General features: G+C 40.8%; 1 pseudogene; it reads right to left on the bottom strand.

Annotated features, from left to right (window-relative positions):
* Positions 1-12,740: 12,740 nt before the first annotated feature.
* LOC139764802 (phosphoglycerate kinase-like) lies at positions 12,741-68,137 on the bottom strand (annotated as a pseudogene).
* Between the last annotated feature and the right edge of the window lie 3,952 nt (positions 68,138-72,089).

Genomic DNA, 72,089 nt, shown 5'->3' with positions numbered 1-72,089 from the left:
AATTTCATGTGTGGCGGATGTTGGGTTTTTTGGGGGGGGGGGCAATGGAATGAATAAAGGCCAAGACAGTATGAATTATGTACATGTGTATATATGTATATGTCTGTGTGTGTATATATATATGTATACATTGAAATGTATAGGTATGTATATTTGGTGTGTGAACGTGTATGTATATACATGTGTATGTGGGTGGGTTGGGCCATTCTTTCGTCTGTTTCCTTGCGCTACCTCGCTAACGCGGGAGACAGCGACAAAGCAAAATAATAAAATAAATATATATATATATATATATAATATATATATATATTATATATATATATATATTTATATTATATATATATATATTTATATTATATATATATATTTTTTTTTTTTTTTTTTTTTTTTTTATACTTTGTTGCTGTCTCCCGCGTTTGCGAGGTAGCGCAAGGAAACAGACAAAAGAAATGGCCCAACCCCCCCCATACACATGTATATACATACGCCCACACACGCAAATATACATACCTACACAGCTTTCCATGGTTTACCCCAGATGCTTCACATGCCCTGATTCAATCCACTGACAGCACGTCAACCCCGGTATACCACATCGATCCAATTCACTCTATTCCTTGCCCTCCTTTCACCCTCCTGCATGTTCAGGCCCCGATCACACAAAATCTTTGTCACTCCATCTTCCACCTCCAATTTGGTCTCCCTCTTCTCCTTGCTCCCTCCACCTCCGATACATATATCCTCTTGGTCAATCTTTCCTCACTCATCCTCTCCATGTGCCCAAACCACTTCAAAACACCCTCTTCTGCTCTCTCAACCACGCTCTTTTTATTTCCACACATCTCTCTTACCCTTTCATTACTTATTCGATCAACCACCTCACACCACACATTGTCCTCAAACATCTCATTTCCAGCACATCCATCCTCCTGCGCACAACTCTATCCATAGCCCACGCCTCGCAACCATACAACATTGTTGGAACCACTATTCCTTCAAACATACCCATTTTTGCTTTCCGAGATAATGTTCTCGACTTCCACACATTCTTCAAGGCCCCTAGAATTTTCGCCCCCTCCCCCACCCTATGATCCACTTCCGCTTCCATGGTTCCATCGCTGCCAGATCCACTCCCAGATATCTAAAACACTTCACTTCCTCCAGTTTTTCTCCATTCAAACTCACCTCCCAATTGACTTGACCCTCAACCCTACTGTACCTAATAACCTTGCTCTTATTCACATTTACTCTTAACTTTCTTCTTCCACACACTTTACCAAACTCAGTCACCAGCTTCTGCAGTTTCTCACATGAATCAGCCACCAGCGCTGTATCATCAGCGAACAACAACTGACTCACTTCCCAAGCTCTCTCATCCCCAACAGACTTCATACTTGCCCCTCTTTCCAAAACTCTTGCATTTACCTCCCTAACAACCCCATCCATAAACAATTAAACAACCATGGAGACATCACACACCCTTGCCGCAAACTGACATTCACTGGGAACTAATCACTTTCGTCTCTTCCTATTTGTACTTATGCCTTACATCCTTGATAAAAACTTTTCACTGCTTCTAACAACTTGCCTCCCACACCATATATTCTTAATACCTTCCACAGAACATCTCTATCAGAGATATATATATATATATATAATATAATATATATATATATTATATATATTTTTTTTTTTTGCTTTGTCGCTGTCTCCCGCGTTTGCGAGGTAGCGCAAGGAAACAGACAAAAGAAATGGCCCAACCCCCCCCATACACATGTATATACATACGTCCACACACGCAATATACATACCTACACAGCTTTCCATGGTTTACCCCAGATGCTTCACATGCCCTGATTCAATCCACTGACAGCACGTCAACCCCGGTATACCACATCGATCCAATTCACTCTATTCCTTGCCCTCCTTTCACCCTCCTGCATGTTCAGGCCCCGATCACACAAAATCTTTTTCACTCCATCTTTCCACCTCCAATTTGGTCTCCCTCTTCTCCTCGTTCCCTCCACCTCCGACACATATATCCTCTTGGTCAATCTTTCCTCACTCATTCTCTCCATGTGCCCAAACCATTTCAAAACACCCTCTTCTGCTCTCTCAACCACGCTCTTTTTATTTCCACACATCTCTCTTACCCTTTCATTACTTATTCGATCAAACCACCTCACACCACACATTGTCCTCAAACATCTCATTTCCAGCACATCCATCCTCCTGCGCCCAACTCTATCCATAGCCCACGCCTCGCAACCATACAACATTGTTGGAACCACTATTCCTTCAAACATACCCATTTTTGCTTTCCGAGATAATGTTCTCGACTTCCACACATTCTTCAAGGCTCCAGGATTTTCGCCCCTTCCCCCAACCTATGATTCACTTCCACTTCCATGGTTCCATCCACTGATAAATCCACTCCTAGATATCTAAAACAATTCACTTCCTCCAGTTTTTCTCCTTTCAAACTTACCTGCCATTTAACTTGTCCCTCAACCCTACTGAACCTAATAATCTTGCTCTTATTCACATTTATTCTCAGCTTTCTTCTTTCACACACTTTACCAAACTTAGTCACCAACTAATGCAGTTTCTCACCCGAATCAGCCACCAGCATTGTATCATCAGTGAACAACAACTGACTCACTTCCCAAGCCCTCTCATCCACAACAGAGTGCAGACTTACCCCTCTCTCCAAAACTCTTGCATTCACTTCCCTAACAACCCCCGCCATAAGAAATTAAACAACCATGGAGACATCACACACCCTTGCCGCAAACTGACATTCACTGGGAACTAATCACTTTTGTCTCTTCCTATTTGTACTTATGCCTTACATCCTTGATAAAAACTTTTCACTGCTTTTAGCAACTTACCTCCCACACCATACACTCTTAATACCTTTAACAAAGCATCTCTATTAACTCAATCATATGCCTTCTCCAGATCCATGAATGCTCAATACAGATCCTCCTGTTTTTCCAAGTCTTTCTCACATACATTCTTTAAAGCAAACACCTGATCCACAAATCTTGTACCACTTCCTAAACCACACTGCTCTTCCACAATCTGATGCTCTGTACATGCCTTTACCCTCTCACTCAATACCCTCCATATAATTTCCCAGGAATACTCAATAAACTTATACCTCTGTAATATGAGCACTCAACTTTATCCCCTTTGCCTTTGTACAATGGCACTATGCATGCATTCCGCCAATGCTTAGGCACTTCACCATGAACCATACATACTTTTAATATCCTTACCAACCAGGCAAGAACACAATCACCCCCTTTTCTTAATAAATCCCACTGCAATACCATCCAAGCCTGCCTACCTTGCTGGCTTTCATCTTCAGCAAAGCTTTCACTATCTCTTCTCTGTTTACCATATCATTCTCCCTGACCCTCTCTCACTTTGCACACCACCCCGACTAAAACACCCTATATCTGCCACTCTATCATCAAACACATTCAACAAACCTTCAAAATAGTCACTCCACCTCCTTCTCACTTCAACACCACGATGTTCCCATTTGTTCTCTTGTCTTATGCAATTTATTTACCTCCTTCCAAAACATCATTTTATTATCCATAAAATTTAATGATACTCTCTTACCCCAACTCATTTGCCCTCTTTTTCACCTCTTGCACCTTTCTCTTGACTTCTGCCTCTTTCTTTTATACATCTCCCAGTCATTTGCACTACTTCTTGGCAAAAATCATGGAAACACCTTTCTATTCTCCTTCACTAACAATCTTGCATCTTCATCCCATCACTCATTACCCTTTCTAATCTACCCACCTCCCACCTTTCTTGTGCCACAGAAATCTTTTGCGCAAGCCATCACTGCTTCCCTCTCCATGTGACCAGACCATTTCAATACACCCTCTTCTGGTTTCTCAACCACACTCTTTTTATTACCACACATCTCTCTTACTGTGGCTTCGGTTCATTACACATGACAGCTAGAGACTAAGTGTGAATGTGGCCTTTGTTATCTTTTCCTAGCGCTGCTTCGCATGCACGCGGGGGGAGGGGGTGCCATTTCATGTGTGGCGTGGTGGTGGTGGGAGTGGATGAAGGTAGCATGTATGAATATGTACAGGTGTATTATGTATATGTCTTGTGTATGTATATGTTGAAATGTATAGGTATGTATATGTGCGTTTGTGGGCATTTATGTTTCTACATGTGTATGTGGGTGGTTTGGGACATTCTTTCATCTGTTTCCTGGTGCTACCTCGCTAATGTGGGAGACATTGACAAAGTATGATAAAAAGAAAAATATATCTCTCTTACCCTTTCATTACTTATTCGATCAAACCACCTCACACCACATATTGTCCTCAAACATCTTATTTCCAACACATCCACCTTCCTCTGCACAACCCTATCTATAGCCCATGCCTCACAACCATATAACATTGTTGGAACCACTGTTCCTTTAAACATACCCATTTTTGCTCTCCGAGACAACGTTCTCACTTTCCACACATTCTTCATCGCTCCCAGAACCTTTGCCCCCTCCCCCACCCTCTGATTTACCTCTGCTTCTATGGTTCCATCCGCTGCCAAATCCACTCCCAGATATCTAAAACAATTCATTTCCTCCAGTTTTTCTCCATTCAAACTTACCTCCCAGTTTACTTGTCCCTTAATCCTACTGAACCTAATAACCTTGCTTTTATTCACATTTACTCTCAGCTTTCTTCTTTCACACACTACCAAACTCAGTCACCAACTTCTACAGTTTCTCACCCGAATAAGCCGCCAGCGCAGTATCATCAGCGAACAAAAACTGACTCACTTCCCAAGCCCTCTCATCCACAACAGACTGCATACTTGCCCCTCTCTCTAAAACTCTTGCATTCACCCCCCTAACAACCCCATCTATAAACAAATCAAACAACCATGGAGACATCACACACCTTTGTCACAAACCAACATTCACTAGGAAGCAATCAATTTCCCCTCTTCCTATGTATATGTTGAAATGTATAGGTATGTATATGTGTGTATGTGGTTGTGTATGTATATACACGTGTATGTGGTTGGGTTGGGCATTCTTTTGTCTGTTTCCTTGTACTACCTTACTAACACAGGAGACAGCGATAAAGTACAATAATAAAAATAATATGTTGTGGATGAAGTGAGTCAGTAGTTGTTTGCTGATGATACAGCACTGATGGCTTATTCATGTGAGAAACTGCAGACTGAGTTTGGTAAAGTGTGTGAAAGAAGAAAGCTGAGAGTAAATGTGAATAAGAGCAAGGTTATTAGGTACAGTAGGGTTGAGGGAGAAGTCAATTGGGAGGTAAGTCTGAATGGAGAAAAACTGGAGGAAGTGAAGTGTTTTAGATATTTGGGAGTGGATTTGGCAGTGGATGGAACCATGGAAGCAGAAGTGAATCATAGGGTGGGGGAGGGGGCGAAAGTTCTGGGAGCGTTGAAGAATGTGTGGAAGTCGAGAACATTATCTCGGAAAGCAAAAATGGGTATTTTTGAAGGAATAGTGATCCCCAACAGTGTTATATGGTTGTGAGGCATGGGCTGTGGATAGAGTTGTGCAGAGGAGGGTGGATGTGCTGGAAATGAGGTGTTTGAGGACAATGTGTGGTGTGAGGTGATTTGATCGAGTAAGTAACGTAAGGGTAAGAGAGATGTGTGGAAATAAAAAGAGCGTGGTTGAGAGAGCAGAAGAGGGTGTTTTGAAATGGTTTGGGCACATGGAGAGAATGAGTGAGGAAAGATTGACCAAGAGGATATATGTGTCGGAGGTGGAGGGAACGAGGAGAAGAGGGAGACCAAATTGGAGGTGGAAAGATGGAGTGAAAAGGATTTTGTGTGATCGGGGCCTGAACATGCAGGAGGGTGAAAGGAGGGCAAGGAATAGAGTGAATTGGAGCGATGTGGTATACAGGGGTTGACGTGCTGTCAGTGGATTGAATCAAGGCATGTGAAGCGTCCGGGGTAAACCATGGAAAGCTGTGTAGGTATGTATATTTGCGTGTGTGGACGTGTGTATGTACATGTGTATGGGGGGGGTTGGGCCATTTCTTTCGTCTGTTTCCTTGCGCTACCTCGCAAACGCGGGAGACAGCGACAAAGTATAAAAAAAAAAAAAAAAATATAATAATGGTTTCGGTGCATTATTACATGACAGCTAGAGACTGAGTGTGAACGAATGTGGCCTTGGTTGTCTTTCCCTAGCACTACCTCGTGCACATGAGGGGGGAGGGGGTTTTAATTTCATGTGTGGCGGGGTGGCAATGGGAATGAATAAAGGCAGACAGTATGAATTATGTACATGTGTATATATGTATATGTCTGTGTGTGTATATATATATGTATACATTGAGATGTATAGGTATGTATATTTGCGTGTGTGAACGTGTATATATATATATATATATATATATATATATATATATATATATATATATATATATATATATATATATATATTTTTTTTTTTTTTTTTCTTTTTTTTTTTTTATACTTTGTCGCTGTCTCCCGCGTTTGCGAGGTAGCGCAAGGAAACAGACGAAAGAAATGGCCCAACCCCCCCCATACACATGTATATACATACGCCCACACACGCAAATATACATACCTACACAGCTTTCCATGGTTTACCCCAGACGCTTCACATGCCTTGATTCAATCCACTGACAGCACGTCAACCCCGGTATACCACATCGCTCCAATTCACTCTATTCCTTGCCCTCCTTTCACCCTCCTGCAAGTTCAGGCCCCGATCACACAAAATCTTTTTCACTCCATCTTTCCACCTCCAATTTGGTCTCCCTCTTCTCCTTGCTCCCTCCACCTCCGATACATATATCCTCTTGGTCAATCTTTCCTCACTCATCCTCTCCATGTGCCCAAACCACTTCAAAACACCCTCTTCTGCTCTCTCAACCACGCTCTTTTTATTTCCACACATCTCTCTTACCCTTACGTTACTCACTCGATCAAACCACCTCACACCACACATTGTCCTCAAACATCTCATTTCCAGCACATCCATCCTCCTGCGCACAACTCTATCCATAGCCCACGCCTTGCAACCATACAACATTGTTGGAACCACTATTCCTTCAAACATACCCATTTTTGCTTTCCGAGATAATGTTCTTGACTTCTACACATTCTTCAAGGCCCCTAGAATTTTCGCCCCCTCCCCCACCCTATGATCCACTTCCGCTTCCATGGTTCCATCCGCTGCCAGATCCACTCCCAGATATCTAAAACACTTCACTTCCTCCAGTTTTTCTCCATTCAAACTCACCTCCCAATTGACTTGACCCTCAACCCTACTGTACCTAATAACCTTGCTCTTATTCACATTTACTCTTAACTTTCTTCTTCCACACACTTTACCAAACTCAGTCACCAGCTTCTGCAGTTTCTCACATGAATCAGCCACCAGCGCTGTATCATCAGCGAACAACAACTGACTCACTTCCCAAGCTCTCTCATCCCCAACAGACTTCATACTTGCCCCTCTTTCCAAAACTCTTGCATTTACCTCCCTAACAACCCCATCCATAAACAAATTAAACAACCATGGAGACATCACACACCCCTGCCGCAAACCTACATTCACTGAGAACCAATCACTTTCCTCTCTTCCTACACGTACACATGCCTTACATCCTCGATAAAAACTTTTCACTGCTTCTAACAACTTGCCTCCCACACCATATATTCTTAATACCTTCCACAGAACATCTCTATCAGAGATATATATATATATATATATATATATATATATATATATATATATATATATATATATTTTTTTTTTTTGCTTTGTCGCTGTCTCCCGCGTTTGCGAGGTAGCGCAAGGAAACAGACAAAAGAAATGGCCCAACCCACCCCCATACACATGTATATACATACGTCCACACACGCAAATATACATACCTACACAGCTTTCCATGGTTTACCCCAGATGCTTCACATGCCCTGATTCAATCCACTGACAGCACGTCAACCCCGGTATACCACATCGATCCAATTCACTCTATTCCTTGCCCTCCTTTCACCCTCCTGCATGTTCAGGCCCCGATCACACAAAATCTTTTTCACTCCATCTTTCCACCTCCAATTTGGTCTCCCACTTCTCCTCGTTCCCTCCACCTCCGACACATATATCCTCTTGGTCAATCTTTCCTCACTCATTCTCTCCATGTGCCCAAACCATTTCAAAACACCCTCTTCTGCTCTCTCAACCACGCTTTTTTTATTTCCACACATCTCTCTTACCCTTACGTTACTTACTCGATCAAACCACCTCACACCACACATTGTCCTCAAACATCTCATTTCCAGCACATCCATCCTCCTGCGCCCAACTCTATCCATAGCCCACGCCTCGCAACCATACAACATTGTTGGAACCACTATTCCTTCAAACATACCCATTTTTGCTTTCCGAGATAATGTTCTCGACTTCCACACATTCTTCAAGGCTCCCAGGATTTTCGCCCCTTCCCCCAACCTATGATCCACTTCCGCTTCCATGGTTCCATCCGCTGCCAGATCCACTCCCAGATATCTAAAACACTTTACTTCCTCCAGTTTTTCTCCATTCAAACTTACCTCCCAATTTACTTGACCCTCAACCCTACTGTACCTAATACCCTTGCTCTTATTCACATTTACTCTTAACTTTCTTCTTTCACACACTTTACTAAACTCAGTCACCAGCTTCTGCAGTTTCTCACATGAATCAGCCACCAGCGCTGTATCATCAGCGAACAACAACTGACTCACTTCCCAAGCTCTCTCATCCCCAACAGACTTCATACTTGCCCCTCTTTCCAAAACTCTTGCATTTACCTCCCTAACAACCCCATCCATAAACAAATTAAACAACCATGGAGACATCACACACCCCTTCCGCAAGCCTACATTCACTGAGAACCAATCACTTTCCTCCCTTCCTACACGTACACATGCCTTACATCCTCGATAAAAACTTTTCACTGCTTCTAACAACTTGCCTCCCACACCATATATTCTTAATACCTTCCACAGAGCATCTCTATCAACTCTATCATATACCTTCTCCAGATCCACAAATGCTACATACAAATCCATTTGCTTTTCTAAGTATTTCTCACATACATTCTTCAAAGCAAACACCTGATCCACACATCCTTTACCACTTCTGAAACCACACTGCTCTTCCCCAATCTGATGCTCTGTACATGCCTTCACCCTCTCAATCAATACCCTCCCATATAATTTAACAGGAATACTCTGTAATTTGAGCACTCACTCTTATCCCCTTTGCCTTTGTACAGTGGCACTATGCACGCATTCCGCCAATCCTCAGGCACCTCACCATGAGTCATACATACATTAAATAACCTTACCAACCAGTCAATAATACAGTCACCCCCTTTTTTAATAAATTCCACTGCAATACCATCAACCCTGCTGCCTTGCCAGCTTTCATCTTCCGCAAAGCTTTTACTACCTCATCTCTGTTTACCAAATCATTTTCCCTAACCCTCTCACTTTGCACACCACCTCGACCAAAACAACCTATATCTGCCACTCTTATCATCAAACACATTCAACAAACCTTCAAAATACTCACTCCATCTCCTTCTCACATCACCACTACTTGTTATCACCTCCCCATTTGCGCCCTTCACTGAAGTTCCCATTTGCTCCCTTGTCTTATGCACTTTATTTACCTCCTTCCAGAACATCTTTTTATTCTCCCTAAAATTTAATGATACTCTCTCTCACCCCAACTCTCATTTGCCCTCTTTTTCACCTCTTGCACCTTTCTCTTGACCTCCTGTCTCTTTCTTTTATACATCTCCCACTCAATTGCATTTTTTCCCTGCAAAAATCGTCCAAATGCCTCTCTCTTCTCTTTCACTAATAATCTTACTTCTTCATCCCACCACTCACTGCCCTTTCTAATCAACCCACCTCCCACTCTTCTCATGCCACAAGCATCTTTTGCGCAATCCATCACTGATTCCCTAAATACATCCCATTCCTCCCCCACTCCCCTTACTTCCATTGTTCTCACCTTTTTCCATTCTGTACTCAGTCTCTCCTGGTACTTCCTCACACAAGTCTCCTTCCCAAGCTCACTTACTCTCACCACCCTCTTCACCCCAACATTCACTCTTCTTTTCTGAAAACCCATACAAATCTTCACCTTAGCCTCTACAAGATAATGATCAGACATCCCTCCAGTTGCACCTCTCAGCACATTAACATCCAAAAGTCTCTCTTTCGCGCGCCTGTCAATTATATATATATATATGACATGTTAACTAAGGACCAAGATATCCTGAAATGTTCCTAAAATTGATAAGTCAAGTCATCTGATAAGGCATTTGACTAAAGCAAGATTTGCCCCTGCAGTATCTAGATGTGGGTACTTTAGTTGCCATTCTAGTTGCAGAAGGTATCAAAATGTGTGGCATCAAATGTTTGTCAACAGTGAGGAGCTGTTAGTCTTGATTTGACGGTCAAAATACTGGGTATGACCCCGCCCATGTGTAGGATAAGGCCAACCACGTTAGTTTAACCCAGACCTTGCAGGAGGTGGGACACACTTAACTGTTATGTAAGAAATTACCTTTAAACGAAATGGCGAACTGAGGCATAAGTGCATTAGAAGGCAATGTGTTTAATTATGTGTAGGCATTGATCTGGACTTCAGTGAAGTGTGAAAGCTGACTTTTCAGCTTTTACTTTACACAATGAACATGTTAGTGTGTTTAACACAGAAAAGGCGTTGTATAAGTGATCTTTCTTTCTTTCAAACTATTCGCTATTTCCCGCGTTAGCGAGGTAGCGTTGAGAACAGAGGGCTGGGCCTTTGAAGGAATATCCTCACCTGGCCCCCTTCTCTGTTCCTTCTTTTGGGGGAAAAAAAAAAAAAAAAAAAAAACGAGAGGAGAGGATTTCCAGCCACCCGCTTCCTTCCCTTTTAGTCGCCTTCTACGACACGCAGGGAATACTTAAAGATACAACATATAAAAACAGAGAGCATCAAGACATCACCATATCAAACACTAAACATTTGACAGGTTTTCTCATAAGGACCTCACCATAATGTATAAATACATACATTTAAAACTACCAAAAGCATGAATATATATTCACTTTCCCTTTCACACTTGATCACTGCTGTTTGCATCAGCAAGGTAGCGCCAGAAACAGACGAAGAAAGGCCACATTCTCTCACATCCATTCTCAAGCTGTCATGTGTAAAAGTGATATGTTATGAAAAAGAAAAATACATCGAGTCAAATGCAGTGAATAGTTTGTTTGTACACTCCTTGACCAGATTGGTAAGAGGTAAGCACTGAACTATAACCAAATTTTTATTATTCTAACTTCATAAAGGAATCTGAATGATTGATTTTTTTCATAAAGATTGAGGGATTACGGGAAGCCGTGTAGTACGATTGGTTTAATGGAGTTATGATGCTTCTCTATGATTTGCTTGAAGGTCTTATGTTCTGGAGGCCAATGAAGTTGTTGAGATAAAATAATATTTGGTCAGAGCGCTTTTCCGAGCCTAAAAAAAATCAACAATGGTCCAAACCTGTGGTGTGTCCCAGGGGTTGAACAAAGTTGTTGAGATGAAATCCCGGAGTCAGTCGAAAGAGACCCTGGTGTGGAGTGGCCATACCCAAGATGACCTTGGGGAGCCTGGTGCATAATTATCCCTGGGGGCCGCTGAGGAGGAGGAGGCCCTGGTACATGACTGGGCCTGCTTAGACAGGGTCCATGTTGGTGGAGGAGGCCCAATGCATGACACTGGGCAGCCACACTCTAGTCAACTTTTGGGAATGCTGAGGCAAAAGCCATCAGGGGGGGATGTCCTGTGCATAATGCGGGGTGGGCACACCCCATCCAAATTTAGGAATTCTTTTTCTTGCTGTTGCCAGAAAATTTTATTCATCTTAGGCAAGGGCCACCAGGGAGGAAGCCCGGTGCATTATGTAGGGCAGCCGTTCCCCGGCTGACTTCAGGGATGGATGCTTAGGCAAGGGAGCCTGCTGCATGACACAGGGCAGACGTACCCAAGCTGACTTTAGCGGTGTTTATGCAAGGGCCACCTTAGAGGAAGCCCGGTGCATGAGTATTTCTAATCTCTTCCTATATCGCAAGGCCTTGTATTCAATTACTAATTCTACAACCTTTCATAGTCTCTCTTTAAACATTTTAAACAACTCAGTCACACATGACTGCATCCCTACATTCACTGCACTTCAGTTTAATTTTGATTTTCCATCACCCTTTCATTCTCCTCCCACATTTTTTCTAATTAATCTTCTCATTTGCCAACACTTTTACCTCTGCATTCTTCCTTACACCATACCTCCACTTCTTCCTGATCCTCATCCCCACAAGAACTGTGAAATGGTCAGATTATCCAGTAGGTATCAGGAACACATTTCCATTTTCCCCATACATTATTACACTTGATATGTGTGGATATGTTGTACTCACATTTTTCTAGGAAGAGATTCCCCATGTAGTAAAGGAATGGTGCTATTTCAGTTTGTGAGTAATACTATGGAATCCACTAGACTGGAAATTAAGATTCTACAAAGGTGTGCAAACTTTCTTGAACATTACCTGTTATCTCTTACAATTTCATATTCTGTAAGCAATTTCAATATTCATGCTGAAAATGAAGTTTTACATAAGTGAAGGAAACTGAAAAGTAATTTCTTTGGTCTTTATTTGTGTATTTCAAATGACGAAAATAACATTCATTCCCTTCCCTCCAAAACATGGCAAAATAACATTGACTGTCATTATTGATACTAGTCACAGTTACCAGCAATTTTATAACTTTGAGGTACTACTCAAAAAATAGTCTAGAAAATTTCACATGTGTACCTTTATCAACTGGTTTCCTACTTAAGTCTTCAAAATATATATTTGAAGGGTTAAATAAAATAAACTTCTGATTCTAAGATTAAAACATAAATGATATTTCAAGACTAGAAACAGTATACCTTATTAACATTATGGCAATTCCCTGACAAACCACATTTCAGGTGCAGTTACACTAGGTAAATGATATCTTTCTTATCAGATTTTCAATCTTGTTTTCTCTGAACATACTGATGAAACTGGTGGTTCCAAATCTTCAGGAAATAATCATTCAAGCATTTGAGAGCGCAGCGACTCCAGGAAGAGTTTTCCCTGATGATAGGAAAAGAAAATTAAACACAAATACTTCAAACACTCAAAATCTGGACTTGACCCTTTGACAGTGAAAATATAGGGTAAAATATTAGTTACTAAATGCAATAATGTTATGTTCAGTGTTTTGTAAGGATCAACAGGTCTTTCAAAGCTAAGTGCAACTGCATTATGTTCAGTCATTTTATAAAAGTCCCTAAGTTTAAAGGTTGTGTAATGCTGTGGGTTTTAATGCATTACACATGACAGAGAATGTATGTGAGCAAACGAGGCCCTTTTTTTTTTTTTGTCTATTCCTGGTGCTACCTCACTAAATAAGGAACTGGAGAACTAGTAGTAGAGTGGAAAAGATGTTTCAAGGCACTATTTAACAATAATGATGATACTAATAAGTTTATTTGGGTTAAGTACATATGTCACAATAGGTCTCGAGTTCCCCACATTTTGTGACAAGAAAAATTAAAGGCTCTCTCATCAAGATTGCATTTACATGACATATGATACAAAATTTCCTCACACAATAATCAAGAAATCAAGTTCCTCCCCCACTCCTCTTTGGGTGTCATTTGCTCTCACCTTTTGCCATTCTGCACTAAATCTCTCCTGATACTTCCTTACACAAGTCTCCTTTCCAAATTCACTTACTCTCACCACTCTCCTCCCAGCATTCTCTCTTCTTTTCTGAAAACTTCTACAAATCTTCACCTTCACCTCCACAAGATAGTGATCAGACATCCCTCCAGCTGCCCCTCTCAGCACATTAGGATCCAAAAGTCCCTCTTTCACATGCCCATCAATTAACACATAATCCAATAACATCCTCTGGCCATCTCTCCTACTCACATATATATATTTATGTATATCTCTCTTTTTAAATCAGGTATTCCCAATCACCAGTCCTTTTGCAGCACACAAATCCACAAGCTCTTCATCATTTCCATTTACAACACTGAACACCCCATGTACACCAATTATACCCTCAACTGCCAAATTTGTCACCTTTGCATTCAAATCACCCATCACTATGAATTGGTCTCGTGCCTCAAACCTGCTAACACACTCACTCAGCTGCTCCCAAAACACTTACCTCTAATGATCTTTCTTCTCATGACCAGGTACATAGGCACCAATAATCACCCATCTCTCTCCATCCATTTTCAGTTTTACCCATAACAATCTAGAGTTTACTTTCTTATACTCTTATCATATATTCCCACAACTCCTGCTTCAACAGGAGTGCGACTCCTTCCTTTGCTCTTGTCCTCTCACCAACCCCTGACTTTACTCTCAAAACATTCCCAAACCACTTCTCCCCTTTACCCTTGAGCTTTGTTTCACTCAGAGCCAGAACATCCAGGTTCCTTTCCTCAAACATACAACCTATCTCTTCTTTTTTCTTATCTTGGTTACATCCACACACATTTAGACACCCCAATCTGAACCTTTGAGGAGGATGAGCACTCCCTGTAAGACTCCTTCTTCTGGTGACTGTGTTTGGTAAAGTGTGTGAAAGAAGAAAGCTAAGAGTAAATGTGAATAAGAGCAAGGTTATTAGGTACAGTAGAGTTGTGGGACAAGTCAATTGGGAGGTAAGTTTGGAGAAAAACTGGAAGAAGTGAAGTGTTTTAGATATCTGGGAGTGGATTTGGCAGGGGATGGAACCATGGAGGCGGAAGTGAATCACAGGGTGGGGAAGGGAGCGAAAGTTCTGGGAGCGTTGAAAAATGTGTGGAAGGTGAGAACATTATCTCGGAAAGCAAAAATGGGTATGTTTGAAGGAATAGTGGTTCCAACAATGTTACATGGTTGCGAGGCATGGGCTATAGATATAGTTGTGCGTAGGAGGGTGGATGTATTGAAAATGAGATGTTTGAGGACAATATATGGTGTGAAGTGATTTGATCGAGTAAGTAATGAAAGGGTAAGAGAGATGTGTGGTAATAAAAAGAGTGTGGTTGAGAGAGCAGAAGAGGGTGTTTTGAAGTGGTTTGGTCACATGGAGAGAATGAGTGAGGAAAGATTGACAAAGAGGATATGTGTGTCAGAGGTGGAGGGAATGAGGAGAAGTGGGAGACCTAATTGGAGGTGGAAAGATGGAGTGAAAAAGATTTTGAGCAATCGGGGCCTGAACATGCAGGAGGGTGCAAGGCGTGCAAGGAATAAAGTGAGTTGGAACAATGTGGTATACCAGGGTCAACCTGCTGTCAATGGATTGAACCAGGGCATGTGAAGTGTCTTGGGGTAAACCACAGAAAGTTTTGTGGGGCCTGGATATGGAAAGGAAGCCGTGGTTTCGGAGCATTATATACGACAGCAAGAGACTGAGTGTGAACGAACGTGGCCTTTGTTGTCTTTTCCTAGCGCTACCTTGTGTGCATAGGGGGAGGGGGTTGTCATTTCATGTGTGGCGGGGTGCTGATGGGAATGAATAAAGGCAAGTATGAATTATGTACATGTGTATATATGTATATGTCTGTGTATGTACATATATGTATACATTGGAATGTATAGGTATGGAAATGTGCATGTGTGGATGGGTATGTATATACATGTGTATGTGGGTGGGTTGGGCCAATCTTTCATCTGTTTCCTTGTGCTACCTCACCAACACGGGAGACAGTGAAAAAGTATAATTATTTTAGAGAGAATAAAAAGATGTTTTGGAAGGAGGTAAATAAAGTGCATTAGACAAGGGAACAAATGGGAACATCAGTGAAGGGGGCTAATGGGGAGGTGATAACAAGTAGTGGTGATGTGAGAAGGAGATGGAGTAAGTATTTTGAAGGTTTGTTGAATGTGTTCGATGACAGAGTGGCAGATATAGGGTGTTTTGGTTGAGGTGGTGTGCAAAGTGAGGGGGTTAGGGAGAATGATTTGGTAAACAGAGAAGAGGTAGTAAAAGCTTTGCAGAAGATGAAAGCCGGCAAGGCAGCGGATCTGGATGGTATTGAAGTGGAATTTATTAAAAAAGGGGATGACTGTATTGTTGACTGGTTGGTAAGGTTATTTAATGTATGTATGACTCATGGTGAGGTGCCTGAGGACTGGCGGAATACTTGGATAGTGCCATCGTACAAAGCAAAGGGGATAAGAGTGGGTGCTCAAATTACAGAAGTATAAGTTTGTTGAGTATTCCTGGGAAATTATAAGGGAAGGTATTGATTGAGAGGGTGAAGGCATGTACAAAGCATCAGATTGGGGAAGACCAGTGTGGTTTCAGAAGTGGTAGAGGATGTGTGGATCAGGTGTTTGCTTTGAAAAATGTATATGAGAAATACTTAGAAAAGCAAATGGATTTGTATGTAGCATTTATGGATCTGGAGAAGGCATATGATAGAGTTGATAGAGATGCTCTGTGGAAGGTATAAAGAATATATGGTGTGGGAGGTAAGTTGTTAGAAGCAGTGAAAAGTTTTTATCGAGGATGTAAGGCATGTGTACGTGTAGGAAGAGAGGAAAGTGATTGGTTCTTAGTGAATGTTGGTTTACGGCACGGGTGCGTGATGTCTCCATGGTTGTTTAATTTGTTTATGGATGGGGTTGTTAGGGAGGTGAATGCAAGAGTCTTGGAAAGAGGTGCAAGTATGCAGTCTGTTGTGGATGAGAGAGCTTGGGAATTGAGTCAGTAGTTGTTCGCTGATGATACACAGCTGGTGTCTGATTTGGGTGAGATACTGCAGAAGTTGGTGACCGAGTTTGGTAAAGTGTGTGAAAGAAGAAAGCTGAGAGTAGATGTGAATAAGAGCAAGGTTATTAGGTATGGTAGGGTTGAAGGACAAGTCAATTGGGAGGTAAGTTTGAATGGAGAAAAACTGGAGGAAGTGAAGTGTTTTAGATATCTGGGAGTGGATTTGGCAGCGGATGGAACCATGGAAGTGGAAGTGAATCATAGGGTGGGGGAATGGGCGAAAGTTCTGGGAGCGTTGAAGAATGTGTGGAAGTCGAGAACATTATCTCGGAAAGCAAAAATGGGTATGTTTGAAGGAAAAGTGGTTCCAACAATGTTGTGTGGTTGCGAGGAATGAGCTATAGATAGAGTTGTGCGGAGAAGGGTGGATGTGCTGGAAATGAGATGTTTGAGGACAATATGTGGTGTGAGGCAGTTTGATCGAGTAAGTAATGAAGGGGTAAGAGAGATGTGTGGTAATAAAAAGAGTGTGGTTGAGAGAGCAGACGAGGGTGTTTTGAAATGGTTTGGTCACATGGAGAGAATGAGTGAGGAAAGATTGACAAAGAGGATATGTGTGTCAGAGGTGGAGGGAACGAGGAGAAGCGGGAGACCAAATTAGAGGTGGAAAGATGGAGTGAAAAAGATTTTGAATGATCGGGGCCTGAACATGCAGGAGGGTGAAACGCGTGCAAGGAATAGCGCGAGGTAGCGCTAGAAAAGACAACAAAGGCCACATTCGTTCATACTCAGTCTCTAGCTGTCATGTAATAATGAACCGAAATCACAGCTCCCTTTCCACATCCAGGCCCCACAGAACTTTCCATGGTTTACCCCAGACGCTTCACATGCCCTGGTTCAACCCACTGACAGCACATCGACCCCAGTATACCACATCATTCCAATTCACTCTATTCCTTTCACCCTTCTGCATGTTTAGGCCCTGATCACTCAAAATCTTTTTTTCACTCCATCTTTTCACCTCCAATTTGGTCTCCCACTTCTCCTCGTTCCCTCCACCTCTGACACCATATCCTCTTGGTCAATCTTTCCTCACTCATTCTCTCCATGTGACCAAACCATTTCAAAACATCCTCTTCTGCTCTCTCAACCACACTCTTTTTATTACCAGACATCTCTCTTACCCTATTATTACTTACTTGATCAAACCACCTCACACCACATACTGTTCTCAAACATCTTATTTCCAGCACATCCACCCTCCTCTGCACAACTCTATATATAACCCATGCCTCGCAACCGTATAACATTGTTGGAACCACTATTCCTTGAAACATACCCATTTTTGCTTTACAAGATAATGTTCTTGACTTCCACACATTCTTCAACGCTCCCAGAACTTTCGCCCCCTCCCCCCCCTATGATTCAATTCTGCTTCCATGGTTCCATCCGCTGCCAAATCCACTCCCAGATAGCTAAAACATTTCACTTCCTCCAGTTTTCTCCATTCAAACTTACCTCCCAATTGACTTGTCCCTCAACCCTACTGTACGTAATAACCTTGCTCTTATTCACATTTACTCTCAGCTTTCTTCTTCCACACACTTTACCAAACTCAGTCACCAGCTTCTGCAGTCTCTCACATGAATCAGCCACCAGCGCTGTATCATCAGCGAACAACAACTGACTTACTTCCCAAGCTCTCTCCTCCACAACAGACTGCATACTTGCCCCTCTTTCGAAAACTCTTGCATTCACCTCCCTAACAACCCCATCCATAAACAAATCAAACAACCATGAAGACATTACACACCCCTGCCGCAAACCAACATTCACTGAGAACCAATCACTTTCCTCTCTTCCTACATGTACACATGCCTTACATCCTCAATAAAAACTTTTCACTGCTTCTAACAATTTACCTCCCGAACGATATATTCTTAATACCTTCCACAGAGCATCTCTATCGACTCTATCATATGCCTTCTCCAGATCCATAAATGCTACATACAAATCCATTTGCTTTTCTAAGTATTTCTCACATACATTCTTCAAAGCAAACACCTGATCCACACATCCTCTACCACTTCTGAAACCACACTGCTCTTCCCCAATCTGATGATCTGTACATGCCTTCACCCTCTCAATCAATACCTTCCCATATAATTTCCTAGGAATACTCAACAAACTTATACCTCTGTAATTTGAGCACTCACTTTTATCCCCTTTGCCTTTGTACAAAGGCACTATGCAAGCATTCCGCCAATCCTCAGGCACCTCACCATGAGTCATACACACATTAAATAACCTTACCAACCAGTCAACAATACAGTCACCCCCTTTTTTAATACATTCCACTGCAATACCATCCAAACCTGCTGCCTTGCTGGCTTTCATCTTCCGCAAAGCTTTTTCTAACTCTCCTATGTTTACCAAATCATTCTCCCTAACCCTCTCACTTTGCACACCACCTCAACTAAAACACCCTATATCTGCCACTCTATCATCTAACATATTCAACAAACCTTCAAAATACTCACTCCATCTCCTTTTCACATCACCACTACTTGTTATCACCTCCCCATTAGCCCCCTTCACTGAAGTTCCCATTTGTTCCCTTGTCTTATGCACTTTATTTACCTCCTTCCAAAACATCCTTTTATTCTCCCTAAAATTTAATGATACTCTCTCGCCCCAACTCTCATTTGCCCTCTTTTTCACCTCTTGCACCTTTCTCTTGACCTCCTGCCTGTTTCTTTTATAAATCTCCCAGTTATTTGCATTATTTCCCTGCGAAAATCGTCCAAATGCCTCTCTCTTCTCTTTCACTAATAATCTTACTTCTTCATCCCACCACTCACTACTCTTTCTAATCTGCCCATCTCCCATGCTTCTCATGCCACAAGCATCTTTTGCGCAAGCCATCACTGCATCCCTAAATACATCCCATTCCTCCCCCCACTCCCCTTATGTCCTTTGTTCTCACCTTTTTCCATTCTGTACTCAGTCTCTCCATCCATAAAAAAAAATCAAACAACCATGGAGATATCACACATCCCTGCTGCACAGCAACCTTCACCGGGAACCAATCATTCTCTTCTCTTCCTACTCGTATACATGCCTTACATCTTTGGTAAAAACTTTTCACTGCCTCTAGCAGCTTACCTCCCACTCTCTTAAGACCTTTTACAAATCACCTCTATCAACCCTATCATATGCTATCTCCAGATCCATTAATGCTATGTACATTTCCATCTGTTTTTCTAAGTATTTCTGACAAATTCTTCAAAGCAAACACTTCTGAAATCACACTGCTCCTCCCAAGTCTAATGATCTTTACATGCCTTCACTCTCTTAATCAATACCCTCCCACACACTTTCCCAGGAATGCTTAACAAACTTATTCATTTATTCCTTCTTTCATACTTGATCGCTGCTCCCCATGTCAGCAAGGTAGTGCCAGCAATAAACAAAGAAAGGCCACATCCAATCACAATCATGCTTGAGCTATAATTTGTAAAGCATCAAAAACACATCTTCCTATGCACATCCAGGCCACACACAAGTTTCCATGGTTTACCCTGGACATTTTACATGCCTTGTTCAGTTTAATGACAGAGAGCATGTTGATCCCATTATAACATCACTCCAATTCACTCTATCCCATGCATGGCTTTCATCCTCCTGCATGTTCAGGCCACAATCACTCAAAATCTTTCTTATGCCATCCTTCCCTTTCCAATTTGGTCTCCCAGCTCTCCTTGTTCCCCACACTTTGGACACATATATCCTCTTTGTCAACCTTTCTTCATTTATTTTCTCCATATGTCCAAACAATTTCAACACAGCCTCTTATGCTCTCTCAACCAATCTCCTTTTGTTACCATACATCTCTCTCAACCTTTCATTACTCAATCAAACCATATCACACCACATGCTGTTCTTAAACATTTCATTTCCAACACATCTACCTACCTGTGTGCAACTCTATCTATAGCCCATGCCTCACATTCGTGTAATATTATTTGGACAGTTATTCCTTAATACATATCCCTTTTTGCCCGCCCAGATTATATTCTCTCTTTCTGCAAATTCTTTAGCACCCTCAGAACCTTCGCTCCCTCCCCGACCCTATGACTCATTTTCACTTCCATGGTTCCAGTTGCTGCCAAGTCTACTCCCAAGTATCTCAATCATTTCACTTATTACAAGTTTTCTCCATTTAAACTCACACCCCATCTAACCTGTCCCTCAACTCAGCTGAACCTAATAATGTTGCTTTTATTCACATTTACACTCAACTTTCTTCTTTCACACTCTTCTAACCTCACTCACCAACTTCTGTAGTATCTCACTTAAATATGCCACCAGTGCTGTACCATCAGCAAAGATTAATTGACTCACTTGCCAGGCTCACTTATCCACATACTCACCCCTCTCCCCAAGACTCTCTCAGGTAACTCCATCATTACTCCATCTAAAAGCAAACTGAACAACCATGGTGACATCACACATCCCTTCTTGGAACCATTAGCTCTATTCCTTCTTGTACACATGCCTCACACCCTTCATAAAAATTTCTCAATGCTTCTAGCAGCTGTCCTCCCATACCTTATATTCTTAAGACCTTCCACAAGGCATGCCTATCAATGCTATTATATGCTTCCTCTAGATCCATAGATGTCACATACAAATCCCTCTGTGTATCTATTTATCAATATCTCTGATGCCTGCTCCTACTGGAACTCCCTTAAGTGGGTGGCCAAGGCAACAGTCTCCATAACTAATGAACTTCAGTGTCGCTTCTTAGCCATTAGTACTTCACCCTTAAAAGGCCACTGGAAGAGGGCAACTCTAGCACAATGTTTGCACAGGCTCCTACCAAATGTTCCACCTGACTATTTCTACCTAATGCTCCTGCCTAAATGTTTCTACCTACTACTGCTCTTACCATTTGCAAAAGCCTGGGTTAGTAGTGCTCACTGCAATAAAATCTAAATTTACAAAGAATGAGCCATGTAAGTTCAGTGCTGTCATGCATTATGGATGACAAGGAGAGACTGTATGTTTGTGGACACAACGCCAGTAGTCCATGTGTGTGTGAGGCAGAGAGAAAAGGCAGCTACCTGGGTAAGAAAGTGCAAACTGACAACTACCAAAATGCTGGCTCACTACATCTGTTTCACGAAGTATTTCTCACACACATTCTTTAAAGCAAACACCTAATCAACACATTGTATATCACTTATAAAACCACACTGCTCCTCCTTAATCTGATGCTCTGCACATACTTTCACAGTCTCAAGCAATTCCCTTCCATACAACTTAAAAATACATACATCTGTAGTTTGAACACTCACCTTTATTCCCTTTGCATTCAATCCATACATATACTTAAATCTTTATCAACAAATCAACATCACAGTTATGACTTTCTTTATAAATTCAACTGCTATACCATCCAACCCAACTGCCTTGCCAAACATCATCTTATACAAGGCTTTCACCGAGCCACTCTCCATGACTGTCTAACTTCGCAAACCAACCCAACTCAAACACACAACATCAGCCACCATATCATCAAACACATTCAACAGTCCTTCAAAATACTCAATCCTCCTCCTCACTTCATCACTACCTGTTGCCACTTTCTCTTTTGCCCCTTTTAACAATGTTCCTACTTGTTCTCTTGTTTTTCCCACATTATTAACCTCCTTCCAAAAGTCTTACCTCTGAAGAGTTTACTGATACTTGTTCAACCTAACTCTTATTTGCCCTCTATTTCAACTCTTGCACCCTCCTCTTGACACCCTGCCACTTTCTCTTATACATCCACTGATCATTTGCATCTTTCCTTGTAAATTCTGCCCAAACACCTCTCTTTTCTCTTTCACTAGCAACTTTAATTCTTCATGAAACCACTCACCACCCTTTCTTATCTGCCTACCTCTCACCTTTTGCACATGCCAGCACTGCTTCCCTAAATACCTAACATTCCTCATCCACTCCCTTTGCTTCATTTACTCTCACCTTTTGCCATTCCACACTCAATATCTCCTGGTATTTTTCCAAGAGTATCTTTTCCAAGCTCTTCTCATCAACATAGTTTCTTTTTTTCCAAAAACCTCTACAAATCTTCACCCTTGCCTTCCCAAGATAATGATGAGAAATCCAACCAGTCACTCCTTCCTAGCACATTTACTCACCTATCAATCAAAATGTAATCCAAGAATGAATATCTCTCCTACTCACAAACATATACTTGTGTACATTCCTCTTTTTAAACCAGGTATTCCTAATGAAGAACAAAGAAAATGCCCCATTTACTCACATCCATTCTCTAGCTGTTATGTGTAATGAGAACAGATAATGCTCATATACTTGAAATATCTCCCGCAAATGCGGGAGACAGCGACGAGGTATAAAAAAAAAAAAAAAAAAAAAAAAAAAAAGAAAAGTAAATAATATATATGTTATGTTTATAATCACAAATGTAAAGAAAACTTTTAAGAGAATAAGGAGAGAAATCACACTTAGCGAAAAAAATCATTATGTACTTAAATATATAACTAGCATCCATGTTGTCAGCTGAGACCCTCCCTTATCAACTCCATAACCTTCCTCACCAATACCCAGGAAAATATACAACTTTTCGGTATTTTCTTTAGTAACATATAAAGATAGTTTATTTATTTTTGCACTGAGTTACTTTCATTTTAGATGTATGCTACAGCTTAAGGATTAAAGAAACCAGTCTAAAATATAATGAATATCAAGTAAAATTAAAAAAAACGGACACATCATGAATACAGTTTTACTTGCCTTCAAGGAGCTCAAGAGAGGCACCACCTCCAGTTGACACATGTGAGACTTTATCCTCAGTGCCCCATTTAGCACAGCAAGTTGCTGTGTCTCCTCCTCCAATAATGGTGGTACAACCAGCTTTTGTGGCTTCTACCACCATATCCATAACACTTTTTGTTCCACTCGCAAATTTGTCAAATTCAAACACACCACATGGTCTGTAAAGAGAATTTCAATCAATTTCTTTACCTTTACATTACATCTAATAATTTCAGCCAATTTACCTTTATATCACAACTAAGTTTTCAACAAAAGTAACAAAAGACTGAGAGAAATTGAAAAATGTTTTTTCCCTGACTTATCACCATTAAAACAAATTTGCTTAAGAAAAAGTTCCCCCAAATCTGGTTGCCATATATCCCTTTACAATCAATTGGTACAGAGCAGAGATATTAAAAATTAACTGAAACTTGAAGGATAGACAATGGAAAGGATGTAGATATGAGAAGGATGGGTTATGAAGAAATAATTACAAAGGCACATAGATGAAAGTCTCTCTTGGATGGTGTAAATTATGTTAAGCAAGTGGAAAATTGGCAGATTTGTCAAGGAGGATATATTAGTACTGCTAAGAGGACAACAGTAAGAGGAAAACCACAGATGACAGGGATAATTGCAGAGAAATGATTAGGGCTCATATTTCAGATGTGAATGCTATAAAAATTATCGGGAACCAAATACAATCGAAGCATTCTGTATATAAAGAAGGCAAGAATGGAAATGTTGGTTTCACTTGATAAATCAACTCTGTGTGTAAAGTGAAAAAGTAAGAAGCAATCATGCAAGTGTGGATAAGGCATGAGGATGCATAAGTGATTAGATATGCTGTCAGCACCTGATCTACCTTACAAAATTGGGGCAGTGGCCAGTGAAGGTACAAGGTATTAGATGTATGACAAGCAAAAAGAAAATTCAGATAAAAGCATGAGAAAGAAATATACTGAGAAGAAAAAAGAAAATGGATGAAAAAGACAGGAGAGAAATCTGACAATTAGAAATGAGGTAGAAGATGAAGAAAAGGGTGGAAGAAAATAGGAAAAGCTAGACTAAAATGCATGAAATAAATGGACCTGAGAAATTATAGGGTAACTGGGGAAGGTGGAGTTGTGAAAACAAAAGGGGAGTGGAAAAAAGAGGATCATGGAAGGGATTACATGTTCAAGTAGGAACAAAATAGGGGAGACAAAGAGAAAAAGGTGATTATGCTACTACAGCTTCATTTAAACACACGGTTTGCTTAACTCACAATTCAGGAAGTTAAATCTGAAACAATATATGGCACAGCATTACCTATTATTCAAAACATTAAGGTTTCTTTGTCACATAATGGTTTCATTAGCATATCCTACAAAATTACCAAAACATGGCATATATTAACAACAGTTATCTTAATTGCCATTTTTAGGTATGTTTCTATCTAATTCCACAGAAATAAGAAAGCAAATAAGTTGAAGGATATTTCAGCAATTAATGAGATAAAACTACAGTATGTGAAGTTTACCACTAATTTATCCTTATGCCTAACATTTCATGAAGCAACAATTATAAAGCTATCAAAAAAATCCTAAAGAAATCTATATAGCCTTACCCATTCCATACAATAATTTTTGCCCTTGAGATTGCTTCCTTAAAAGCTTTAACAGAATTGGGTCCACAATCCAGACCCATCCAGCTATCAGGAATACCAGCTTCAGCTGTGGCAGAACCGGTCTGAAAGAAAGATTTTCTTGTTTCATTGTATAAATATCTGCTGGCATGTACAACTAAATACTACCTGTAGTACTTTCAGCCTTAGAATTTTCACATTGTACAGTACAAGAGTATCCCTATCCATCTATAAAATGTATGTCTCTGATGCCTGTTCCCTCCAGAAACTCCCATCAAGGGGTGACCACAATAAAAGTCTCCAATTATCCCTGTCCTTACATGCCTCCATCGCATACACAATTCCATTCATTCTTCCACTATTTCTCTCCCTTCAGTATTCCTAAACCCTATTTGCCCAAGTTGCAGGTGGTCTTCCACTTACACAACCCCTTTAATTGCACCATCATACACTCTCCTAGTAAACTTAGTCTTCCTTTCTTTCCACATGCCCAAACCACCTCAAACTATTATGTTTCACCCATTCTACAACTCCACAATTCATTCCCTTTGCATTCCCTGCCATAATACCTCTCTCATACACCCCTTCATTTCTTTCTTCATTCTGTCAAGTCACACCACATTTCCACAGCCTTGATCCTTGACCTCTGTGACACATTCCATGTCTTTGTTTTGGCTGCATAGGTCAGGGTTGGGTGAACTATGTTGTCCTTTAATCCCCTTTTCCCCTCCATATTTACAACTCTACTCTTCATTATTCTATAAAGGGACCCAATTAATCTTCTACCCTGTACTGCTCTCTCCCTTATCCTCCTCTTTTATCATTACATTTACCCAAGATAGCTCCTAGATACTTAAATTCTCTTACTTATTCCAGTCTTTTTCCCCCATACCCAAAACACAATTTAGTACACTTTTTTCTTTCACTATGATTTTACAAAATCTATATTTTCACTCCACTTCCTTTCAAACACCATTACTTTTACTTGCATTTACCTTCAATTGCTTATGCTTACATACATCATAAAACACACTTACAACCTTCTGCAATTCCTCTTCACTCTCGGCAAACAACATAGTATCATCTGCAAACTAGCTACCATATCTCACCGCCACACTATATCTCTGCACCCCTTTTCCCTAATTTTGCTTTCATCTCCCTTATCACTCCATCCATGTGTATATTAAAAAGCTACAGTAAGGTCACTCTCCCTTATCACTCCATCCATGTGTATATTAAAAAGCTACAGTAAGATCACACAGCCCTTTCTCACAACTACATGTATCCCAAAATTTTCACCCCATCCAACAGTAGTACCCGTATACCATACATCAGTAACGCATCCCATGAAGCATTCCACTCAACTCTGTCATATGCTCTGTCCAGTTCTATAAAAGCTTCATATAACTTCTTACCTTATGCTAAATACTTTTCCAAGGTCACCATTACTATAAAAATCTGATCTATATCCCCTACTTTTCCTAAAATCCCTTGCTTTTCACTTATTCTGCATTCAGTCATTTTCATCACTCTATCAATTAATATTCTTGCATACACTTTTCCTGGTATACTTAAGCAAATTATTCCCCTATAACTGGTACATAAATCCTTAGCAACTTTTTCTTTGAGTAAAGAAATGATAATAGTTATCAACCAATCCTCTGGCACAACCTTCTGTTTCCATGCTAAATTACATATAAGATGCATACAATCTAACACACTTTCTCCCCCATACTTCAACATTTCAGCCATAATCCCATCTACTTCAGGTGGCTTCCCTACCTTCATCCTCACTATTGCCCTTCTTATCTCCTTTTTGCATTTGTATCCTCTTCCTTTCATCCTCCATACCCATGCATGTAACAACGGTTGCCTCCCCTTCTCCCACACTCATCAGTTCTTCAAAGTACTTTCAGTCTTCCTTTCACTTCCTCCTTTTGATTCAGCAACTCCCCTTCCTTACTTACTACATTAGCACTTCCACTCTTGCATCCACCTCTTTCCTGTTTCACCTCCTTCCAGCATACTTTCTTATTATCCCAAAGCTTTTCACTTAACTATCTTCCAAAGAGTTTTGGAAAGAGGGGCAAGGATGAAGTCTGTTGGGGATGAGAGAGCTTGGGAAGTGAGTCAGTTGTTGTTCGCTGATGATACAGCGCTGGTGGCTGATTCATGTGAGAAACTGCAGAAGCTGGTGACTGAGTTTGGTAAAGTGTGTGAAAGAAGAAAGTTAAGAGTAAATGTGAATAAGAGCAAGGTTATTAGGTACAGTAGGGTTGAGGGTCAAGTCAATTGGGAGGTGAGTTTGAATGGAGAAAAACTGGAGGAAGTGAAGTGTTTTAGATATCTGGGAGTGGATCTGGCAGCGGATGGAACCATGGAAGCGGAAGTGGATCATAGGGTGGGGGAGGGGGCGAAAATTCTGGGAGCCTTGAAGAATGTGTGGAAGTCGAGAACATTATCTCGGAAAGCAAAAATGGGTATGTTTGAAGGAATAGTGGTTCCAACAATGTTGTATGGTTGCGAGGCGTGGGCTATGGATAGAGTTGTGCGCAGGAGGATGGATGTGCTGGAAATGAGATGTTTGAGGACAATGTGTGGTGTGAGGTGGTTTGATCGAGTAAGTAACGTAAGGGTAAGAGAGATGTGTGGAAATAAAAAGAGCGTGGTTGAGAGAGCAGAAGAGGGTGTTTTGAAATGGTTTGGGCACATGGAGAGAATGAGTGAGGAAAGATTGACCAAGAGGATATATGTGTCGGAGGTGGAGGGAACGAGGAGAAGAGGGAGACCAAATTGGAGGTGGAAAGATGGAGTGAAAAAGATTTTGTGTGATCGGGGCCTGAACATGCAGGAGGGTGAAAGGAGGGCAAGGAATAGAGTGAATTGGAGCGATGTGGTATACCGGGGTTGATGTGCTGTCAGTGGATTGAATCGGGGCACGTGAAGCGTCTGGGGTAAACCATGGAAAGCTGTGTAGGTATGTATATTTGCGTGTGTGGACGTATGTATATACATATGTATGGGGGTGGGTTGGGCCATTTCTTTCGTCTGTTTCCTTGCGCTACCTCGCAAACGCGGGGGACAGCGACAAAGCAAAAAAAAAAAAAAAAAAAAAAAAAAAAAAAAAAATCTTCCAAAATCTTCCTCTCCTCTTTCTTTGATTTCCTCTATCAGCTTCTCAACATTCTGCTTACATATTTTGTATTCTTCCCTCCTCCTTTGCTGAACTTCAACTAGTACATTCCTATTAAGCAATCTACCATATCCCTATTCACTCTCTTCCACAGCATTTCTAATCTCTTCTGTCCATCATGTATTGCCATTCTTATTCCTGTATCTCACTAACTTGTATCCAATTACTGATTCTACAACCTTTCATAGTATTTCACTAAAAATTTCAAACACTTCATTCACATGTGAGTGCATCCCTACATATACTGCACTTCCATTTAAGCTTTCAGTTACGTTCCTTTCATCTCCCTGCATTATTCTAATTCATCTTCCTACTTGCCAACAGTTACCTTCCTTTCATACCCCTCCCTGCATTATTTCTGATTCATCTTCCTACTTGCCAACACTCTTAACTTTCCATTCTTCCTTACACCATACCTCCACTTCTCCCTCATCCTCATCCCCATAAGAACCTTGAAATGGTCAGTCTCCAAAGAATCCACTCATGACCCTAGCATCTTGTACATCCTTTCTTAATCTTTGTTTCATCCAGTGCCACATAGTCAGTCATAGCCTTTTGCTCTTCCCTTCCATCATTCCTCATCCATGTACATCTGTGGACCATCTTGTGCTGAAAGGTGTTTGCAAGGAATAAATCCCTCTCAACACAAATATCCACAAGATAACTTCCATTCTCATTCACTCCAGGCACTCCCCATTTACCAACTACCTCACCAATTTCGTCACATCCCACTTTCGCATTCATATCACCAAATATGACCACGCTTCTCATTCTCAAAACCGTTTATACAGTCATTCAAGTTTCTCCAGAAAAGCTTCAGTTCATCCTTTCCTTGTACAGTCTTCATATTCATATGCGCCTATACACATACCCACGCATACTTCGCAATCCCAATCTGTCCTTTCACCCATACTATTCTTGATCCATTCCATCCATCCTCTGTAAAGCCCTCCCACACTCTTGGTGACAGCAGAACACTGCCTGCAGGGCAGGAAGTGAAATAAGAATGGGTTGAAACATAGTTTTAGGGAGTGAAATCCGAACAGGTGGAAAAAAATTTTTTGAAAATATCAGAAACATCTGTATTAAGTTCCCTAGCCAAAGGTGTAATTTCCTTAAAATCATGAGCCAGGACAAGTTCTAGGAAAAAAAAATATTTTCAATAAGGGCCACAACTCAGGCAGTTATGCAGCTTATGCTATTTAATTCTTCAGGTGCAGGGAAACAACTCTGTAAAGTTCCATGGCCAAGGTTTTTTTTGCAAATCATGAGCATGGTTAAATTCCAGCTGGTGGCTGATTCATGTGAGAAACTGCAGAAGCTGGTGACTGAGTTTGGTAAAGTGTGTGAAAGAAGAAAGTTAAGAGTAAATGTGAATAAGAGCAAGGTTATTAGGTACAGTAGGGTTGAGGGTCAAGTCAATTGGGAGGTAAGTTTGAATGGAGAAAAACTGGAGGAAGTAAGTGTTTTAGATATCTGGGAGTGGATCTGGCAGTGGATGGAACCATGGAAGCGGAAGTGAATCATAGGGTGGGGGAGGGGGCGAAAATCCTGGGAGCCTTGAAGAATGTGTGGAAGTCGAGAACATTATCTCGGAAAGCAAAAATGGGTATGTTTGAAGGAATAGTGGTTCCAACAATGTTGTATGGTTGCGAGGTGTGGGCTATGGATAGAGTTGTGCACAGGAGGGTGGATGTGCTGGAAATGAGATGTTTGAGGACAATGTGTGGTGTGAGGTGGTTTGATCGAGTAAGTAATGTAAGGGTAAGAGAGATGTATGGAAATAAAAAGAGCGTGGTTGAGAGAGCAGAAGAGGGTGTTTTGAAATGGTTTGGGCACATGGAGAGAATGAGTGAGGAAAGACTGACCAAGAGGATATATGTGTCGGAGGTGGACGGAACGAGGAGAAGTGGGAGATCAAATTGGAGGTGGAAAGATGGAGTGAAAAAGATTTTGTGTGATCGGGGCCTGAACATGCAGGAGGGTGAAAGGCGGGCAAGGAATAGAGTGAATTGGATCGATGTGGTATACCGGGGTTGACGTGCTGTCAGTGGATTGAATCAGGGCATGTGAAGCGACTGGGGTAAACCATGGAAAGCTGTGTAGGTATGTATATTTGCGTGTGTGGACGTATGTATATACATGTGTATGGGGGGGGGGGGTTGGGCCATTTCTTTCGTCTGTTTCCTTGCGCTACCTCGCAAACGCGGGAGACAGCGACAAAGTATAATAAAAAAAAAAAAATATATAAATAGTTTCATACTACTCATCCTAGCTCCTAGGATGTACCTAAAGGAAATTCCAATCTAGAGAAATTGGTCTTATGCCATTCAACTCTTCTGGGAAACAACTGTACAAAGTTAAACAAGTATCTGCTTTTGACTTTCCAAGTTATGATCAAAGTTATGTTGCATGTTTAAGTGTGACTCCTGACAATGGATGGATGGATGAAGGACACACTTGGAACCACCAACTCTCCTTTCTTTCTACCCTCACACACACCCTACACCCATGATAAAAACTTTTCACTACTTCAAGCAGCCTTCCTCCCACAATACAAGCTAACAAAATAAAGATGATACCAGCTAACACAATAATGATGATACAAACTAGGACAATGATGATGATAGAGGCTAACATTTTAATGATAGTGATACCTAAGACTATCATATGCATTCTCCAGATCCATAACTGCCACAAACAAATCCTTATTTCTCATACATTCTTTAAGGCAAACAACTGATCCAAACATCTTTTAGCACTTCTGCGACTACACTGTTCCTCCCTAATCAAATGCTATGTACATGCCTTCACCTTCTTAATAACTACACTCCCATACAACGTACCAAGTACACTCAACAAGCTTATACCAGTGCAGTTTGATCACTCACCTTTATTCCCCTTGCCCTTATATATTGGCATACACTGGCCACTCCTCAGGTATCTAACCATGATACATACATACAATAAAAATCCTAATAAACTAATCAACAACACATTCATCCCTTTAATCCCCTTTTATAAGAAATTAATCTCAGAAATTTAAAGAGATTATGTACAACATGAAATTCTAGCATCAAAGCTGTCAGTCAACTGTAAAGCATGAATTTATAAAGGCCTGAAAATAATTGGACTCAACAAATTATGCTCATCCAATCAATAACTTACATGGGATGTTAGACATCACTTGATCTTATGTTCCATACTGGACAAAATGTATCTTATATCCTACAGGTGCCCACATCAAGCTCAGATCTGATGTGAAAAAATTACGATTGTGTCAACTGTTCTTACAGTAATGGTATACCAACCACTTTAATAAAAATATAAAATATGGGAAAATATAGTTATGTGAGAAAAAATGCATACACCAAACTGGATGACTCAAGATGTTCAACCTTGTAAGGTGTAGCATGATATAGCCAGATCCAACTGTCAAAAGCTGAAGCCAAAGTAATATCAGTCAGAGATATGATGAAATTTAGCAAGAATGACAGGCTAGCACAAAATACTCACCACATGTCTTGTTTAACATGTAAGATTCTTCTCAGCTGCCACCTGCATCACATAACTGTCTATTCCTGGTTCATTTGGGACAAAGTTCAACCTTATGTCAAGTTTTCTTTGAAATGTTTTGGTATTTGTAACATATATTTTTCTCATTTATCCTGGCAGACAATGCATAAACATTCAAGTTTCCAGGCTGGATGGTGGTATATTTTCATCTAATATATTTTCAATATGTTCTATGTTATTCTTGGAGACTTATCAAAACTGTATCTCCCCTGCTGAGAGACTTTCAGGTTTAACACATTTACTCTTAAAACTTCAATTTGATGCCACACATATATCTTTTTCTTCTTTCTAGGCAATACAATGGCAGTTCTTTTCAACCTTTGATAAGTGAGAGAGAGAGAGAGAGAGAGAGAGAGAGAGAGAGAGAGAGAGAGAGAGAGAGAGAGAGAGAGAGAGATAGCGATAGAGAGAGAGAGAGAGAGAGAGAGAGAGAGAGAGAGAGAGAGAGAGAGAGAGAGAGAGAGAGAGAGACCACCTTTCTATAAGTCTGAAAATATGAATAAACACTGATAGCCATAATCTTATTCATAGATTATGAAAATGGGAACAAGACATTAAGGTTGCTTTAGTCCTTGAAAATAAAGTTCTAAATTTGAAGGATAAAAAAAGAAACATTTAGGGAATGGTAGGCATGTGAATTATTTTGAGGATGTTTTACACCTAACTTAACCTCTGCCTATAAGTGGAGAGAAGAGATCAGGCATAAAAGCTCCATACAGATAGATAGATAGATAAAAATAACCTCATTAATACAGTTTTGAAACACTTTTGTATGTTACTGGAATGTTAGAAGCAAAAACATACCAAAACTACTCAAGGCAAAATAAACGTTACAAACAGAAATTGTAGCTCTTACAATTAAAAGAAAAGAAAATAAATTTTCTAGTTAAACAATGTCTATTCTTTTACTAATGGTTTGTAATTCTACATTTTTTTTCAAGAACTTTATCACAGATAATAAAAAACATGTTACTTACAGTGGCATTTTCATCAAACTTATCACCTGTGATGAAATCGACCGGGAAATGAATCTTCACATTTTTCTGCTGTGCCTTGGCCATAAGTTTATCAACAATCTTGGCACCTTCTTCATCATACAGGGAGTTACCAATCTGAGAATAAGGATGGCATTTCACTTTCTCTTATCAATTAAACTTTTTCCTATGATTAATGCATGTTGGTACAAGTAAAATCTCTAAATTCAGGACACTATATATTTCCCAAAAATTTTGAGAAGAAAAACAACATGCACAATATCTATAAAAAGGATATTTTTTTTTTTTTTTTTTTTTTTATACTTTGTCGCTGTCTCCCGCGTTTGCGAGGTAGCGCAAGGAAACAGACAAAAGAAATGGCCCAACCCCCCCCCCCATACACATGTACATACACACGTCCACACACGCAAACATACATACCTACACAGCTTTCCATGGTTTACCCCAGACGCTTCACATGCCTTGATTCAATCCACTGACAGCACGTCAACCCCTGTATACCACATCGCTCCAATTCACTCTATTCCTTGCCCTCCTTTCACCCTCCTGCATGTTCAGGCCCCGATCACACAAAATCTTTTTCACTCCATCTTTCCACCTCCAATTTGGTCTCCCTCTTCTCCTCGTTCCCTCCACCTCCGACACATATATCCTCTTGGTCAATCTTTCCTCACTCATTCTCTCCATGTGCCCAAACCATTTCAAAACACCCTCTTCTGCTCTCTCAACCACGCTCTTTTTATTTCCACACATCTCTCTTACCCTTACGTTACTTACTCGATCAAACCACCTTACACCACACATTTTCCTCAAACATCTCATTTCCAGCACGTCCATCCTCCTGCGCACAACTCTATCCATAGCCCACGCCTCGCAACCATACAACATTGTTGGAACCACTATTCCTTCAAACATACCCATTTTTGCTTTCCGAGATAATGTTCTCGACTTCCACACATTTTTCAAGGCTCCCAAAATTTTCGCCCCCTCCCCCACCCTATGATCCACTTCCGCTTCCATGGTTCCATCCGCTGACAGATATATTTATGTTTATTATTTATTAAACTTAACCACAGTCTCCCGCATTAGCGAGGTAGCGCAAGGAAACAGACAAGGAATGGCCCAACCCACCCACATACACTTCTGCTCATACATGCACATATACATACAGACATATACATATATACACATGTACATATCCATACTTGCTCTCTTCATCCATTCCTGTTGCCACCCTACCACAGGCAGTGCCAGGAATACAAAAAAAGGCCGCATTCATTCACATTCAGTCTCTAGCCGTCAAGTGTAATGCACAGCTCCCTTTCCACATCCAGGGCCCACAGACCTTTCTATGGTTTACCCCAAATGCTTTATATACCCTGGTTCAATCCACTGATAGCACGTCGACCCCAGTATACCACATCGATCCAAATTACTCTATTCCTTGCATGCCTTTCACCCTCCTGTATGTTCAGGCCCCCAATCGCTCAAAATCCATTTCTCTCCGTCCTTCCACCTCCAATTAGGTCTCCTGCTTCTCCTTCTTCTTCTCAACCTTTCTGTCACTTTCTCATTCTGACAGGACTATAGCTGTTTCTCCTGCTGACAAAGCAACTCTTGTTCGTTCTCATTTCTCCTCTAACTCCACCTTTGATGATTCTAACATTCCTTCACCCTCTTATGCTACACTTACTAATCCTATGCCCCTCCCATTAAATCTTTTTTGAATTTTCAGAAAGCACTTCTTTCTCTGGACACAAGCAAGGCTTATGGTCCTGATGGAATCCATCCCTGTGTAGTGAAAGAGTGTGCCTCTGAACTTGCACCTGTACTTGTTCATCTGTTCCATTTCTCTTTAAAAACCAGAACTTTTTCATCTTCTTGGAAGCATGTATAGGTACATCCTATCCCTAAGAAGGGTGACCTGTTGCTCTGATATCTACCATTTCCAGCTCTGATATCTACCATTTCCAAAGTCTTTGAATCCCTCCTCGACTCCCACACCGTTAGCCTTCTTGAATCTCACAATCTTCTCTCCGATCACCAGTATGGTGAGATCCACTGGTGATATTCTTTCCTATCTTACTTATGTCGGGTCATCATCCCTTAAAGATTTTGGAGAATCCTCTTCGGTAGCCCTTGACATAACCAAAGCTTTTGACAGGATGTAGCATTGGGGTCTCATCTCTTTTGGCTTCCCTCCCTAACTATGCCCCCTCATATCTAGCTGATCTATCTTTGTGCCTGTTGATGAATCAGCATCATTCCCTTTCTCCATCAAAAGCAGTGTCCCTCAGGGTTCTATTCTGTCCCTTACACTTTTTCTCCTTTTTATCTATGATTTCTTCCCTTCCATAAGTAACTAAATGAACTCATATGCTGATGATGCAACACTGCATACCTCCACAGTTTTCAATTCTGCTTCTTCTCCTCTCACTCAATTTGCAATTCGTCTCAACACAACTTCCTCATTAAACTTAGGCTTGAACAGAATATCTCAGTGGGGTTGATGAACTCTGGTTAAGTTTAATGCTGGAGCTCCAGGATCTAGTTTCTACCCATCTCTTTATCGAAAGCTGCTCACAACTTTCCTCTCTCCTTTGATGGTTCTGTAATTCCACCTCTTGAATCAATGAATATACTTGGTATTACTGAACATCCACTCTTTCTTGGAAACCCCTCAGCATGGAAATATATAAGTATGCCTCTAAGAAACTGGAATCCCTGTTCAGACGTCAAAATTTCTTTTCCTATGAGCAGCTGCTCTGTTTATACAAAAGACTGATCCATCCTTGTATGGAGTACTCTTCTCACACCTAGAGTGGTTCTAGCTCTACATCCTTACTTGACAGGGTTAAACTGAAAGTGGTCCACCTTATAAACTCTCCCAAGCTAACTTCAAAACTTGACCTGCTTTCCCTATGCCAAAATGCTGGTTCACTTTCCCTCTTTTATAGGTAATTCCTGTGGTTTTTGCTCCCAAGAGCTGGCTGTGTATGTGTCCCCACCTCTAGCTAGACTACACAATGTTCAGCAAGCTGCTGCATCACATGATTACTGTGTGGCTGTTGGCAACTCAAGGGTGGGTCGTTTTGATAATTTTCTTTCCATACACCTTGAAGCTTTGGAACTCTCTACCCTCTCATGTCTTTTCCTTTAAATATGACCTGGCAGATTTTAAAAAACAGGGTTTTCACTTGCTTGAAATTCAAGAATATTTTCCCTTGTCTTCTTTTTCCCTTTCATAATCTTCTCTGTGGTTCAATTAAGGCCTAACTTTAATGTGGACTTTTGTCCATGACTGGAACCTAAAAAAAAAAAAAAAAAAAAAAAAAAAAAAAAAAAAAAAAGTATTGTAGGAAAGTTATTAAGTTCATGAGACATTTTTTCCTGAGAGATAAGGTGTGTATGCACATAGTGAGGAGAGAGGGTGAATAGTTCCAGCTGAAGGTGTCTCCATCAAGGCTGTGTGATGTCACTATGGTTGTGTAATCTGCTTATGGATTGGGTGGTGAAGGATTTTGAAGCAAGAGTGGATCTACAGCAAGCTAGGGGTTAAAGAAGGCTTGGAAGGTGAGTCAGTTGCTTGTTTGCAGAACATATGGCTGTGGCAATTTAAAAAAAACTCCACAGCATGTACCTGAATTTGGGAGTGTGTGTAAAAGGATGAAGTGGAGTGTTAATATGAAAAAAAGTAAGGTAATGAGCAGGTGACAGTGGATGTCCAGAGTGTGGGCTTGAATTGGGACAACTTGTAGGATGTAGAATGCTTTAGGTACCTGGGAAATGACATAGCAGGGTATGGAACCTCTAGTTGATGTCAAGACACCAAGCTCTGAGACTAAAAGACAACTGCTTCATCTGCATAGTTGACAGAGAAAATGCTAGTCTGAGAGTTTGATCTCAATCCTACCCATGTACACTTCTGGGTGGGAATGAAACAGTAAATGATAATACTCAGTTTTGAAATACATTTAAGACTTGAAGCCCATGTGTAGCACTATTCTCTTTTGAAGATGAAATCACCAAAAGCCATAGCAAAGCTATCAGTTTGGAAGATCTAAGCTTTGGGAAAAGGGTTAATATCACCGGGGAAAATTTGTAGGGGTATTCTTAAAGTGTGTTCCAATTCTGAATGCCAACAAGTTTCTCATTCTGGGTTGTGCTGGAGTGTATTGGTAAACATTCTTGAATCCCTTCACTGTGGAAGGGGCACATAAGTCCAGCAATTTCTCTGTTCACTGGAGCTGGGGTGTATATGCCTCAGAGTATACAGCATGTATAGCCACTAATTGTTTGTTATTGCTTCTCACATAATGTTTCCAGATACTAAAGACTAAATTTTTTTCCATACACTGGTCAATATATGTCATTGAGGCCTGTATGAGATCTGCACCCTCATCTTATGATGCAAAGTATGTGGGTAATATCTCTTACAAGAATACATACTACTGATGAAAATCCTTAGTAATCATTTTTGCGTGTGAAAGAAAAGAAAGAAAGAAAAGTTTTCATTGAAATATTCAAAGCTGAAGATGCAAAACAAGAATGTCTTGCCTCTAGTATGTTGCACCTCTTATTCCAGAAATTATGAAAACTATAATGAAAATTTTGAATGTTAATTGCAATAATGGATACATGCCTATCTACAAAATTCTTTGAGGAAAACTGAAAATCATCAATAACTAGTATGTATATCAATTCACAATTATCCCTGGGTGTAGGGTAAAGGGAATGCTACCCACATATCTTAAGTGTTCCAGAGGATAACTAAAAGGGGTGAGAATGGAAGGCTGGGAACCCTCCCATCTTTCTAAAGGAAGGAACAGAGGGAGTCAACCTAAGATTTTTCCTTGAATGCTCAGTCATATGTTCATGACACTATCTTGTTGAAGCATATGAGAGAGAGAGAGAAAGAGAGTGTGTGTTCCAATTCTATAGATACCTTAGCGTTTAGAAAAGGTTTTGGCACTGACTTGTAGCTGTAGCTCAATAAAAATGTCACAAACACTTTCCTAGATAAAAATATCAATCTTACAAAAGAACAATCATGATCGATTACTAACTGACCTTCATGGACTTCAAGACTTTCAGGAATGTGAAAGCCATGCCTCCAACAATCATCATCTCATCTACACGATCCAACATGTTCTCAATGAGCTGAATCTTGTCCTTCACTTTTGCTCCACCAAGAATGGCCAAAAATGGTCTGTAAAGATACAAAGAATTACACCATGGGTTGAACTTGAATTCTGAAAGGGGTGTTCTGCTACCATGGCCACTTGGGGTTAAAAGACACAGCTACCTGTTGCCAGTATTTTTTCATTACGTCCCAAACTCATCTTGGTGAGAGTAACATGGACTTTAATTTATTGCAGCACCAACGGTGTAAAAAATATGTCAATACAAAGACAAATGCATATACACTACAGGTTGGCTTTGAAGCTCAGGAGGGCATCAGGCTACCTCAGCCACCTCTGTATGGCCGAGGTAACCAGGTGCCCCTCCCTTGGTCCAAAACTGACCTGTGGTGCATCTACATTTGTCTTCTATTGATATACATGACATTATCATCTCTGTGATATGAAATAAATTAGGAGACATTATGTTCAGAGAAAAGTAATCAACAATGCATCCTTTGAAGGGTGACTGTTCTGATAACTCTTACTATTGTCTATTTGCTTCAACATCTACTATTTCCAGTCTTTGAATTCTTCCTTAACTCCCATATCCATTGCTCAAAATCTTTTTCACCCATCCTTCCACCTCCAAGTTGGTCCCATGCTTCTCCTTGTTCCCTCCACCTCTGGTACATATACTTTCTTTGTCAACCTTTCCTCGCTCATTCTCTCCATATGTCCAAACCATTTTAACACAACTTCTGCTCTCTCAACCACACTCTTTCTATCACTTCGCATCTCTTACCCTTTCATTACTTACCTCATCAAACCACCTCACACCACATACAGTTCTCAAACATTTCGTTTCCAAAATATGCACCCTACTCCATACAATCCTATCTATAGCCCATGCCTTGCAACCATATAATATTGCTAGAACTGCTATTCCTTCAAACATACCCATTTTCGCTCTCCAAGATAATGTTCTCTCTTTCTACACATTCTTCGTTGCTCCCAGAACCTTCATCCCCTCCCCCACCCCAAGACTCACTTTCACCTCCATGGTTCCATTCACTGCTAGTCCACTCCCAGATATCTAAAACACTTCAGTTTCTCCAACTTTTCATACATGCTTACCATATACACATATCTATAGTGTTAATGGGATGGCCTTGAATAGGGCCTAAGTTGTCCATGCCAGCTGAGCTAACATAAAAAAATATCCATAATTTGTGAACTCCATTGCTGCTTCTCAGCCTTTTGGTGCATCACTCTTAACAGGCTACTGGCATAGTGCAACTTTAGTGCAGTGTTTTCAGAGGCACTTAACAAATGTCCTTACAGACTACTTCTACCTAATGTGTCTACCTAATGTTCCAACTTACTTCTTCTATGTAATGCTCCCACTCAATGTTCTTACCTACTACTTCTACCGAAGGTTTCTACCCACTGTTCCTGCCTAATATTCCTATCTACTACTTCGATCTGCTGCTTCAACCATTTTCTCTAAACTATTTTTTACCGAACTCATCATAATGGTTCACAACACCAATTAATCGGTGATTTATGTCTACTGTCCTTCTGCTTTAATAATCTTTCTGATTTTTCTGTCACCCACTTTTCAACTAGATCCCTCTGGGTTAAGCTATCAGCATCTGTCTCTGACTTTCTCTAAAATCTCTACACTACTCCATTCATAAATAACTAAGTCTAATATATAACATTCTTTAATCAGACCTTTTTTCCCTACATTTACATAAGAAAAGAACATGTAACCCCTTCCTTGTACATGTGCTAAAGTACTTGCACTATTTGTGCTATAAGATACTGAATAATCACACAGATACTATACAAAACAAGAATACTTCACACTTAATAACAGATAAAAAGAGAAAAGAATATCATAATGTCTTTCCACAGGCAGAGTAAGTTAAATAATTACATGCATAACAACAATTCATTATCTGCAATTGCAGTATTACTGCAAAGTGTTTCATTGAAAAAATATAGTTTCAATATCTTAACTATAATGGACTTACCATCTATTTCTTTTTCAAGTTTTGTATGTCACTATACCAAAGTACCCATTAAATTTGGGAAAGTTAAACTTTCACTCCTGAAACATTGCATGGAAGTGCTGAGTAGAACATTACCTTAAACTGGCAACCATGTCATACAAAGAAAAAAAAGGAAGTATATGGAAGTTCTTCCTTCCACACATATTGCAGTTTTGTAAAAATTCTAATGAAAGCTCACTACAATATTTATCCCAAGTCACAGAGTTAGTAAAGTCATAATTAGTTTCTTAATTCTATCTGTTTTTACATTTTCCACCAAGTCCTCATTCAAAATCAGTGACTGGAATAAGTCAATACTGACTGAAAACTTCTGAAACTGGGTATGCAGTCAACTATACATAACAAAGGGTTTTATACAACAATGCTTTCACGATCTCACCTTTCTGGATTCTCCAAAGCCTTAGAAAAATATGCAAGCTCTTTTTTTAGAAGGAAGCCTGAGGCACGCTGGTCAAATCCTTCACCAACCATGGAAGAGTGAGCACGGTGAGCAGTACCAAATGCATCATTGACATATACATCTCCAAGCTTACGTAACGATGCACGGAACTTGGTAACATTTGCAGGATCAGCTTTCACCTATATCAGGATAAAAACAAGAAATCTAAGTTTAACATTAAGTCTGTGTGTATGATTTTCAAGATTATAGCTATACTTTTTTTTTTTTTTTTTGCTTTGTCGCTGTCTCCCGCGTTTGCGAGTTAGCGCAAGGAAACAGACGAAAGAAATGGCCCAACCCACCCCCATACACATGTATATACATACACGTCCACACAGGCAAATATACATACCTACACAGCTTTCCATGTTTACCCCAGACGCTTCACATGCCCTGATTCAATCCACTGACAGCACATCAACCCCGGTATACCACATCGATCCAATTCACTCTATTCCTTGCCCTCCTTTCACCCTCCTGCATGTTCAGGCCCCGATCACACAAAATCTTTTTCACTCCATCTTTCCACCTCCAATTTGGTCTCCCACTTCTCCTCGTTCCCTCCACCTCCGACACATATATCCTCTTTGTCAATCTTTCCTCACTCATTCTCTCCATGTGCCCAAACCATTTCAAAACACCCTCTTCTGCTCTCCCAACCACGCTCTTTTTATTTCCACACATCTCTCTTACCCTTACGTTACTTACTCGATCAAACCACCTCACACCACACATTGTCCTCAAACATCTCATTTCCAGCACATCCACCCTCCTGCGCACAACTCTATCCATAGCCCACGCCTCGCAACCATACAAAATTGTTGGAACCACTATTCCTTCAAACATACCCATTTTTGCTTTCCGAGATAATGTTCTCAACTTCCACACATTCTTCAAGGCTCCCAGGATTTTCGCCCCCTCCCCCACCCTATGATCCACTTCCGCTTCCATGGTTCCATCCGCTGCCAGATCCACTCCCAGATATCTAAAACACTTTACTTCCTCCAGTTTTTCTCCATTCAAACTTACCTCCAAACTGACTTGACCCTCACCCCTACTGTACCTAATAACCTTGCTCTTATTCACATTTACTCTTGGGAAGTGAGTCAGTTGTTGTTCACTGATGATACAGCGCTGGTGGCTGATTCATGTGAGAAACTGCAGAAGCTGGTGACTGAGTTTGGTAAAGTGTGTGGAAGAAGAAAGTTAAGAGTAAATGTGAATAAGAGCAAGGTTATTAGGTACAGTAGGGTTGAGGGTCAAGTCAATTGGGAGGTGAGTTTGAATGGAGAAAAACTGGAGGAAGTGAAGTGTTTTAAATATCTGGGAGTGGATCTGGCAGCGGATGGAACCATGGAAGCGGAAGTGGATCATAGGGTGGGGGAGGGGGCGAAAATCCTGGGAGCCTTGAAGAATGTGTGGAAGTTGAGAACATTATCTCGGAAAGGAAAAATGGGTATGTTTGAAGGAATAGTGGTTCCAACAATTTTGTATGGTTGCGAGGCGTGGGCTATGGATAGAGTTGTGCGCAGGAGGGTGGATGTGCTGGAAATGAGATGTTTGAGGACAATGTGTGGTGTGAGGTGGTTTGATCGAGTGAGTAACGTAAGGGTAAGAGAGATGTGTGGAAATAAAAAGAGCGTGGTTGAGAGAGCAGAAGAGGGTGTTCTGAAGTGGTTTGGGCACATGGAGAGAATGAGTGAGGAAAGATTGACCAAGAGGATATATGTGTCAGAGGTGGAGGGAACGAGGAGAAGAGGGAGACCAAATTGGAGGTGGAAAGATGGAGTGAAAAAGATTTTGTGTGATCGGGGCCTGAACATGCAGGAGGGTGAAAGGAGGGCAAGGAATAGAGTGAATTGGAGCGATGTGGTATACCGGGGTTGACGTGCTGTCAGTGGATTGAATCAAGGCATGTGAAGCGTCTGGGGTAAACCATGGAAAGCTGTGTAGGTATGTATATTTGCGTGTGTGGACGTATGTACATACATGTGTATGGGGGGGGGGGGTTGGGCCATTTCTTTCGTCTGTTTCCTTGCGCTACCTTGCAAACGCGGGAGACAGCGACAAAGTATAATAAAAAAAAATAAATATCTTAACTTTCTTCTTTCACACACTTTACCAAACTCAGTCACCAGCTTCTGCAGTTTCTCACATGAATCAGCCACCAGCGCTGTATCATCAGCGAACAACAACTGACTCACTTCCCAAGCTCTCTCATCCACAACAGACTTCATACTTGCCCCTCTTTCCAAAACTCTTGCATTCACCTCCCTAACAACCCCATCCATAAACGGAATAGTAAAAAGTAAATAGTAAATAGTAAAAAGAAAACAACCTGACACCTCATCTCTCCCATTTGCTTTACATAACAGAATGATCTTCAAAAATGGCACAATTTTGATATGTCCCATGGAATTCTTGTATATTCATTCACCTGCTGTTTCCTCCATAGTCAAGTTTTTAATCATCAAAGGTCTCTCTAATTCACCCTACCTATTTCCAAGCATGAATTATAAATCTTACTCTTCTTTCCACACTCTCGGTTCAAGTTCTTTCCTTCCTTCAAGATAATTTAAGCATTCACATGGTCACATGGAGAGAATGAGTGAGGAAAAATTGACCAAGAGGATATATGTGTCAGAGGTGGAGGGAACGAGGAGAAGTGGGAGACCAAATTGGAGGTGGAAAGATGGAGTGAAAAAGATTTTGAGTGATCGGGGCCTGAACATGCAGGAGGGTGAAAGGCGTGCAAGGAAGAGAGTGAATTGGAACGATGTGGTATACCGGGGTCGACGTGCTGTCAATGGATTGAACCAGGGCATGTGAAGCGTCTGGGGTAAACCATGGAAAGTTCTGTGGGGCCTGGATGTGGAAAGGGAGCTGTGGTTTGGGTGCATACATGACAGCTAGAGTCTGAGTGTGAATGAATGGGGCCTTTGTTTTCGTTTCTTAGCGCTACCTCGCACTCATGAGGGGGGAGGGGGTTGTTATTCCATGTGTGGCAGGGTGGCGATGGGAATGAATAAAGGCAGACAGTATGAATAATGTACATGTGTATATATGTATATGTCTGTGTGTGTATATATATGTATACATTGAGATGTATAGGTATGTATATTTGCGTGTGTGGACGTGTATGTATATACATGTGTATGTGGGTGGGTTGGGCCATTCTTTCGTCTGTTTCCTTGCGCTACCTCGCTAACGCGGGATACAGCGACAAAGCAAAATAAATAAATAAATATTTACTTTTACAGTGCCTTTGAATTCTCTCCAGCTAATCAATTCTAGCTTGCTTAGTTGGTGGCCATACAATACAGTATTCCATTTTGCCTCTCATACATAACCCAATATTTTCATCATGAGCTCTTTCTCTCTTGCAATGAAAGTTCTCCAATTCAATACAATTCATGGTAATTTCTGGATCTAAAATAATTTTGCTCTGTCTTTTTCCCTGTTCAAACCTTGCAAGGTGTCACTGTTACTGTCAATGTTACTCTTTCCCTGACACAATTATGTATACATAATTTTCTCTTCTGAATTTCATTAAGTTCTCAAAAAATCATTCACAAACCACATTCAAATCATTTTGTTTTTCCCCTCTCTTCCATGACCCTATTATTTTAGTGACTTTGGTGTTATCTACAAACAATCTTATTATACTCTATTTTCTGCCCATGTCTTAAACCATTATCATAAACTGTGCAGATGATACTTGGGGTAACTTTTTTGAGGGACAGTCCCTTCTACTTTGATAAGATTTTGAGAAATTTGAGATGTAGTAGATCCAAATGATCATTCCAAGCTTTTTAGCATAAAATAGATTTCTAGAAACTTAAAACTACATATCTATTTTATCTATAAATCATACTTGATCATTTCCCTACTCAGCGAAGTAGCACCAGGAAAGAGACGATGAAAGACCCATCCATTCATATACACAAATATATGCATACATGTACATATACATAGTAACATATATGCATATACATACAAAAACATACACATAAACAGACATATACATATATACACATGTACATATTCATACTTGCTTACCTTCATCCACTCCTGGCACCACCCTGCCCCACAGGAAATAGCATCGCCACCCCCTGCAACTGTGAGGAAGCGAAACAGACTAAAATAAAAGGCCACATTCATTCACACAGCCTCTAACTGTCATGTGTAATGCACAGAAACCACAGCTCCCTACCCACATCCAGGCCCCACAGACCTTTCATTGTTTATCTGATGTTTCACATACCCTTGTTCTGTCCATTGACAGCACGTCGTTCCCGGTATACCGAACCATTCCAATTCTATTCCTGACACACCTCTCACCCTCCTGCATGTCAGGCCCAGATTGCTCAAATTTTTTTTCACTTCGTCCCTCCACCTCCTTGTTTCTCCTTGCTCTCTCCACCTCTCACACATATATCCTCTTTATCAACCTTTCCTCAATCATTCTCTCCATCTGTCCAAACCATTTCAACACACCTTCTTCAACTCTCTCAACTCTTCTTATTACCACACATTTCTCTTTCAATACATACTCGATCAAACCCCCTCACACCACATACTGTCCTCGCAACCAAATAATATTGTTGGAACTACTATTCCTTCAAACATACTAATTTTTCCTGTCCGAGATAATGCTCTATCTTTCCATGCATCCTTCATTGCTCCCAGAGCCTTTGCCCCCTTCTCCCCCCTCCCCAAGAGTCACTTCCATGGTTCCATTCACTGTTAAGTCCACTTCCAGATATCTAAAACAATTCACTTCCCATTTTCTCCATTCAAACTCACATCACAACTAACTTGTCCCTCAACCCTACTGAACCTAATAACCTTGCTCTTATTCACATCTACTCTCAAGTTTCTGCTTTCACACACTTTTCCAAACTCAAACACCAACTTCTGCAGTTTCTCACTCGAATCAGCCACTAGTGCTGTATCATCAGTGAACAACAACTGACTCACTTCCCAGGCCCTTTCATCCCCAACAGACTGCATACTCGCCCCTTTCTCCAAACTCTTGCATTTACCTCCCTAACCATCCCATCCAAAAATAAATTAAACAACCATGAAGACATCACACATCCTTGCCACAGACTGACCTTCATCAGCAACCAATCACTCTTCTCTCTTTCTACTCGTACACATGCCTTACACCCTTGATAAAAACTCACTGCTTTTAGCAGTTTACATCCCACACCATATACTCTAAAGACCTTCCACAAAGCATCTCTATCAACCCTACTATATTGCCTCTCGAGATCCATATATGCTGCATACAAATGCATCTGTTTTTCTAAGTATTTCTTACAAACATTCTTCAAAGGAAGTACCTGATCCATACAACCTCTACAACTACTTCTGAAACCACAATGCTCCTCCCCAATCTGATGCTCTGCACATGCCTTCACCATCTCCATCAATATTTTCCCATACAATTTTCCACGTATACTCAACAAACTCATGATTCTGTTGTTTGAACACTCACCTTCATCCCCTTTGCCTTTGTACAATGGCAATATACATACATTCCATCAATCCTCAGGCACTTCACCATGATCTATACATATACTGAATTTCCTTACCAACTAATCAACAACACAGTCACTCCCTTCTTAATAAATTCAACTGCAATACCATCCAAACCTACTGCCTTGCCAGATTTCATCTTTGGCAAGGCTTCCACCACCTCCTCTCTCTCCACCAAACCACTTCCTCTGACTCTCTCACCACCGTAACCATTCCAACCAAAACACCCAACATCTGCTACTCTATGATCAAACACATTCAACAAACTTTCAAAATACTCACTTCATCTCCTCACTTCATCACTACCTGTTATCACTATCCCCTGTGTCCCCTTCACCGATGTTCCTATTAGTTCTCTTGTCTTACACACGTTATTCACCGCCTTCCCAAACATCTTTTTATCCTCCCTAAAGTTTAATGATATTCTCTCACACCAACTCTCATTTGCCCTCTTTTTCAACCCTTGCAGCTTCCCTCTTGACCTCCTGCCACTTTCTCTTATACCTTTTCCAGTCATTTACACTCCTTCCTTGTAAGTATCATCCAAATGTCTTTCTTTTCTCTTTCACTAACAAGATTACTTCCTCATATCACCACTCACTACCCTTTCTAATCTGCTCATCTCCCATTTTTCTCATGCCACATACATCTCTTGCACATGCCATCACTGCTTCCCTAAATAGTAGCAAGGTATAGGGAACTTATTAACAAGTTCAAGGAAAGTTGTAGGAAGCTTATAATTTTGGGATAGCTGCCAAAGTATGACTTCAATTCCTTTACCCTCAGTTGAATGCTGGGGATAAACAGAAGAGTTAAAGCTCTCTGTAGGGAGGAGGAGTGTGTTTAGTATAGACCTGTGGGACTATCTTAGTAAGCTCTCTCTAGGGTGGAGGAGAGTGTGTTTAGTATAGACCTGTGGAACTATCTTAGTCATGCAAGGGATGGTCTTCACTTAAATGTAATAGGGAAAGCCCACCTTGGCAGAGTACTAGCTTACAAAGGAGCTAGGAGAGTGGAGGAGGGGAAATGAGTAGCTGTGGGGGAAGGTCGGTGCGGGGGGAATCTGAGTGTGAATGGGATTTGAGGAACAAGGTAGAGGATGAGACCTTGGCAGTAGGGATCCTTGGCTAGTAGCAGTAACCTCACAGACAGAGGGATTAGCAAAAAAAAGGTCAAGTAGGGTTAGTTTGGGACAACTCTGGTAGTATAAATAGTGGGTTGGAACATGTAAAGATCAACTCTCAGGTAACTTTTAGGAATGATTCTGGTAGGGTCCAGTGCGGAGAGGGTCAAAGTAAGGTGGCAAACCCCAAACAGGTGGAGAACTCTCTCTCTCCTACTGCTACACCCGCAGACATTACCAGTGACAATACAAACATGCATACCGACCGTAAAAAGAAGGCATATTCAGTTCAGATATCAATTCAGAAGGAAATAAGTTTAATACACACAAATGCCCGGAGCATCATTGTAAAATGCAGTTAACTATATCGCATGCAGTTACTCAAAAAACGAACATTATTGCTTGTACAGGGTAGGTGGTGGAGTTTTGATCTACATTGATAACAATCTAAGTGCTATTAAGATAAGCAAAGTAGACACTAACACACTTAGGACTCTCTTTATATTGACGTTACCGACAAGTTCAAAAGTAAACTACGTCTCAGCATTATTTGCAGACCTCCTAAGCAAAAAGATGATGATGATAGGATATTATACAGTGAAATAAAAACTATAATAAACAGTAAAGAGGTTATAACAGTAGCTGACTTCAACAGTCCAAACATAAACTGGAACACATTAACAGGTGACTGAGAGAGAACAAGACTAATGGAACAGATTGAAGACTTTTCTGGAAGTTTCTTATAAAACCAACTAGAGGTGAAAACATTCTTGATCTTGTCATCACCAGTGACACAAACTTAATCAACTCTTGCAAAGTAGGCGAGAGTTAGTCAAACACTGATCGCAGTTTGATTAGATTAGAGGTAAATTTAGATTATGAAATGAATCACAAAAAACTCTTGATCCCACATTACAAGCAAGCAAATTTTAAAAACATTACACAAGAAATTCCCAGCACCAACTGGACAAAACTTCTTGACATTTACAGAGAAGAGGAAATGTGGAATAATTAAATACTAAAAACACACAGGAGATTGAAAATAAACATACTTCTTGAATTACAGAGAGAACTTGCAATATTTCAAAACCATCATGGATGAATAGGAGAATAGAAAAACTAATTGGCGAAAAGAAGAAAACATATAAGAAATTCAAGTCAATGGAAAGCGATGAAAATTGCAAGGAATTAATGAAAAAAAGAGAGTGTATGAAGGTCATAAGGCAGAGTAAGCACAACGAAGAAAAAAAGATTATCCTTCAAAATCAAGAATAATCTTAAGGAATTCTTCAAATATGTAAGACACAGGAAGACAGTAAAAAAAGGAACTGGATCACTGCAAAATGAACATGACACACTAACTACTGACGACAAGGAAATGGCTACCATACTAAATCATTCTTTCAACTCCATATTCACAATTGAAGATACATTTCGAATACCACAACCAATGAAAATATTTCAAGGATTTGAAGAAGAGGAGTTGAAGGTTAGAGAAATAAAAAGCTCTGAAGTACTTAAACACCAGGACCAATTAAATCCTACAAATCCAACAGCCCAGATAACTTAACTCCAATATTATCAAAGGAGGTCAGGAGACAGCTGATATGCCCCGCAACAAAAATATTCAACAAATCTCTTTCGGATGGTCATGTGCCAACTGACTGAAAACTAGCAAATGTTACTCCTATACATAAAAAAAGAGACAAAAAGTGTGCTTTACGTAAGTGTTAGGTAAAATAATAAAAAAATAATACAATAAAATTGTCACGTTTCTAGAACTCAAAATTATATCAGGAAACCAACACAGTTTCTGCTATACAAGGTCCTATCTGATGAATTTGTAGGAATTTTTTAAAGTTATGAGAACTGGGATAAAAATTTGCCGTCTGATGTAATATATTTAGATTTCCAAAAGGCTTTCGATAAAGTACCTCACAAGAGACTTGCCACTTTCTTATATACATCTCCCCATCATTTTCACTTCTTCCATGTAAGTATTGTCCAAATGCCTCTCTCTTCTCTTTCACTAACAACTTTACATCTTCATTCCACCACTCACTACCCTTTCTAATCTTCCCATCTACCATCTTTTGCACATGCCATCACTGCTTCCCTAAATAAATCTCATTCCTCACCCACTCCCCTCACACCATTTACTCTCAACTTTTGTCATTCTACACTCAATCTCTCCTCGTACTTCCTCACAGAAGTCTCCTTTTCAAGGTCACTTATTCTCACCACTCTCTTCTCCCCAATATTTTCTCTTCTTTTATGTAAGCCTCTACAAATATTTGCATTTGTCTCCACAAGATAGTGATCAAACATCCCTTTAGCTGCCCCTCTCAGTACATTAACATCCAAAAGTCTCTCTTTTACATGCCTATCAATTAACATGTAATCTAATAATGGACTTTAACCATCTCTCTTACATAAGTATACTTATGTATGTCTCTCTTTTTAAACCAGGTATTGCCAGTCACAAGTCTTTTTTCAACATACAAATCCACAAGCTCTCCACTGTTTCCATTCACAACAGTGAATACCCTATGTACACTAATTATACCCTTAAATGCCACATTACTTGCATTTGCATTTAAATTACCCATCACTAATACCTGGTCTCTGCACCAAAGCTTTGAGGAATGTATGTGAGAAATACATAGAAATACTTACAGAAGGCATAGAGATGCTTTGTGGAAAGTTTTAAGAGTATATGGTGTGGGAGATAAGATGCTAGATGCAGTGAAAAGTTTTTATCAAGGATGTAAGGCATGTGTACGAGTAGGAAGAGAGGAAAGTGATTGGTTCCAAGTGAATATCAGTTTGCAGCAGAGGTGCGTGATGTCTCCATGGTTGTTTAATTTGTTTATGGATGGGGTGGTTAGGAAGGTGAATGCAAGAATTTTGCAGAAAAGGGGCAAGTATGCAGTCTCTTCGTATATCAACTGACATATTTCTCTCTTGTGTCTCCCCTGATGATGTGATTATCACACGAAAGTGCACTTGGGAACTTATCGTGTTTCATTTTCCCCATGGACTCATAGGAATATCTTGATCACGTGCAATATATATATATATTTTTTTTTTATTTATTTTTTTATTTTGCTTTGTCGCTGTCTCCCGCTTTAGCAAGGTAGCGCAATGAAACAGACGAAAGAAATGGCCCAACCCACCCACATGCACATGTATATACATACACATCCACACACGCAAATATACATACCTATACATCTCAACGTATACATATATATACACACACAGACATATACAAATATACACATGTACATAATTCATACTGTCTGCCTTTATCCATTCCCATTGCCGCCCCGCCACACATGAAAAAACAACCCCCTCCCCCCTCGTGTGCGCGAGGTAGCGCTAGGAAAAGACCACAAAGGCCACATTCGTTCACACTCAGTCTCTAGCTGTCATGTAATAATGCACTGAAACCACAGCTCCCTTTCCACATCCAGGCCCCACAGAACTTTCCATGGTTTACCCCAGATGCTTTACATGCCCTGGTTCAATCCATTGACAGCACGTCAACCCAAGTATACCAAATCGTTCTAATTCACTCTATTCCTTGCACTCCTTTCACCCTCCTGCATGTTCAGGCCCTGATCACTCAATATCTTTTTCACTCCATCTTTCCACCTCCAATTGGGTCTCCCACTTCTCCTCGTTCCCTCCACCTCCGACACATATATCCTCTTGGTCAATCTTTCCTCACTCATTCTCTCTATGTGACCAAACCATTTCAAAACACCCTCTTCTGCTCTCTCAACCACACTCTTTTTATTACCACACATCTCTCTTACCCTAATATTACTTACTCGATCAAACCATCTCACACCACACATTGTCCTCAAACATCTCATTTTCAGCACATCAACCCTCCTCCGCACAACTCTATCCATAGCCCACGCCTCGCACCCATATAACATTGTTGGAACCACTATTCCTTCAAACATACACATTTTAGCTTTCCGGGATAATGTTCTCGACTTCCACACATTCTTCAACGCTCCCAGAACTTTCGCCCCCTCCCCCCACCCTGTGACTCACTTATGCTTCCATGGTTCCATCCACTGCTAAGTCCACTCCCAGACATCTAAAAACACTTCACTTCCTCCAGTTTTTCTCCACTCAAACTTACCTCCCAATTAACTTGTCCCTCAGCCCTACTGAACCTAATAACCTTGCTCTTATTCACATTTACTCTCAACTTTCTTCTTTCACATACTTTACCAAACTCAGTCACCAGCTTCTGCAGTTTCTCACCCAAATCAGCCACCGGCGCTGTATCATAAGCGAACAAAAACTGACTCCCTTCCCAAGCTCTCTCATCCACAGCAGACTGCATACTTGCCCCTCTTTCCAAAACTCTTGCATTCACCTCCCTAACAACTCCATCCACAAATAAACAACCACAGAGACATCACGCACTCCTGCCACAAACCAACATTCACTGAGAACCAATCACTTTCCTCTCTCCCTACATGTACACATGCCTTACATCCTTGATAAAAACTTTTCACTGCTTCTAATACATATATATATATATATATATATTTTTTTTTGCTTTGTCGTTGTCTCCCGCGTTTGCGAGGTAGCGCAAGGAAACAGATGAAAGAAATGGCCCAACATACACATGTATATACATACACGTCCACACATGCAAATATATACACACATATATACACACACAGACACATACATATATACACATGAAGACAATTCACACTGTCTGCCTTTATTCATTCCCATCACCTCACGTGTCATAGAAGGCGACTAGAGGGGACAGGAGCGGGGGGCCAGAAATCCTCCCCTCCTTGTATTTTAACTTTCTAAAATGGGAAACAGAAGAAGGAGTCACACGGGGAGTGCTGATCCTCCTCGTAGGCTCAGATTGGGGAGTCTAAATGTGTGTGGATGTAACCAAGATGTGAAAAAGGAGAGATAGGTAGTATGTTTGAGGAAAGGAACCTGGATGTTTTGGCTCTGAGTGAAACGAAGCTCAAGGGTAAAGGGGAAGAGTGGTTTGGGAATGTCTTGGGAGTAAAGTCAGGGGTTAGTGAGAGGACAAGAGCAAGGGAAGGAGTAGCACTACTCCTGAAACAGGAGTTGCAGGAGTATGTGATAGAATGTAAGAAAGTAAATTCTAGATTAATATGGGTAAAGCTGAAAGTTGATGGAGAGAGATGGGTGATTATTGGTGCATATGCACCTGGGCATGAGAAGAAAGATCATGAGAGGCAAGTGTTTTGGGAGCAGCTGAATGAGTGTGTTAGTGGTTTTGATGCACAAGACCGGGTTATAGTGATGGGTGATTTGAATGCAAAGGTGAGTAATGTGGCAGTTGAGGGAATAATTGGTATACATGGGGTGTTCAGTGTTGTAAATGGAAATGGTGAAGAGCTTGTAGATTTATGTGCTGAAAAAGGACTGGTGATTGGGAATACCTGGTTTAAAAAGAGAGATATACATAAGTATACGTATGTAAGTAGGAGAGATGGCCAGAGAGCATTACTGGATTACGTGTTAATTGACAGGCGTGCGAAAGAGAGACTTTTGCATGTTAATGTGCTGAGAGGTGAAACTGGAGGGATGTCTGATCATTATCATGTGGAGGTGAAGGTGAAGATTTGTATGAGTTTTCAGAAAAGAAGAGAGAATGTTGGGGTGAAGAGGGTGGTGAGAGTAATGGACCTTAGGAAGGAGACTTGTGTGAGGAAGTACCAGGAGAGACTGAATACAGAATAGAAAAAGGTGAGAACAAAGGAGGTAAGGGGAGTGGGGGAGGAATGGGATGTATTTAGGGAAGCAGTGATGGCTTGCGCAAAAGATGCTTGTGGCATGAGAAGCGTGGGAGGTGGGTTGATTAGAAAGGGCAGTGAGTGGTGGGATGAAGAAGTAAGATTATTAGTGAAAGAGAAGATAGAGGCATTTGGACAATTTTTGCACGGAAAAAATGCAAATGAGTGGGAGATGTATAAAAGAAAGAGACAGGAGGTCAAGAGAAAGGTGCAAGAGGTGAAAAAGAGGGCAAATGAGAGTTGGGAGAGAATAAACAGAGAGAATAAGATGATGTTCTGGAAGGAGGTAAATAAAGTGTGTAAGACAAGAGAGCAAATGGGAACTTCAGTGAAGGGGGCTAATAGGGAGGAGATAACAAGTAGTGGTGATGTGAGAAGGAGATGGAGTGAGTATTTTGAAGGTTTGTTGAATGTGTTTGATGATAGAGTGGCAGATATAGGGTGTTTTGGTTGAGGTGGTGTGCAAAGTGAGAGGGTTAGGGAAAATGATTTGGTAAACAGAGAAGAGGTAGTAAAAGCTTTGCGGAAGATGAAAGCCGGCAAGGCAGCAGGTTTGGATGGTATTGCAGTGGAATTTATTAAAAAAGGGGGTGACTGTATTATTGACTGGTTGGTAAGGTTATTTAATGTATGTATGACTCATGGTGAGGTGCCTGAGGATTGGCGGAATGCGTGCATAGTGCCATTGTACAAAGGCAAAGGGGATAAGAGTGAGTGCTCAAATTACAGAGGTATAAGTCTGTTGAGTATTCCTGATAAATTATATGGGAGGGTATTGATTGAGAGGGTGAAGGCATGTACAGAGCATCAGATTGGGGAAGAGCAGTGTGGTTTCAGAAGTGGTAGAGGATGTGTGGATCAGGTGTTTGCTTTGAAGAATGTATGTGAGAAATACTTAGAAAAGCAAATGGATTTGTATGTAGCATTTATGGATCTGGAGAAGGCATATGATAGAGTTGATAGAGATGCTCTGTGGAAGGTATTAAGAATATATGGTGTGGGAGGCAAGTTGTTAGAAGCAGTGAAAAGTTTTTATCGAGGATGTAAGGCATGTGCACGTGTAGGAAGAGAGGAAAGTGATTGGTTCTCAGTGAATGTAGGTTTGCGGAAGGGGTGTGTGATGTCTCCATGGTTGTTTAATTTGTTTTTGGATGGGGTTGTTAGGGAGGTGAATGCAAGAGTTTTGGAAAGAGGGGCAAGTATGAAGTCTGTTGGGGATGAGAGAGCTTGGGAAGTGAGTCAGTTGTTGTTCGCTGATGATACAGCGCTGGTGGCTGATTCATGTGAGAAACTGCAGAAGCTGGTGACTGAGTTTGGTAAAGTGTGTGAAAGAAGAAAGTTAAGAGTAAATGTGAATAAGAGCAAGGTAATTAGGTACAGCAGGGTTGAGGGTCAAGTCAACTGGGAGGTAAGTTTGAATGGAGAAAAACTGGAGGAAGTGAAGTGTTTTAGATATCTGGGAGTGGATCTGGCAGCGGATGGAACCATGGAAGCAGAAGTGGATCATAGGGTGGGGGAGGGGGCGAAAATCCTGGGAGCGTTGAAGAATGTGTGGAAGTCGAGAACATTATCTCGGAAAGCAAAAATGGGTATGTTTGAAGGAATAGTGCTTCCAACAATGTTGTATGGTTGCGAGGCGTGGGCTATGGATAGAGTTGTGCGTAGGAGGATGGATGTGCTGGAAATGAGATGTTTGAGGACAATGTGTGGTGTGAGGTGGTTTGATCGAGTAAGTAACGTAAGGGTAAGAGAGATGTGTGGAAATAAAAAGAGCGTGGTTGAGAGAGCAGAAGAGGGTGTTTTGAAATGGTTTGGGCACATGGAGAGAATGAGTGAGGAAAGATTGACCAAGAGGATATATGTGTCGGAGGTGGAGGGAACAAGGAGAAGTGGGAGACCAAATTCGTGGTGGAAAGATGGAGTGAAAAAGATTTTGTGTGATCGGGGCCTGAACATGCAGGAGGGTGAAAGGAGGGTAAGGAATAGAGTGAATTGGATCGATGTGGTATACCGGGGTTGACGTGCTGTCAGTGGATTGAATCAGGGCATGTGAAGCATCTGGGGTAAACCATGGAAAGCTGTGTAGGTATGTATATTTGCGTGTGTGGACGTGTATGTATATACATGTGTATGGGGGTGAGTTGGGCCATTTCTTTCGTCTGTTTCCTTGCACTACCTCGCAAATGCGGGAGACCGGCAAAAAAAAAAAAAAAAAAAAAAATATATATATATATATATATATATATATATATATATTATTATTTTTTTCTTATTTTGCTTTGTCGCTGTCTCCTGTGTTAGTGAGGTAGCGCAAGGAAACAGAAGAAAGAATGGCCCAACTCACCCACATACACATGTATATACATACACGTTCACACACGCAAATATACATACCTATACATCTCAATGTACACATATATATATACACACACAGACATATACATATATACACATGTACATAATTCATACTGTCTGCCTTTATTTATTCCCATCGCCACCTCGCCACACATGGAATAACAACACCCTCCCCCCTCGTCTGTGCGAGGTAGCGCTAGGAAAAGACAACAAAGGCCACATTCGTTCACGCTCAGTCTCTAGCTGTCATGTAATAATGCACCGAAACCGCAGCTCCCTTTCCACATCCAGGCCCCACAGAACTTTCCATGGTTTACCCCAGACGCTTCACATGCCCTGGTTCAATCCATTGACAGCACGTCGACGCCGGTATACCACATCGTTCCAATTCACTCTATTCCTTGCACGCCTTTCACCCTCATGCATGTTTAGGCCCCGATCACTCAAAATCTTTTTCACTCCATCTTTCCACCTCCAATTTGGTCTCCCACTTCTCCTCGTTCCCTCCACCTCCGACACATATATCCTCTTGGTCAATCTTTCTTCACTCATTCTCTCCACGTGACCAAACCATTTCAAAACACCCTCTTCTGCTCTCTCAACTACACTTTTTATTTATAATAATAATAATAATAATAATAATAATTTTTTTTTTTTTTTTTTTTTTTTTATACTTTGTCGCTGTCTCCCGCGTTTGCGAGGTAGCGCAAGGAAACAGACGAAAGAAATGGCCCAACCCCCCCCCCCCCATACACATGTACATACACACGTCCACACACGCAAATATACATACCTACACAGCTTTCCATGGTTTACCCCAGACGCTTCACATGCCTTGCTTCAATCCACTGACAGCACGTCAACCCCTGTATACCACATGACTCCAATTCACTCTATTTCTTGCCCTCCTTTCACCCTCCTGCATGTTCAGGCCCCGATCACACAAAATCTTTTTCACTCCATCTTTCCACCTCCAATTTGGTCTCCCTCTTCTCCTCGTTCCCTCCACCTCCGACACATATATCCTCTTGGTCAATCTCTCCTCACTCATTCTCTCCATGTGCCCAAACCATTTCAAAACACCCTCTTCTGCTCTCTCAACCACGCTCTTTTTATTTCCACACATCTCTCTTACCCTTACGTTACTTACTCGATCAAACCACCTCACACCACACATTGTCCTCAAACATCTCATTTCCAGCACATCCATCCTCCTGCGCACATCTCTATCCATAGCCCACGCCTCGCAACCATACAACATTGTTGGAACCACTATTCCCTCAAACATACCCATTTTTGCTTTCCGAGATAATGTTCTCGACTTCCACACATTTTTCAAGGCTCCCAGAATTTTCGCCCCCTCCCCCACCCTATGATCCACTTCCGCTTCCATGGTTCCATCCGCTGACAGATCCACTCCCAGATATCTAAAACACTTCACTTCCTCCAGTTTTTCTCCATTCAAACTCACCTCCCAATTGACTTGACCCTCACCCCTACTGTACCTAATAACCTTGCTCTTATTCACATTTACTCTCAACTTTCTTCTTCCATACACTTTACCAAACTCAGTCACCAGCTTCTGCAGTTTCTCACATGAATCAGCCACCAGCGCTGTATCATCAGCGAACAACAACTGACTCACTTCCCAAGCTCTCTCATCCCCAACAGACTTCATACTTGCCCCTCTTTCCAGGACTCTTGCATTTACCTCCCTTACAACCCCATCCATAAACAAATTAAACAACCATGGAGACATCACACACCCCTGCCGCAAACCTACATTCACTGAGAACCAATCACTTTCCTCTCTTCCTACACGTACACATGCCTTACATCCTCGATAAAAACTTTTCACTGCTTCTAACAACTTGCCTCCCACACCATATATTCTTAATACCTTCCACAGAGCATCTCTGTCAACTCTATCATATGCCTTCTCCAGATCCATAAATGCTACATACAAATCCATTTGCTTTTCTAAGTATTTCTCTCATACATTCTTCAAAGCAAACACCTGATCCACACATCCTCTACCACTTCTGAAACCACACTGCTCTTCCCCAATCTGATGCTCTGTACATGCCTTCACCCTCTCAATCAATACCCTCCCATATAATTTACCAGGAATACTCAACAAACTTATACCTCTGTAATTTGAGCACTCACTCTTATCCCCTTTGCCTTTGTACAATGGCACTATGCACGCATTCCGCCAATCCTCAGGCACCTCACCATGAGTCATACATACATTAAATAACCTTACCAACCAGTCAACAATACAGTCACCCCCTTTCTTAATAAATTCCACTGCAATACCATCCAAACCTGCTGCCTTGCCGGCTTTCATCTTCCGCAAAGCTTTTACTACCTCTTCTCTGTTTACCAAATCATTTTCCCTAACCCTCTCACTTTGCACACCACCTCGACCAAAACACCCTATATCTGCCACTCTGTCATCAGACACATTCAACAAACCTTCAAAATACTCATTCCATCTCCTTCTCACATCACCGCTACTTGTTATCACCTCCCCATTTACGCCCTTCACTGAAGTTCCCATTTGCTCCCTTGTCTTACGCACCCTATTTACCTCCTTCCAGAACATCTTTTTATTCTCCCTAAAATTTACTGATAGTCTCTCACCCCAACTCTCATTTGCCCTTTTTTTCACCTCTTGCACCTTTCTCTTGACCTCCTGTCTCTTTCTTTTATACTTCTCCCACTCAATTGCATTTTTTCCCTGCAAAAATCGTCCAAATGCCTCTCTCTTCTCTTTCACTAATACTCTTACTTCTTCATCCCACCACTCACTACCCTTTCTAAACAGCCCACCTCCCACTCTTCTCATGCCACAAGCATCTTTTGCGCAATCCATCACTGATGGATAATAATAATAATAATAATAATATATATATATATTAATACTAATATAGATATATATACATATATATTATTTTATTTTATTATACTTTGTCGCTGTCTCCCGCGTTTGCGAGGTAGTGCAAGGAAACAGACGAAAGAAATGGCCCAACCACCCCCCATACACATGAATATACATACGTCCACACACGCAAATATACATACCTACACAGCTTTCCATGGTTTACCCCAGACGCTTCACATGCCTTGATTCAATCCACTGACAGCACGTCAACCCCGGTATACCACATCGCTCCAATTCACTCTATTCCTTGCCCTCCTTTCACCCTCCTGCATGTTCAGGCCCCGATCACTCAAAATCTTTTTCACTCCATATTTCCACCTCCAATTTGGTCTCCCACTTCTCCTCGTTCCCTCCACCTATGACACATATATCCTCTTGGTCAATCTTTCCTCACTCATTCTCTCCATGTGCCCAAACCATTTCAAAACACCCTCTTCTGCTCTCTCAACCACACTCTTTTTATTTCCACACATCTCTCTTACCCTTACATTACTTACTCGATCAAACCACCTCACACCACATATTGTCCTCAAACATCTCATTTCCAGCACATCCACCCTCCTGCGTACTACTCTATCCATAGCCCACGCCTCGCAACCATACAACATTGTTGGAACCACTATTCCTTCAAACATACCCATTTTTGCTTTCCAAGATAATGTTCTCGACTTCCAAACATTCTTCAACGCTCCCAGAATTTTCGCCCCCTCCCCCACCCTATGATTCACTTCCACTTCCATGGTTCCATCCGCTGCCAGATCCACTCCCAGATATCTAAAACACTTCACTTCCTCCAGTTTTTCTCCATTCAAACTTACCTCCCAATTGACTTGACCCTCAACCCTACTGCACTTAATAACCTTGCTCTTATTCACATTTACTCTTAACTTTCTTCTTTCACACACTTTACCAAACTCAGTCACCAGCTTCTGCAGTTTCTTACATGAATCAGCCACCAGCGCTGTATCATCAGCGAACAACAACTGACTCACTTCCCAAGCTCTCTCATCCACAACAGACTGCATACTTGCCCTCTTTCCAAAACTCTTGCATTCACCTCCCTAACAACCCCATCCATAAACAAATTAAACAACCATGGATACATCACACACCCCTACCGCAAACCTACATTCACTGAGAACCAATCACTTTCCTCTCTTCCTACACGTGCACATGCCTTACATCCTCGATAAAAACTTTTCACTGCTTCTAACAACTTGCCTCCCACACCATATATTCTTAATACCTTCCACAGAGCATCTCTATCAACTCTATCATATGCCTTCTCCAGATCCATAAATGCTACATACAAATCCATTTGTTTTTCTAAGTATTTTTCACATACATTCTTCAAAGCAAACACCTGATCCACACATCCTCTACCACTTCTGAAACCACACTGCTCTTCCCCAATCTGATGCTCTGTACATGCCTTCACCCTCTCAATCAATACCCTCCCATACAACTTACCAGGAATACTCAACAAACTTATACCTCTGTAATTTGAGCACTCACTCTTATCCCCTTTGCCTTTGTACAATGGCACTATGCACGCATTCCGCCAATCCTCAGGCACCTCACCATGAATCATACATACATTAAATAACCTTACCAACCAGCCAACAATACAGTCACCCCCTTTTTTAATAAATTCCACTGCAATACCATCCAAACCTGCTGCCTTGCCGGCTTTCATCTTCCGTAAAGCTTTTACTACCTCTTCTCTATTTACCAAATCATTTTCCCTAACCCTCTCACTTTGCGCACCACCTCGACCAAAACACCCTATATCTGCCACTCTATTATCAAACACATTCAACAAACCTTCAAAATACTCACTCCATCTCCTTCTCACATCACCACTACTTGTTATCACCTTCCTATTAGCCCCCTTCACTGAAGTTCCCATTTGCTCCCTTGTCTTACGCACTTTATTTACCTCCTTCCAAAACATCTTTTTATTCCCCCTGAAATTTAATGATACTCTCTCACCCCAACTCTCATTTGCCCTCTTTTTCACCTCTTGCACCTTTCTCTTGACCTCCTGCCTCTTTCTTTTATACCTCTCCCACTCAATTGCATTTTTCCCTGCAAAAATCGTCCAAATGCCCCTCTCTTCTCTTTCACTAATAATCTTACTTCTTCATCCTACCACTCACTACCTTTTCTAATCAACCCACCTCACATGCTTCTCATGCCACAAGCATCTTTTGCGCAAGCCATCACTGCTTCCTTAAATGCATCCCATTCCTCCCCCACTCCCCTTACCTCGTTTGTTCTCACCTTTTTCCATTCTGTATTCAGTCTCTCCTGGTACTTCCTCACACAAGTCTCCTTCCCAAGCTCACTTACTCTCACCACTCTCTTCACCCCAACATTCTCTCTTCTTTTCTGAAAACCCATACAAATCTTCACCTTTGCCTCCACAAGATAATGAACAGACATCCCTCCAGTTGCACCTCTCAGCACATTAACATCCAAAAGTCTCTCTTTCGTGCGTCTATCAATTAAAACGTAATCCAATAACGCTCTCTGGCCATCTCTCCTACTTACATACGTATACTTATGTATATCTCGTTTTTTAAACCAGGTATTCCCAATCACCAGTCCTTTTTCAGCACATAAATCTACAAGCTCTTCACCATTTCCATTTACAACACTGAACACTCTATGTATACCAATTATTCCCTCAACTGCCTCATTACTCACCTTTGCATTCAAATCACCCATCACTATAACCCGGTCTCGTGCATCAAAACCACAAACACACTCATTCAGCTACTCCCAAAACACTTGCCTCTCATGATCTTTCTTCTCATGCCCAGGTGCATATATATATATATATATATATATATATATATATATATATATTTTTTTTTTTTTTTATACTTTGTCGCTGTCTCCCGCGTTTGCGAGGTAGCGCAAGGAAACAGACGAAAGAAATGGCCCAACCCCCCCACCATACACATGTATATACATACGTCCACACACGCAAATATACATACCTACACAGCTTTCCATGGTTTACCCCAGATGCTTCACATGCCTTGATTCAATCCACTGACAGCACGTCAACCCCGGTATACCACATCGCTCCAATTCACTCTATTCCTTGCCCTCCTTTCACCCTCCTGCATGTTCAGGCCCCGATGACACAAAATCTTTTTCACTCCATCTTTCCACCTCCAATTTGGTCTCCCTCTTCTCCTCGTTCCCTCCACCTCCGACACATATATCCTCTTGGTCAATCTTTCCTCACTCATTCTCTCCATGTGCCCAAACCATTTCAAAACACCCTCTTCTGCTCTCTCAACCACGCTCTTTTTATTTCCACACATCTCTCTTACCCTTACGTTACTTACTCGATCAAACCACCTCACACCACACATTGTCCTCAAACATCTCACTTCCAGCACATCCATCCTCCTGCGAACAACTCTATCCATAGCCCACGCCTCGCAACCATACAACATTGTTGGAACCACTATTCCTTCATACATACCCATTTTTGCTTTCCGAGATAATGTTCTCGACTTCCACACATTCTTCAAGGCCCCCAGAATTTTCGCCCCCTCCCCCACCCTATGATCCACTTCTGCTTCCATGGTTCCATCCGCTGCCAGATCCACTCCCAGATATCTAAAACACTTCACTTCCTCCAGTTTTTCTCCATTCAAACTCACCTCCCAATTGACTTGACCCTCAACCCTACTGTACCTAATAATCTTGCTCTTATTCACATTTACTCTTAACCTTCTTCTTCCACACACTTTACCAAACTCAGTCACCAGCTTCTGCAGTTTCTCACATGAATCAGCCACCAGCGCTGTATCATCAGCGAACAACAACTGACTCACTTCCCAAGCTCTCTCATCCCCAACAGACTTCATACTTGCCCCTCTTTCCAAAACTCTTGCATTTACCTCCCTAACAACCCCATCCATAAACAAATTAAACAACCATGGAGACATCACACACCCCTGCTGCAAACCTACATTCACTGAGAACCAATCACTTTCCTCTCTTCCTACACGTACACATGCCTTACATCCTCGATAAAAACTTTTCACTGCTTCTAACAACTTGCCTCCCACACCATATATTCTTAATACCTTCCACAGAGCATCTCTATCAACTCTATCATATGCCTTCTCCAGATCCATAAATGCTACATACAAATCCATTTGCTTTTCTAAGTATTTCTCACATACATTCTTCAAAGCAAACACCTGATCCACACATCCTCTACCACTTCTGAAACCACACTGCTCTTCCCCAATCTGATGCTCTGTACATGCCTTCACCCTCTCAATCAATACCCTCCCATATAATTTACCAGGAATACTCAACAAACTTATACCTCTGTAATTTGAGCACTCACTCTTATCCCCTTTGCCTTTGTACAATGGCACTATGCACGCATTCTGCCAATCCTCAGGCACCTCACCATGAGTCATACATACATTAAATAACCTTACCAACCAGTCAACAATACAGTCACCCCCTTTTTTAATAAATTCCACTGCAATACCATCCAAACCTGCTGCCTTGCCGGCTTTCATCTTCCGCAAAGCTTTCACTACCTCTTTTCTGTTTACCAAATCATTTTCCCTAACCCTCTCACTTTGCACACCACCTCGACCAAAACACCCTATATCTGCCACTCTATCATCAAACACATTCAACAAACCTTCAAAATACTCACTCCATCTCCTTCTCACATCACCACTACTTGTTATCACCTCCCCATTTGCGCCCTTCACTGAAGTTCCCATTTGCTCCTTTGTCTTACGCACTTTATTTACCTCCTTCCAGAACATCTTTTTATTCTCCCTAAAATTTAATGTAATCTCCTCACCCAACTTCAATTTGCCCTCTTTTAACCTCTTGCACCTTTCTTTGACCTCCTGCCTCTTTATTTTATACCTCTCCCACTCAATTGTTTTTTTCCTGCAAAAACGTCCAAATGCCCCTCTCTTCTCTCTTCACTAATAATCTTACTTTCATCCTACCATCACTCCTTTTCTAATCATACCCACTCACATGCTTCTATGCCACAAGCATCTTTTGCGCAAGAGCAATCACTGCTTCCTTAAATGGCATCCATTCCTCCCCCACTCCCATTACATCGTTTGTTCTCAACCTTTTTCCATTCTGTATTCAGTCTCTCACTGGTACTTCCTCACACAAGTTCTTCCCAAGATCACTTCACTCCTCACACTCTCTTCACCCCAAAAATTCTTCTTCTTTTCTGGAAAACCCATACAATTCTTCACCTTTGCCTCCTCTAGATAATGAACAGAATCCTCCAGTTGCACCTCTCAGCACATTAACATCCAAAAGTCTCTCTTACGTGGTCTATCAATTTAAAACGTAATCCTATAACGTTCTGGCCATCCTATCCTACTTACATACGTATACTTATGTATATCTCGTTTTTTAAACCAGGTTTCCCAATCCACCAGTCCTTTTTCAGCACATAAATCTACAAGCTCTTCACCATTCCATTTACAACACTGAACACTCTATGTTATACCAATTATTCCCCTCTCAACTGCCTCATTACTCACCTTTGCAATTCAAATCACCATCACTATATACCCGGTCTCGTTGCATCAAAACCACCAAACTCACTCATTCAGCTACTACCAAAACACTTGCCTCTCATTGATCTTTCTTCTCATGACCAGGTTGCATTATATATATATATATATATATATATATATATATATATATATTTTTTTTTTATCTTTTATACTTTGTCGCTGTCCTCCCGGATTTTTCGCGAGGGGTAGCGCAAGGAAACAGACGAAAGAAATGGACCCAACCCCCCCACACCATACCTCAGTTTATACATACGTCCCACTCACGCAAATATATACCTACTCAGCTTTCCAGGTTTTACCCCAGTTGCTTCTAATGACTTGATTCAATCCACTGACAGCACGTCAACCCGGGATACCACATCGCTACCAATTCAATCTTTAATTCCCTCCTTTCACCCTCCTGCAATGTTCATGGCCCGATCCCGATGACAACAATTCTTTTTCATCACTTTCCACCTCCTAATTTGGTCGCACTTCTTCTCCTTCTCGTTCCTCCACCTCGACAATATATGCATCCTTGGTCAATCATTCCCTCACTCATTCTCTCATGTGCCCAAACCAATTTCATATAACACCCTCTTCTGCTCTCTCAACCTCGCTCTTTTTATTTCCACACTCTCTCTGACCCTTACGTTACATACTCGATTCAAACCACATCACACCACAAATTGTCCTAAACATCTCACTTCCAGCAATCCATCCTCCTGCGAATAACTCTATCCATAGCCCGCCTCGCAACCATACAACATTGTTGGAACACTATTCTTCATACATACCCATTTTTGCTTTCCGAGTTAATGTCTCGACTTCCAACTTTCCTTCAGGCCCCCAGAATTTGCGCCCCACTCCCCCACCCCCTATGATCCACTTCTGCTTCCATGGTTCCTCCGCGTGCCTAAGATCCACTCCCAGATATATAAGAAACACTTCACTTCCTCGTTTTTTTCTCCATTCAAAACTCACCTCCAATTGACTTGACCATCAACCCTACTGTACCTAATTATCTTGCTATTATTCACATTTTACTATAACCTTCTTCTTCCACAACACTGTACAACGCAGTACCAGCTTATGCAGGTTTCTCACATGAATCAGCCACAGCTGTATCATCAGAGAAACAACATTCTGAACTACTTCAAGCTCTCTCATCCCACAGACTTCATACTTGCCCCTCTTTTCCAAAACTCTTGCCAATTTACCCCTAACAAACCATCCCTAAACAAATTAAACAACCATGGAGACATCACACACCACTGCTAGCAACCTACATTCATGAGAAACCAATCACTTTCCTCTCTTCCTACACGTACATCATGCGTACATCCTCGATTAAAAACTTTTCATGCTTCTAACAACTTGCCTCCCACACATATAATCTTCATACCTTCCACAGAGGCAATCTCTATCAACTCTATCATATGCTTCTCCAGATCCATAAATGCTAAATACTAAATCCATTTGCTTTTCTAAGTATTTCTCACATAATTCTTTCAAAAGCAAACACCTGATCAACAATCCTCTACCACTTCTGAAAACCACACTGCTCTTCCCCAATCTGATGTCTCTGTACATGCCTTCACCATCTCAATCAATACCCTCCCATATAATTTACCAGGAATACTCAACAAACTTATACCTCTTGTAATTTGAGCACTCACTCTTATCCCCTTTGCCTTTGTACAATGGCCAATTTGCACGCATTCTGCCATCCTCAGCACCTCACCATGAGTCATTCATACATTAATTACGTACCAACCCAGTCAAAATCAGTCACCCCCCTTTTTTAATAAATTCCACTGCAAATACATCCAAACCTGCTGCCTTGCGGCTTTTATCTTCGCCAATGCTTTCACGACCTCTTTTCTGTTACAAGATCATTTTCCTAACCCTTCACTTTGCACAACACCTCGACCAAAACAACATATATCTGCCAACTCTATCTTCAAACACATTCAACAAACCTTCAAATATCACTCCATCTCCTTCTCACATCACCACTACTTGTTATCACCTCCCCATTTGCGCCTTCACTGAAGTTCCATTTGCTCCTTTGTTTACGCACTTTATTTACCTCCTTCCAGAACATCTTTTTATTCTCCCTAAATTTAATGATAATCTCTCACCCCAACTCTCATTTGCCCTTTTTTTTTCACCTCTTGCACCTTTCTCTTGACCTCCTGTCTTATTTCTTTGATTACATCTACCACTCAATTGCATTTTTTCCCTGCAAAAAATCGTCAAATTGCCTCTCTCTTCTCTTTCCACTAATACTCTTACTTCTTCATCCCAACCACTCACTACCCTTTCTAATCAACCCACCTCCACCTCTTTCATGCCACAAGCATCTTTGGCGCAATCCATTCACTTGATTCCCTAAATAAATCCCATTCCCTCCCACTCCCCTTACTTCCATTGTTCTCATTTTTTCCATTCTGTACTCAGTCTCTCCTTAAAGATATATATTTTTTATATAAAATTTTTTTTTTATTTTTATTTAATTTTCCATCCCCGGTGTCAGAAAAGGGTAACTCAAAAAAACAGATGGGACGGGGCCCCCAACCCCCCCATAAAACCTTTAAAAATATTTATATATAAACCCCATACATCACATAGACATACAAATACTTTTCGATGTAAAACAAACTTTATACATATATACACCGGAAAATTTTCATCTTGTGCCTACATTTTTTCCCTGCCCGAAACCCCAAACCACATATAAAAATAGCAAAGAGAAAAGGGAGAGGGCTTTAAAGGGGATACCTTGATAGGGCCCAGCTACCCAAAGCCATCTCAGAAAACATAAAAAAAAAAAAAAATCACTGGCCACCATGGGAGAACACTCAACACACACTATGAAATCTTCCCAATACAGTCCCACCTTAACATGTTCAGCGCTCAATTCTTTGCAATAGCACTTGATCCTTCTCACCCAAGCCCCTCCCAAACTAACAAGTAACCCACATTAAAAAATTGGGAAACCCTTCATGCCTTTTTGTTTCATGTACGGTTTAAACCCCCACCAAAAAATAAAAAAGGGAAATTTTTTCATACAAAATTTTTTCCCTTTTAAAAATCAACATGGGGATAAAGGTGACCTAAAAGCACAAAGGTCACTTGTTCCTTTAACTTTTTTTGTGATTCAGCTAAACCCCACATTCAATTCATTAAACCTAAATTTTTAAGAAGCCCTCTTCCCTTTCAATTAAAACCTGAGCTCTAGCGACAATAACATCAAAAAATAAATCGAAAAAATTATGAAAACCCTTAAAAGCATTCAATAGTTTTTTCAGGTATTCCAAATATTTAAAAGGGTTTCCAAAAGTTTAATTTTTCAATTCCGGGTTTTTTTTAGGGAATTCTGTGACCTCATACATGATATTTTTCTTTAAAATATTTTCTACAACCTGCTATGAGCAAAAAATCTCTTCATATACACTATCTTCCTTGAATCCTTCTTGTTTCTCACGTTTCCCTTCCCTTTTTTAAATTTTTTTGTCAAAATTTATTACCCTTCTGGGTTAGGCTTCTTTTGGAATTTCAACCCTTACAAAACCCAAATTCCTAGGGAATCTCAGCTCTGTTCCCCTTTAAATTCTTTTCAACTCACTTTTTTTTCCTTCGCCACCCAATGCATGGCTTAGGTACAGGTTTTCAAAATCTCTACATTTTTACAAATTCCTGAATGTATGCTTATAATCTGCACTCTTACACAGGTAATGACATGAAACTAGCACAATACAACAAGGTTATTTTACTTTGTTTTCTCATTACATTCTGCAATGCAACTGTCTTTGAATGATAACCTACCTTTGCACCAGATGCATCTACACCCTTGCCCTCTTCCTCTATGTGGAACCTTAAATTCTCAAGGCAGAATCACAGAACCTGGAGCAGGGTCAACACAAAGCTTTCTTTAACCCCCTTTGGGCCCCCCACAATTTGGGAAAGGGAAATTTACACGTGGTCCAGTAGTTTCTTGAGTTCATCGGCCACAGGGGCCAGAGTAAATTTCATGTTTTTTGTTCCCGTGAAAAATTCCCAAAATTTTTCTTAGCAAAGTAAAAGAATGAAAAATTTTTTACCATTCAAGGAAAAACCCTAAGTCCCTTGCCAAACCCCTGGGGGTTTCTTTCCTTAAAAACTTTATTGGTTGGCTAAAAATATGGGTTTACAAAGTACAGGGCCTATGGGAAAATATGGGTTAGGGGGAAGTGCCTTGCGACAGGTATACATTAAGTCCTATCATAAACACTTCAAAACTGAATAAGATTTTTATATATCAAAATCAAAATGCTTATTTTATAAAAGTAATAAGAAATGACGTACGAAATTGTAAAGATATGATGGATGGGTGAATATTTTCCCTGGGGTTTTGGCAAAAGCACCAGAGCTAGAAAACCTTTTGCTGGGACTTAAGGGCAATCCAATGCTTTCCCCAAACAACAATGCCTGGTTATGATGCTACATCATTCTCTCCCTAGCAATGAAAAGGGGCTTCCTTGGGTCAAAATTACCCCAAAGCAAAGAAACCCTTCTGGTGATGCCGTGGAAAACTGTATATAAAACGAAACTTTTTTTTTAACCCTGGTGTACAAATTTTTTCAAAAGGTATAAAAAAAACTATGTTTGATAAAACCACAGTACCAAGACACCTCTGTACTATACAAAAAACTTTATCCTCAGCAAGTTGTTCACATTTCAGAGCTATTTTAAAAATTTTTTAAAAATTAAAAAAAATTTTCACCCTTTGTTTAAAAACCCTTTCCTTTAAAAAAAATAAATTTAAACACAATCATAGGAAATTAATTTTAAATATGGAATCCAGAGCTCAAACCCGTCCCTTTAAAAACAGTTTCAAAAGATATTGATTTATAAATTTTTAAAAAGTTAAAAAAAGGGGGTTTTGAAAAGAAATGTTTTTACGAAAGTTTTTCTACAAAGAGATTTTGCCTGAGGTAGGGTCAGCATTTAAATGTTCAACATAATGCAAACCAAAAAACAAAAATATATTTTTAAAGTCTGATCATTTTTAAGGGCTGATCATATATAATGTCTGGGTCATATAAATGTTTTGATCAAATTAAACTTTTTGGAGGCGAAGGGGAAGAATTTTTAAAGGTTTTCAGAAAAAAGAATGTTTTGGGGGGGGAAAAAAGTTCAGTGAAGGGGGCAATGGGAGGTGAAAACAAAGTAGTGGTGATTGAGAAGAGAAGTGAGTATTTTGAAGGTTGTTGAAGTGTTTGATAAGAGTGGCAGAAAATGGGGTGTTTTGGGGGGGGTGAAAAGTGAGAGGGTTTGGGAAAATGTTGGAAACAGAGAGAGGTAGTAAAATTTTTCGGAAGATAAAAGCCACGGGTTTGGATGGATTGCGTGGAATTTTTTAAAAAAAGGGGTGACTGTTTTGTTGACTGGTTGGAAGGGGTTTTTTAAATGATGTAGACTCAGGGGAGGTCCCTGGGGTTTGGGGGAATGTGCATGGCCCATTGTCAAAGCAAAGGGGATAAAAAGTGAGTGAAAATTACAGAGGTATAAGTTTTTTGGGATTCCTGGGAAATTTTATGGGAGGGTATTGATTGAAAGGGTGAAGGGGGTTACAGAGCATCAATTTGGGGAAAAGGGGGTGTGGTTTCGAAGTGGGAGGGATTGGGATCAGGTGTTTGTTTTAAGAATGTATGTGAAAAAAAGTTTTTGTAGCATTTATGGATTGGGGGAAAGGGATTTTATAGAGTTGAAGAGAGCTCTGGGAAAGTATTAAGAATAATGGGGTGGGGGGGAAAGTTGTTAGAAACGGAAAAGTTTTTTTTTAAAGATGTAAGGGGATGTGACGTGTTGGGAAGGAAAATGATTGGGTTTCATGAAGTAGTTTGGGCAGGGTTGGGGAGTCTCCCCTGGGTTTAATGTTTATGGATGGGGTTGTTGGGGTAAAGCAAGAAATTTTGGAAAAAGGGCCAAGATTAAATCTGTTGGGAGGGGAAGAGCTGGGGAAATGGTCAGTTGTTGTTTGCTGATGAACAGCATGGGGGCATTCTGTGAAAACTGCAGAAGTGGTGACGAGTTTGGTAAAGTGTGGAAGAAGAAAGTTGAAAATGTGAATTAAAAAACAAGGTTTTAAAGTACAGTAGGGTTGAGGGTCAAGTCAATTGGGAGTAATTTGAATGAAAAAAAACTGGAGGAAGTGAAATGTTTTTGATATCTGGAGTGGATTTGGCAGCGGAGGGGAAACCTGGAGCGGAAGTATCATAGGGGGGGGGGGGGGGGCGAAATTCTGGGAGCTTTAAAAAATGGTGGAAGTGGGGAAAAAAATTTTCTCGGAAAGCAAAAATGGGTATGAAGGGAAAGGGTTCCCAAAAAGTTTAAGGGTTTTGGGGGGTGGGTATGGATAGAGTGTGGCAGGAGGGGATGTGCGGAAATGAATTTTTTGAGGACAATTGTGGTGGAGGTGGTTTGATCAAAAAAAAATAATGGGTAAGAGGATGTTGGAAAAAAAAGATTTTGGTGAGAGAGCAGAAGGGGTGTTTTTGAAAAGGTTTTGGCAATGGAGAGAAGAGTGGGAAAGTTGGGCAAGAGGGTTAATTTCGGGTGGGGAAAGGAGAAGGGGGACCCAAAATTTGGGGGGGGAAAAGGGGGTGAAAAAGATTTTTGGGGTTGGGGCCTGAACATGAGGGGGTAAAGGGGCAAGGAAAAGAGTGAATTGGAGCGATGTTTATACCGGGGTGACGTGCTGTCTGGATTGAAAGGGGCATGTAAAGCTTGGGGTAAAACCTGGAAGCTGGGGGGGATGGGAAAGGGGGGTGTGGTTTTGGGCTTTTTCATCAGTGGGAATGGTGTGGTGGGGGCCTTTTTTTGCTTTTTTGGATTCCAACGCCCGACAAAGAAAAAAAGGAAAAAAAAATTGTTTTTAAAAATAAAAATATAATAAGTAATTGGTAATAATTAAAATTTTTAATTTTATATATTATATTTAAATTTTTTTTTTTTTTTTTTTTTTTTTTATACTTTTCGGCTCCCCCTTTGCGAGGTAGCGCAAGGAAAAGAAAAGAAATGGCCCAACCCCCCCCCAACACATGTCTACAACGTACACACGCAAATATAATACCTACCACTTTCCAAGGTTTCCCCCAGCGTTTAAATGCCTAAAACAATCCCGACAGCACGTCAACCCCTGATCCCACATCGTCCAATTACCATTTTTGCCCCCTTTCACCCTCCCGCATTTTCGGGCCCCGTCACACAAAATCCTTTTCCTCCATCTTTCCACCCCCAAATTTTGGTCCCCTTTCTCCCTTTCCCTCCACCTCCAAACCATTTTCCCCTTGGTCAATTTTTCCCACCCTTCTCTCCATGTGCCCAAACCTTTTCAAAACCCCCTTTCTGTCTCTCAACCACGTTTTTTATTTCCACACTCTCTCTTCCCCTTACTTTACTTACTATCAAACCACCCACCCCCAAAACATTGTCCCAAAAACATTTTTTTCCCAGAAAATCCATCCTCCTAGCACAACTCTTCCATAGCCCACCCCTCGCAACCATACAACATTTTTGGGAAAATATATTCCTTCAAACATACCCATTTTTGCTTTCCGGATAATTTTGACTTCCAACTTTTTCAAGGCTCCCAAAATTTTCCCCCCCTCCCCCACCCTATGACCACTTCCGTTCCAGGTTCCACCCGGGACAGATCCACCCCAGAATCTAAAACACTTCATTCCTCCAGCCTCCCCATTAAAAACTCACCTTCCCAATTGATTTGCCCCAACCCTACGTACCTAAAAACCTTGCTCTTTTTGACATTTACCTTAACTTTCTTCTTCCACACACTTTACCAAATCCGTCCCAGTTTCTGCAGTTTTTCCATAAAATCCCCACAAGCGCTGTATACCCGGAACAACAACTGACTCACCCCCAAGCTCCTCACCCCCAAAGACTTATACTTGCCCCTTTTTCCCCAAAACTCTTGCATTTCCCT

This window comes from Panulirus ornatus, chromosome 4 (assembly GCF_036320965.1).
Source record: "Panulirus ornatus isolate Po-2019 chromosome 4, ASM3632096v1, whole genome shotgun sequence".
Lineage (NCBI taxonomy): Eukaryota > Metazoa > Arthropoda > Malacostraca > Decapoda > Palinuridae > Panulirus > Panulirus ornatus.
Note: the sequence above shows the minus strand (reverse complement) of the source record. Positions and strands in the feature narration are given on the sequence as shown.